At 41.9% G+C, this 72,089-nt stretch overlaps 1 protein-coding gene, 1 long non-coding RNA gene and 1 pseudogene across 6 annotated transcripts in view; 2 read left to right on the top strand and 1 right to left on the bottom strand.

Moving 5' to 3' along the window:
• Positions 1–38,383: 38,383 nt before the first annotated feature.
• LOC114901974 lies at positions 38,384–69,584 on the top strand. 3 transcript variants are annotated; one of them, XR_003795330.1, is made up of 9 exons: positions 38,384–39,257; positions 49,609–49,687; positions 53,806–53,838; positions 54,511–54,542; positions 56,528–56,632; positions 57,060–57,159; positions 58,711–58,827; positions 61,641–61,852; positions 69,540–69,584. It is a non-coding gene; the product is annotated as an uncharacterized LOC114901974 (long non-coding RNA). The 3 variants fall into 3 exon arrangements; XR_003795328.1 differs by having other exon boundaries at positions 56,528–57,159; XR_003795329.1 differs by lacking the exon at positions 54,511–54,542 and having other exon boundaries at positions 56,528–57,159.
• On the bottom strand, positions 60,204–60,680 carry LOC114901973 (annotated as a pseudogene).
• Positions 69,585–71,302: 1,718 nt separating the features above from the next.
• The window catches only part of OSBPL3 (oxysterol binding protein like 3), a 205,427-nt gene continuing 204,640 nt past the window's right edge, over positions 71,303–72,089 (top strand). For 2 of the 3 annotated variants that reach the window (XM_029234467.1, XM_029234466.1), the window contains exon 1: positions 71,303–71,577. The gene's annotated coding sequence lies outside the window, so the exon portion shown is untranslated. The remainder of the gene's footprint in view (positions 71,578–72,089) is intronic. The other variant, XM_029234468.1, reaches the window with a different exon arrangement.

The following is a 72,089-nucleotide window of genomic DNA, read 5'->3' as shown; positions in this document are numbered from 1 at the left end:
AAGCTTTCTTTTGATTAGTGCTTTTCATGGTATATCTTCATCCATCCTTTACTTTTAACCTGTGTATGCATTCATATTTAAAATGGGTTTCTCATAAATAGCACATAGTTGGCTCTTGTTTTTATTCAACTTGACAATATCTTTTAATTGTTATGTTCAGACCATTTCTATTTAATGTAGTTATTGGTATGGTTGGATTTGTCTGCCATTTTATTATTTTGTTATCTGTTTCTCCCCTCTGTTTTTTGTTTCTCCGTTCCCTTTTTCTGCCTTCTTTTGGATTATTGGAAAAATTTTTTGTATTACAGTTTCATTTATCTATTGGCTTTTTGAATATATCTCTTTGTAGTTTTTTTCCCGTTAGTGATTACTCTAGGATTACATTCACATTTCTAAACATTCGATTTATTTAGTGTTTTAAAGAACTCAAGAGAAAAAAATCCATATTTATATATATTTTATATTTATATTAACAGATAGTTACTATCTTTGTGGCTTTTTCTTCACTCTAAAGATACAGATTTCTTTCTGGTATTCTTTCCCTTCAGCCTGAAGGACTTCCTTTGACAATTCTTTTAGAATAGGTCTGTAGGAGACAAATTCCATTAGTTTTTTTCCTCTTAGAATGTCTTTTACTTCACCTTATTCTGGAAGGTTGTTTTTTGTTTTTTTTTTTCTTCAAGATATAAAATTCTAGGTTGACAATTCTTTTCTTTCATCACTTTAAATATATTGTTCCATTGTCTATGTTTTCTTTTTCTTTTTTTAATTTTTAAATTTTTATTTTTTTTTATATTGCAGGTTCTTATTAGTCATCCATTTTATACACATCAGTGTATATATGTCAATCCCAATAGCCCAATTTAGCACACCACCATCCCCACCCCACCGCAGTTTTCCCCCTTGGTGTCCATAAGTTTGTCCTCTACATATGCCTCTCAATTTTTGCCCTGCAAACCGGTTCATCTGTACCATTTTTCTAGGTTCCACATATATGCGTTAATATACAATATTTGTTTTCCTCTTTCTGACTTACTTCACTCTGTATGACAGTCTCTAGATCCATCCATGTCTCAACAAATGACCCAATTTCGTTCCTTTTTATGGCTGAGTAATATTCCATTGTATATGTGTACTACATCTTCTTTATCCATTTGTCCCTTGATGGGCATTCAGGTTGCTTCCATGACCTGGCTATTGTAAATAGTGCTGCAATAAACATTGGGGTGCATGTGTCTTTCTGAATTATGTTTTTCTCTGGGTATATGCCCAGTAGTGGGATTGCTGGCTCATATGGTAATTCTATTTTTAGTTCTTTAAGGAACCTCCATACTGTTCTCCATAGTGGCTGTATCAATTTACATTCCCACCAACAGTGCAAGATGGTTCCCTTTTCTCCACACCCTCTCCAGCATTTGTTGTTTGTAGATTTCTGATGATGGCCATTCTAACTTGTGTGAGGTGATACCTCATTGTAGTTTTGATTTGCATTTCTCTAATAATTAGTGATGTTGAGCAGCTTTTCATGTGCTTCTTGGCCATCTGTATGTCTTCTTTGGAGAAATGTCTATTTAGGTCTTCTGCGCATTTTTGGATTGGGTTGTTTGTTTTTTTAATATTGAGCTGCATGAGCTGTTTATATATTTTGGAGATTAATCCTTTGTCTGTTGATTCGTTTGCAAATATTTTCTCCCATCCTGAGGGTTGTCTTTTCATCTTGTTTATGGTTTCCTTTGTTGTGCAAAAGCTTTGAAGTTTATTGTTTATTTTTGTTTTTATTTCCATTACTCTAGGAGGTAGATCAAAAAACATCTTGCTGTGATTTATGTCAAAGAGTGTTCTTCCTATGTTTTCCTCCAAGAGTTTTATAGTGATCAGTCTGACATTTAGGTCTCTAATCCATTTTGAGTTTATTTTTGGGTATGGTGTTAGGGAGTGTTCTAATTTCATTCTTTTACATGTAGCTATCCAGTTTTCCCAGCACCACTTACTGAAGAGACTGTCTTTTCTCCATTGTATATCCTTGCCTCCTTTGTCATAGATTAGTTGACCATAGGTGCGTGGGTTTATCTCTGGGCTTTCTATCTTGTTCCATTGATCTATGTTTCTGTTTTTGTGCCAGTACCATATTGTCTTGATTACTGTAGCTTTGTAGTATAGTCTGAAGTCAGAGAGTCTGATTCCTCCTTCTCTGCTTTTTTCCCTCAAGACTGCTTTGGCTATTCGGGGTCTTTTGTGTCTCCATACAAATTTTAAGATTTTTTGTTCTAGTTCTGTAAAAAAATGCCATTGATAATTTGATAGGGATTGCATTGAATCTGTAGATTGCTTTGGGTAGTATAGTCATTTTCACAGTATCGATTCTTCCAATCCAAGAACATGGTATATCTCTCCATCTGTTGGTATCATCTTTAATTTCTTTCATCAGTGTCTTATAGTTTTCTGCATACAGGTCTTGTGTCTCCCTAGGTAGGTTTATTCCTAGGTATTTTATTCTTTTTGTTGCAGTGGTAAATGGGAGTGTTTCCTTAATTTCACTTTCAGATTTTTCATCATTAGTGTATAGGAATGCAAGAGATTTCTGTGCATTAATTTTGTATCCTGCAGCTTTACCAAATTCATTGATTAGCTCTAGTAGTTTTTTGGTGGCATCTTTAGGATTCTCTATGTATAGTATCATGTCATCTGCAAACAGTGACAGTTTTACTTCTTCTTTTCCAATATGTATTCCTTTTATTTCTTTTTCTTCTCTGATTGCCGTGGCTAGGATTTCCAAAACTATGTTGAACAACAGTGGTGAGAGTGGATATCCTTGTCTTGTTCCTAATCTTAGAGGAAATGCTTTCCGTTTTTCACCATTGAGAATGATGTTTGCTGTGGGTATGTCATATATGGCCTTTATTATGTTGAGGTAGTTTCCCTCTATGCCCACTTTCTGGAGAGTTTTTATCATAAACGGTGTTGAATTTTGTTAAAAGCTTTTTCTGCATCTATTGAGATGATCATATGGTTTTATTCTTCAATTTGTTAATATGGTGTATCATATTGATTGATTTGTGTATATTGAAGAATCCTTGCATCCCTGGGATAAATCCCACTTGATCATGGTGTATGATCCTTTTAATGTATTGTTGGATTCTGTTTGCTAGTATTTTGTTGAGGATTTTTACATCTATATTCATCAGTGATATTGGTCTGTAATTTTCTTTTTTTGTAGTATCCTTGTCTGGTTTGGGTATCAGGGTGATGGTGGCCTCATAGAATGAGTGTTTCTTCCTCTGAAATTTTTTGGAAGAGTTTGAGAAGCATGGGTGTTAGCTCTTCTCTAAATGTTTGATAGAATTCACCTGTGAAGCCATCTGGTCCTGGACTTCTGTTTGTTGGAAGATTTTTAATCACAGTTTCAATTTCATTACTTGTAATTGGTCTGTTCATATTTTCTATTTCTTCCTGGTTCAGTCTTGGAAGGTTATAACTTTCTAAGAGTTTGTCTATTTCTTCCAGTTTGTCCATTTTATTGGCATATAGTTGCTTGTAGTAGTCTCTTAGGATGCTTTGTATTTCTGCGGTGTCTGTTGTAACTTCTCCTTTTTCATTTCTAATTTTATTGATCTGAGTCCTCTCCCTCTTTTTCTTGATGAGTCTGGCTAATGGTTTGTCAATTTTGTTTATCTTCTCAAAGAACCAGCTTTTAGTTTTATTGATCTTTGCTATTTTTTTAAAAAAATTTATTTATTTATTTTTGGCTGCATTGGGTCTTCATTGCTGCACGTGGGCTTTCTCTAGTTGCAGCGAGCGGGGGCTACTCTTTGTTGCGGTGCACGGGCTTCTCACTGCAGTGGCTTCTCTTTATGTGGAGCACAGGCTGTAGGCACGCGGGCTTCATTAGTTGTGACATGTGGGCTCAGTAGTTGTGGCTCACGGGCTTTAGAGCACAGGCTCAGTAGTTGTGGCGCACGGGCTTAGCTGCTCCACGGCATGTGGGATATTCCCAGACCAGGGCTTGAACCTGTGTTCAAGCTGTGTTCAAGCTGTGTCCCCTGCATTGGCAGGCGGATTCGTAACTACTGCACCACCAGGGAAGCCCCTTTGCTATTGTTTTCTTTGTGTCTATTTAATTTATTTCTGCTCTGATCTTTATGATTTCTTTCCTTCTGCTAACTTTGGGTTTTGTTTGTTCTTCTTTCTCTAGTTCCTTTAGGTGTAAGGTTAGATTGTTTATTTGAGATTTTTTTTGTTTCTTGAGGTAGGCTTGTATAGCTATAAACTTCCCTCTTAGCACTGCTTTTGCTGCATGCCATAGGTTTTGGATCATCGTGTTTTTGTTGTAATTTGTCTCTAGGTTTTTTGTTTTTTTTTTAATTTCCTCTTTGATTTCTTCAGTGATCTCTTGGTTATTTAGTAATGTATTGTATAGCCTCCATGTGTTTGTGTTTTTTACGATTTTTTCCCTGTAATTCACTTCTAATCTCATAGCATTGTGGTCAGAAAAGATGTTTGATATGATTTCAATCTTCTTAAATTTACTGAGGCTTGATGTGTGACCCAAGATGTGATCTATCCTGGAGAATGTTCCATGCGCACTTGAGAAGAAAGTATAATCTGCTCTTTTTGGATGGAATGTCCTATTAATATCAATTAAGCCTATCTGGTCTATTGTGTCATTTCAAGTTCTGTTTCCTTATTTATTTTCATTTTGGATGATCTGTCCATTGGTGTAAGTGAGGTGTTAAAGTCCCCCACTATTATTGTGTTACTGTCAATTTCCTCTTTTAGAGCTGTTAGCAACTGCCTTATGTATTGAGGTGCCCCTTGTTGGGTGCATATATATTTATAATTGTTTTATCTTTTTCATGGATTGATCCCTTGATCATTATGTAGTGTCCTTCCTTGTGTCTTGTAACATTCTTTATTTTAAAGTCTATTTTATCTGATATGGGTATTGCTACTCTAGCTTTCTTTTGATTTCCATTTACATGGAATATCTTTTTCCATCCCCTCACTTTCAGTCTGTATGTGTCCCTAGGTCTGAAGTGGGTCTCTTGTAGACAGCATATATATGGGTCTTGTTTTTGTATCCATTCAGCAAGCCTTCGTCTTTTGGTTGGAGTATTTAATCCATTCACATTTAAGGTAATTATCGATATGTATGTTCCTATGACCATTTTCTTAAAAGTTTTGGGTTTGCTTTTGTAGGTCCTTTTCTTCTCTTGTGTTTTCCACTTAGAGAAGTTCCTTTAGCATTTGTTGTAGAGCTGGGGTTTTGGTGCTGAATTCTCTTAGCTTTTGCTTGTCTGTAAAACTTTTGATTTCTCCATCGAATCTGAATGAGATCCTTGCCGGGTAGAGTAATCTTGGTTGTAGATTCTTCCCTTTCATCACTTTAAGTATATCATGCCACTGCGTTCTGGCTTGTGGAGTTTCTGCTGAGAAATCAGCTGTTAACCTTATGGGAGTTCCCTTGTATGTTATTTGTTGTTTTTCCCTTGCTGCTTTCAATAATTTTTCTTTGTCTTTAATTTTTGCCAATTTGATTACTATGTGTCTCGACGTGTTTCTCCTTGGGTTTACCCTGTATGGGACTCTGTGCTTCCTGGTTTTGGGTGGCTGTTTCCTTTCCCATGTTAGGGAAGTTTTCGACTATAATCTCTTCAAATATTTTCTCTGGTCCTTTCTCTCTCTCTTCTCCTTCTGGGACCCCTATAATTTGAATGTTGTGTTTAATGTTGTCCCAGGGGTCTCTTAGGCTGTCTTCATTTCTTTTCGTTCTTTTTTCTTTAATCTGTTCTGCAGCAGTGAATTCCACCATTCTGTCTTCCAGGTCACTTATCCATTCTTCTGCCTCAGTTATTCTGATACTGATTCCTTCTAGTGTAGTTTTCATTTCAGTTATTGTATTGTTCTTGTCTGTTTGTTTGTTTTTTAATTCTTCTAGGTCTTTTTTAAACATTTTTTACATCTTGTCTTCTCAATCTTGGCCTCCATTCTTTTTCCGAGGTCCTGGATCATCTTCACTATCATTATTCTGAATTCTTTTTCTGGAAGCTTGCCTATCTCCACTTCGTTTAGTTGTTTTTCTGGGATTTTATCTTGTTCCTTCATCTGATACATAGCCCTCTGCCTTTTCTTCTTGTCTGTCTTTCTGTGAATGTGGTTTTTGTTCCACAGGCTGCAGGATTGTAGTTCTTCTTGCTTCTGCTGTCTGTCCTCTGCTGGATGAGGCTATCTAAGAGGCTTGTGCAAGTTTCCTGATGGGAGGGACTGGTGGTGGGTAGAGCTGACTGTTGCTCTGATGGGCAGAGCTCAGTAAAACTTTAATGCATTTGACTGCTAATGGGTGGGGCTGGGTACCCTCCCTGTTGGTTTTTTGGCCTGAGGCAACCCAACACAGGAGCCTACCTGGGCTCTTTGGTGGGGCTAATGGAAGACTCTGAGAGGGCTCACTCCAAGGAGTACTTCCCAGAACTTCTGCTGCCAGCATCCCAGCATCCTTGTTCCCACAGTGAGCCACAGCCACCCCCGCCTCTCAGGAGACCCTCTAACACTAGCAGGTAGGTCTGGTTCAGTCTCCCTTGGGGTCACTGCTCCTTCCCCTGCGTCCTGGTGAGCACACTGCTTTGTGTGTGCTCTCCAAGAGTGGAGTCTCTGTTTCCCCCATTTCTTTCGAAGTCCTGCAATAAAATCCCACTAGCCTTTAAAGTCTGATTCTCTAGGAATTCTTCCTCCTGTTGCCAGACCCTCAGGTTGGGAAGCCTGACATGGGGCTCAGAACCTTCACTCCAGTGGGTGGACTTCTGTGGTATAAGTGTTCTCCAGTCTGTGAGTCACCCACCAGCAGTTATGGGATTTGATTTTACTGACTGTGCCCCTCCTACCGTCTCATTGTGGCTTGTCCTTTGTCTTTGGATGTGGGGTATCTTTTTTGGTCAGTTCCAGTGTCTTCCTGTTGATGATTGTCCAGCAGCTAGCTGTGATTCTGGTGTTCTCACAAGAGGGAGTGAGAGCACGTCCTTCTACTCTGCCATCTTGGTTCCCGATCGCATTGTCTATGTTTTCTGATGAGAAAATCTTTTGGTTTCTAACAAGAATTCCATGCTGATTCCCCCATATGTAATGTGTCATTTTTCTCCAGCTGCTTTAAATTTTTTTTTCTCCCTTTCTCCTCCTCCTTCTTCTTCTTTTCCTTCTCCCTCTCCCCATCCCCCACCCCCTCCCTCTCCCTCTCTTTCTCCTTCCTCTTTTTGGCAATTTGATTATGAAGTGCTTAGGCATTTTTTAAAATTTATTCTGTTTTGGGTTGGCTAAGCTTATTGGATCTCTAAATTTATGTTTTTCACCAAATCCAAGAAGTTTTCAGCCATTTCTTTTTCAAAAATTTTTTCTGTGCCAAGTTTTTCACCTCTTCTTTTGGGATTCCAATGACACGTATTTCCAACCTTTTAATAGTGCCTCACAGGTTCCTGTCTCTGTTTGGGTGGGTTGTTTTTTTTCAATCTTTTTTTTTTTCTCTACTCTTTAGATAATTTCTGTTGATGTATCTTCAAGTTCACTGTTGCCTGTCCATGCCTCCAAACTATTGGTCACAGCCCATGAATTGATATATAATCACATGTCTGGCCATTTTTCCTTCCAAGCATAGTGAACAACCAAGTGCCCCTTCTCAAGTTCTGCACATTGGGAGGACTTCCCTTCACGAGTGTCCCTCAGGGATGCCCCAGAAAGGGCTGGAGTGCTGTGGCCATTCACTTTAGGGTGGTACTTGCATATCATGCAGAGAACTGTAAACCAGGCCTGAGTTTTCTCCTCCTCTGTCAAGTAAAATCATAGAGAACTCCCCATGCGGCTGTAGGTGCAGTCTGGGAGAGGGAAGGGAAGGCAGTATAGCAGGAGTGGGGACTGTGGGTGTTTGGGCCTTCAACAGATTGGGTGATGCCCACCTACACTGGGGATGGCCATCTGTTTTACTCAGTTCACCAATTCAACTGCTAATCTTTCCTGGAAATACTCTCAGAGACACATCCAGAAATAATGTTTTACCAGCTATCTGGACATCCCTTAGCCCAGTCAAGTTGAAACATAAAAATAACCATCAAAGATATAGAAACCTTTGTCTCATTTAAATTTCTATATTTCATAGTATCTTTGATATAGCAGCCGAGCTTATATCCTAACAAATATATCCATTGACCTGGAGAGATACATTCAGTATTATCAAGTGAAAAAAACAAATTGCTGAGCAATATGTACACGATGATCCTCTATTTGTAAACATCAAACCACAAAATAACCAATACATATTTGTGTATATTCATAAGGCTATACATCAGCTATTAGCTTCAGTTACCTCAGGTGTGAAAAATGGAAAGAAACTGGAAGTTAATATTTGTTTTTATATATCTGGGTTGTTTCACTTAAAATGAGCAAATGTTACCTTTTATAATCAAATTAAACTTTAAAATTTTGTATTTAATTATAATTATTAATTAGCAATTATTCTTTATTATAATTACTATTTAGTAATTTTTTTAATAATTAAAACATATTAAAAAAAATTTTTAAGTCTCAATGTGCTCTACAAGTAAGGCCCCCATGAAGAAGGTCATGGATAATAAAGAGATAGAGGGTAGATTCTCTAAGGGTCTGATAGCATCAGAAAGGCTATAACGGGTTTTGGAGTCACAAGTTCAGGCCCTCAATCCCCACACCAAAGAGGTCAGCAGAAAATGTCGGTCATCTTTTTCTGTCTGTGTTTGCCAAGCCAGAACCACCCTGGCGCTGAGTCCCCCACAGTGACCTACCTCAGGCTACTCATTAACTGAGGAGATCTACTGTTCAACAGTCTGAACATTTATAAATCCAACAAACAGAGGGGTGGGAGCTAGGACTAAGGAGTGACCAGAAGCAGTAGAAGGGTTTCCCTATGAGTGGTACTGTAATGGACCCACAGTCACTGTTACTCTTGGTTTCCATCATATGCTGCAAGAAGATGTGTTTTCTCCTCATGTGTATGAATTCTTTCAGTGGACGTGGGAGCTATATCATGTGCATTGTTCTGCTGAATTCTTAGAATAAGTCCAAACCCCAGGGCAGTGAGTCAGGTCTCCCCTACAGGGGGATGGACATTCATGGGAAGAGGTAGAACTTTAGGCTTCTGTCTAAAATGACAAGTCAAGCTTTAATGGTGATAAAAGGGGATTTGTGTCTCTGTCTGGATTCATTTTCCTACTAATAGCTCAGAGTAGTTTCTGCTTGGTGAAGGATAGAGAGCTTCTGCCTGTGTATATGGTAAAGAACTAACCTTACCCACAGAGGCCTGGCCTTTGCCCTTAGCTCCTGATCTCTAGGCCCTTGGAATGTGCTACCTGATAAGAGTGTTTCTGTTTACCAGGGAGTCTTGGATCACACCAGACAGTCTGACACTGGGATTTCCAGTGAGGGCTCTAGGCCATGCAGTATCTGTTCTGCCTCCAGAGGGGTTGGAGACTAAAGGTCAGCCACCTGGGCAGTCAAGTATGTTCATACACCCAATAATAACTGTGGCTATCAGGGCTCAGTGAACTTCCCTGGTTGGCAATACTCTGTGCATGTTGTCACACATTGTTGCCAGGAAAGTTAGTGCTGCCCACAGCTCCACTGAAAGAGAACAACTTTCCTGGACTCTGCCTCCTGCGTCTCTTCCCTTTGCTGATTTAAATCTCTATCCTTTCTTTATTAAAAATAACTATCACAGTGACTATCACAGAGTTCATTGAGTCCTGTGAGTCCTGGTGAATTACTGAAACTGATGGTAGTCTTGGGAGCCCCCAAACTTGCAATTGGTGTAAGAAGTAAAAGTGGTCTTGTGGACTCTTCCCTAACTTTATATTTTTATGTCCTATCTAGTTGTATATTTATTTCTGTGTTTGTTCTAGCTAGATCTCACCAGGCTTATCAGAAATCAAGGAACCAGTTGTGTCCATGATTGGGCCAAAGCATTAGAGATAGGTCAGGGAGGTCCCCTTCCTCAAGCCAGTGTAGGGTGAAGCTGGGAATCTCTAGTAGGGGAAGGTGAATTAGGGAGTAGATGGGCAAAATGGGGGCTCTGAAGTTTTGACACCCTTTCTCCACATGGAAGTTGTTCCTCATCAATCAAACTTAGAGAACCCACCCTTTGAGCTAATAGATTTCCGTATTAAATTCATCTGGGCCAAGGACCCCATCTTATACTTCTGCATCCATCATAGCACCAAGTACAATGTAAAGCATAGAGTAAGTACATACTAATTCTTTTTTTATTAAATAACTTAAAAAATTTGAAGTTTAGTTGATTTACAATGTTGTGATAGTTTCAGGTGTACAGCAAAGTGATTCAGTTACATATGTATGTGTGTGTATATATATATACATACACATATATATTCTTTTTCAGATTCTTTTCTATTATATGTCATTACAAAATATTGAATATCATTCCCTGTGTTATATAGTAAATCCTCGTTGCTTATCTATTTTACATATAGTAGTATGTATCTGTTAACCCCAAACTCCTAATTTATCCCTTCCCCCGCCCTTTCCCCTTTGGTAACATAAGTTCATTTATTATGTCTGTCAGTCTATTTCTATTTTGTAAATTAGTTCATTTTTATCATTTTTTTAGATCCCACATGTAAGTGATATCATATGATATTTGTCTTTGAGTTACTTCACTTTGTATGATCATCTCTAGGTCCATCCATGTTGCTGCAGTATTTCATTCTTTTAAATGTCTGAGTAATATTCCAGTGTGTGTGTGTGTGTGTGTGTGTGTGTGTACATACATACCACATCTTCTTAATCCAGTCATCTGTTGATAGGCATTTAGGTTGCTTCCATGTCTTGGCATTATAAACAGTGCTGCTATGAACATAGGGGTGCATGTATCTTTTCAAATTAGAGTTTTCATCTTTTCCAAATATATGCCCAGGAGTGGGATTGCTGGATCGTATGGTAACTCTATTTTTAGTTTTTTAAGAAATCTCCATACTGTTTCCATAGTGGCTGCACCAACTTACATTCCCACCAACAATGTAGGAGGGTTCCCTTTTCTCCACACCCTCTCCAGCATTTATTATTTGTTGATATTTTGATGATGGCCATTCTGACTGGTGTGAGGTGATATCTCATTGTAGTTTTGATTTACATTTCTCTAATAATTAGCGATGTTGAGCATCTTTTCATGTGTCTGTTGGCCATCTGAGTACATACTAATTTTTGATTTTTAGATTGATTCTTTGGTATATAATATCTCACAGGGAAAAGAAGACTTTTTGAAGAACTTAGGCTGAAAAGATGTTATAAATGCTCACTTTCTTGTTGCAAATTTTAATTTTTCTCTTAGTTTGATTTTGATTGGAAAGGAACATTTTGAAGAGAAAAGCACCCATAGTCTTACTCCATTATCATACATTTTTCTATACAATTACATAGCCTTTATATCATTACCTGCAATCCCTACAAGAGTCGTGATCGAAGTATGCCTTAGGAAGGAAACTGGCGCTGTGCAGAAGAGAGTTTAGAGGGTTCAGTTGTTGATCAGACTCAATGGTGGAGCAGCGGAAAGAAGCCGAGTCCTAGAGTCACCACATGAAGGAGAACACCACCATCCCGGAATGCCTACCTTGCTGGACTGATACAGGAGTCAGAGGAAACATATATTGTATTTAAGCTATTACATCTTGGTTCTAGTTATTACAAAAGTTGAACCTACCCTAAATGATGTGAAAATTGATACCTTGAAAAAGGGTACTGCCATAAAAAGAGACCAAAAATATGTGGCATTGTCTTGGTGGTTGAGCAGGAGGAGAAAAGAATATAGCGTGCTGTAAATCTGGAGATTCTAAAGGCTGTACTCTCTCAACCATGCTGCATTGCCCAGATAGGGCTTCCTGACTCAGGTGCTGTGAACAGTTACACATGTGCTGAGAAACCGACGTCCTGTGCCCCTCCAAGACTAGTCAGGCCCAAGGTGCCCTCATGCTGTTTGCCTCCAGCCAAGAGCAGTCTTGTGTTTACCTCCAGGGAGCCATTTAAATGTGTGTTTTTGTTGGTGGGTTTTTTTTTTAGTATTGCTGACAAATTTTTTTTTGTTTTTTGGTTTTTGTTTGTAGGGTTGGGTTTTTTTGGAGCAGAATATCTTTTTTTTTTTTTAACATCTTTATTGGAGTATAATTACTTTACAATGGTGTGTTAGTTTCTGCTTTATAACAAAGTGAATCAGTTATACATATACATATATCCCCATATCTCTTCCCTCTTGCGTCTCCCTCCCTCCCACCCTCCCTATCCCACCCCTCTAGGTGGTCACAAAGCACCAAGCTGATCTCCCTGTGCCATGCAGCTGCTTCCCACTAGCTATCTATTTTACATTTGGTAGTTTAAGTATGTCAATGCTTCTCTCTCACTTCGTCCCAGCTTCCCCTTCCGCCACCGTGGCCTCAAGTCCGTTCTCTATGTCTGCGTCTTTATTCCTGCCCTGCCCCTAGGTTCATCAGTACTGTTTTTTTAGATTCCATATATGTACATTAGCATACGGTATTTGTTTTTCTCTTTCTGACTTACTTCACTCTGTATGACAGACTCTAGGTCCATCCACCTCATTATAAATAATTCAATTTTGTTCCTTTTTATGGCTGAGTAATATTCCATTGTATATATGTGCCACATCTTCTTTATCCATTCATCTGTCGATGGACATTTAAATTGCTTCCATGTCCTCCTGGCTATTGTAAATAGTGCTGCAGTGAACATTGTGGTACATGTATCTTTTTGAATTATTGTTTTCTCAGGGTATATACCCAGTAGTGGGATTGCTGAATGAATGAAAAAGAAGCTTTCTTTTCATTGCTCTTGAATGAAAAAGGGAACAACCTTTCTAAGCTCTTTTATAAAACCACTCAGACTTTTTTCTGTCTTGAGTTATACAGATGATTAAAACCCCTGGCCAATTTTAAACTAGTCCTTTCCCCCCCTTTTTTTTTCAACTTCCTAAAGCAAAAGCTATCAAAATCAGCATATATCACAAGTCCCCTGGATTAAGTTGACTCCTCTGATTGTTTTTCTTCCCTGCTTAACTATAGTTACAGGTCACACGGTAGTTACAAGGAATTTCATTTTTGAATTCCCTTTTCAAAAATTTACTTAAATCAAGGATTTGTGGTTTCCAACAGTGACAGTAGGAAGTGGGGTAATCCATGTGCAACATATTAATGCACTTTGTTCCAAATTGTGAAAATGGGCTAGCTGATGGAGAACCCCGATGGAAAATTGATTCCCAAGTGGGTTAAATTCTGAACTTGGGACATGACTGAGATACCACTGTTTCCTGAATCAGTTGTATCTTCTCAGGGAACTCTCATATTATACTTTTAAAAAAGCACCTGCCTTAAAAGATGATTAAAATGGTAAATTTTATGTTAGGTATATTTTACTACAATAAAAAAAGTTGTATGAGAGAAGAAGCTTTACTTCTGACCGTCCTATTCCCAGATGCATAGAATATCAGAGAAAGAAGTTTAGCGATCACCTGAACATTTTGATTATTAAATATTATTACTTACTATTTATTCATTTATATTCCAACTTATTTCAGAAAGAATGTAATGCAAGTTAAAAGCTATATAAAATATAGTAAGGCAAAAATAAAATAAAATAAAATATAGTAAGGCAATATAAAATAGAAATAGTAAGTAAAACTTTTGAAGAGACAGAAACAATAACTTTCAAAAAGATTATTTAAAAAATAATTTTTAGAAGATAATTTTCAAAATACGGTAGAATCATGACATAAATATAGACATAAAGGTGAAAATGTGTCAAAGATTTTATTAATGAGGAAACTGGTAAGCGTCTGACAACTAGATTAAGGGAGAAGCTGAAAAACATATTGGAGACCAGGAATGTTGAAATGAATGTACAAATGGAGACAAAACTGTCCCCTTTCACTGTGGGAGAAGGTAGTCAATTAAACCTCTACCAGACAGGACAGAATTTGCTTGCCTATAGACAATAATTATTTTGCATTAGAGTTACAAAATGGCTCCCATATAATTGGAATCCGATAACCCCCAGAGGGGCATCCTCTAGAGTATAGACAATGCCCAGTTTCCAACCAATCATAAATTTTATCCTACACATTAAACAAAACTGAAATTAAAGCTAACACAAAAATACATACCAGGTTGGAATAGGATGAGAAGAATTCTGTTTTCACAGAGAACTTGAAAAACAAACTACTGCAAATTTAAAGGGTTACCAGCACTGTGCTTCATGTTTTATTTACCTCAAGAATCCAACTGGGAAGTTGATTTACAAGGCCAACCCGTGAATTTTATTTGTCTTCCAATCCCTGTAGTATTCCCATATGTGTGATGATCTTTAATGATATTATTATGGTTAATACTTTAGGGTAGAAACATTTTTTCAGCTGTGTGAGTTTCTCCCTTTATCATTTTGGATGTTTTCATCTATTTACACAGTTTATTCCTTTCATTATTTAAATTAAAGGCTGAAATAGGATGTATTGTGACACTAATGGGATTGCGTGAGTTGTCACATCTGGAGAATTGTAGATTCTTGAGGACCTTCTATAGCACCAAGCTACTGGCAGAAAAAAATGAAATTTAAAGCTTTAAAATTGACTGTAGTGCTCATTTAGGGGCCTTGGGAGAACCTATAAATTAAAAGCCAACCAAAATTCACTGACGTGAACACGTACTACGGCCCTTATTCTATGGTTCAAATTCATAAAGTAAGACCCTCTGTCGGTCAGAGTCCCTTCTGACCCTCCTCTCAGTTTATGTAGCAAAAGAATTGTTAGTAACAGCCCAAGCCACTCCTCAGAAAATTCAAGTCAGAGGAGAACCCAGCTCCCTAAATTACCCGAAGAGCATTTATGCTCAGAGGATGAATAAATAGTTTATCTTTTTACTCATATTGTGACTCTGGGCCCCCATCCTACCCACCAGGAAAATGACTTTTTGCCTTCTCTGGGGACGTCCCTCCTCAGATCACTCTAAGGCACTTTAGGGATGTTTATTCAATAGAAAATGTCAGTCTAGATATTATCACCTGAGGAAGAAAAAAAATGAAAAATTGGCTCAGTCAGGAATTAGATTCTTTTCAGCTAGTGATATTTACTGCCACTAGGTGTTGCTATTGAAATCTGAGTTATTCACCGGACGCTGGTCCAATTCAGTCATTTTCCTGTTGTTTTAGCAGATTTTTCTTTTTTTAAGAAATGGGTTGAAGAACATACACAAAACTTAAATGTAAAATACTGTTGCAAAACATCATGATATAATAAGGTAATAATTTACAAGAGAAACTTGTAGGTGTGAGTACATGTATTGCCTGCTTCTGCCACCTACCTGCTCTAAATCTGGGACCCTTACCAATTTATATTACAGGTTTTAGTGAAGCAGGAGGGGAAGAATGGGGAGCACACATCTTGGAATACAAGAGCTTCGAGAAACTGTGTTATTTGTTTTGGGATTAGTTTGGACTCTTGCATCATTACTTTTTTTTTTCTGTTCTGCTGAATCATTCCTGTTAACAAATGAACCTGCTTCAGTAGCTCGTATTTTTTAAAAAAATCCTCCTTAGACCCCACATCACCTCTAGTTTCTGCCTGATTTCTCTATTTCCATTCACAGAAAAATTCAAGAGTTGACTATACTCACTGTCTCTACTTCTCCTCCTCCCATTTTATTTCCAATCGGTCTTTTATTCCCACCCTGCCCCCCAACAAACACTTTTTTCTCCATGTTGCCAAATCCAGTGTCCAATTGAGTCACAGTCTTCATCCACCTTGACTGTCATTGCCACAGTTGATTTGACCTACTTCTGATGAAACCGTCTCATCTCTTGTTGCACTTTTCTGATTTACCTTCGACCCCCCACCCCCACCCCGGCTTCTCCTTCTTAGTCTTGGCTGAATCCTCCTTGCCTCCATGGTCTCTCAGTGGACCATGCCCACTCCCTCGATGATCTCATTCAGCCCTGTGGCTTTGGATACCATCTCTACACTATGACTCCCAAATTAATGTCTCCTCCCTGACCTCTCCCCTCAACTCCAGCCTCTCTGTCCAGCTCCTGTTTGACACCACTACTTGGTCATCTGACAGGTGTCTCAAGCTTAACATACCAACAACCTAACTCTTAATTTCCCCTCAAAACCTGTTCCTCAAGTCTTACCCATTTCAGTCCATAGTGTCTCTGTTGGCCAGTTGCTCAAGCCAAATACTGTAGAATTATCATAGACTCTTTTCTCCCAGATTTCATCATCAAATCCCATCCAAAAGCAACTCCTTTTGGCTCCATCTTCAAAATGTATATTGAACAGATCCTTTCTCACCATCTTCACTATCACACCTCCACAATACATATCACCACCATCTCACTGCTTATACTGGCCCCCCTACTCTGACCTTGCCCACCACTTACAACCCATTCTTCACATGGCAAACAGAGGGAACTTTTAACAAAATTAATCAGATCAGTTGTTCTCCTGATCAAAACACTCCAATGACATCTATTTCACTGAAAATGACATCCAAATATCTTACCACTCCAGACCCTACCTGGCCTGGCTCCTGGTTATCTCTCCTACTTTATCTTCTATGACTCTTTAATCCACTCAGCCTACTCCAGTCACAGTGGTTTCCTAACAGTTCTGTGAACCACCATGGAGCCTTTCACAGGTCACTCCTTCTGCTTAGAATTCTCTGCCTCTTTCATGGCCTGGCTCATGTATGGCCTAATTAGGGAGGCCTCCTCTGATCATGCTATTTCCCTCCCCCCCCCACACACACCTTATTTCTCTTTATAGCATCCATCACTGCCTGAGATTGGGTTATATGTTGACAAATTTGTTTATTGTTTGTTTTCTTCTGCTACAAATATAAATTTCATGAGGACAGGCCTTTGGTGAGTGCTCTAGACCAATAGCTGAGATGTAAAGGACAGTCAATAGGTATTTATTTACTGCAGGTATGAACACTTAAGGTCCTGTCAGGATATACTGATTCTGCTTTTGGTTTTCTGGGCCATTAACCAGGGCGTTACTTGAGAGTGACCTATGCTGTGCCTGGGCCTCTAAAGCCAGCCCATCATTCCAAGTACTCCCCATGTACTCTCTCAGCACCGCACACAAATACTTCCAGTATTTACATCCTCTCACAGACTGACAGTTCCAACAGCCAACCAGCGGCCATGGTTATGACAGCATCTTACAAGAACATTCTCAAGAAATCAATGACATTCATTGCGTTTAACTACTTAGTCCTTGTTAATAGTCAATTGAAAGCAATTCAGAATGATTTCCTTATAAATTCACAACAGTTTTTATATGATTTCCAAACTCACTAGTAATATCCCTAAACTATCACCCCAAACGTTTTCAAAATTTTCTTCCAGGAGCAAAAGTGATCCCTACAAATGGGCTATCCACCCATCTGATGTCCTCCTTCTTTTTTTTTTTTGGCTGACCCGTACGGCATGCAGAATCTTAGTTCCCCAACCAGGGATACAACCCCTGCCCCCTGCAGTGGAAGCGTGCAGTCCTAACCACTGGACCACTAGGGAATTCACTGATGCCCTCTTCCATTCATTGTCAGATCATCTGTGGTGACTTGGTCACTCCTTCTGCTTAGAATTCTCTTCTCCCTTCATGGCCTGGCTCATATATAGCCTCATTAGGGAGGCCTTGCCCGTAATGCTATTTAAGATGACATTTTCCCCAACCCCTGCTTTATTTCTCTTTATAGCACCCATCACCCATCTGACACGATCTCTGGCCACCCAAGGAAGAGGCTTTGATGACCTGGAATCACTGATATATTCACCATCACTGGTTTGCCATTGTACCTCGGGGTCCTAGATCACACCAAAAAGGAAATCTCTGTCCCTTGGCTCACTATGGGTTTCCAGGCCAACACTATAGCCCTCTCATGACATAGCTCTTGGAGTGTAAACACACATAAAGAAAGTGATTTTCCCCAAGACAACCCCTCAGGGCCAAGGTGGCCAGGTCACAGAAGGTTACAGACTGCAGCCCCAGATGTCCTGAGGAGTCACCCCTCCACCCTGACCTATACATCTTGGGGTTGGCAGTAAGGGGAATCCCTTTCTTTCTTCTGAGCCTCAAGACTTAGCCCATTTCCTGTCAAATGATGTGACATTCCTTGGGGGAGGGAGATAGAACCATTAGTTGTCTTTAGGCATTATTAAATAAGCTAAACATCAAAGTGACAAAAAGTGCAATCAACTACCACCAACCTGCAAATTTGTAACTGTAAAGTAAGGTAAGATTAACTCATAGAAGGCAAGCAACAAAAATTAACTACTGTCCCTAACTTCTTTTTTTGGAAAACAAGTCAAAATGTAGGTGGTTTTTTACCTTTTAGATTATGTGCTAATTATCCCCATTGTTAACAGGATAGGGAAAAGTTCTCTTGGGTAAAATTTCCTGCCCGGGGTGAGATGGCATGAGGCTGCGGGGGTAGGGGAGGTCTCCCCAGGAGAAGCGTGACTCTACACATTGACTAAAAGGTTAAGGAAAAACCCAATGTCATAAAATGACTTTGTGAAGGGCTTGGTGCGATTAAATGTGAATATTGCACTCTTTGTTCCTGCCTAAGGAGCCTGTTGTTCTAAGCCCTTTCTAGCCATGTGTTTTGAAACCTTTGCTCTGCTCCTTTCAGTTAAGCACAGCAACATTTTTAGAAGACAGAACAACAATTTAAAAGGAGGACTGGTGTTAACAGATTTTATGGTGGCTTATTTATGGAGAAAGCCCTGAAAATTGCCTGAGGTTATTGTCCTTTAGAATGCTGCCAGGATGAATGATTGGTATTTAATTATTTACAGAGCTCTTTGCCACCACGTTCATTTGTTTTTCTCCACAGCACCCTAATATTGATAGCTTCAGATGGGATAATATATAGGAAAGAGTTTAAAGTACAGAAAGTCAGAGGATATTATTCTATCATTATGACTATTATTATACGTCTGTTCTTCTCTATAACACTGTTACAGCTATTCATTTTCCAGAGAGCAGTGGTTGGAAAGCAATGGAATAGCTGAGACTTGCTCCATTTCAGAGAAAAAGCTAAGAAATAGAGAACACAGGCATCTTCCTGAAACTGCTCTCTGACAATGTTGTATATGACATAAGACTGAAGAATCTCCTAGGATCCCCACTTCCATTGAGCATGTACATATGCCTATGTGTACACAAGTGCACCTTTATCAGCTCACAGTCCTGGGAAGAAAGGAGAAAGAGGGTCTGGAAGGTTTTTCCATCGCAGGAATCTCTTTGCTAATGTTTGCTGAGTTCCTGCTTGTGGCCATTTTCTCATTAGTTTCATCATTAATTTCACCATTAATTTCTTTGTTAGCCACTAATGAGCTCATTTGCCACACAGACTGGTCCTTCATAGAAATCATCTCTTTCTCTGGTGTCACCCCTTCCACTGACCCATGCAGCCACTAATTGATGTAATTGGTGGCTGACAACTTGTTCTCTGTTATGACACTCTGGCCGTTCCCTTGGTGCCCAAGCCTTAGGGCCTGTGACTTCCTTCCACACCACACAACAGCATATCCCCTGCTTTTAAACTATCAGAGGATTTAAACTATCAGAGTGCTCTGGGCTGCACTGTTAATATTTCACACCCTCTGCTCAGTGTGACTCATCCTATAAGAACAGGCAGCCTGAGCTTTCTCATGCCTTTCATTTTACTTTGAGCACATTCAAGGCCACCAGTGGATACTTGTATGTCACTCATCAAGGCCTGTATAGGCACCCCCTTGTTTGCAATGCCTTAGGGAGTTATGGAGCCAGAAGAGGAGAAACATATGCTTTCCAACCCTGGATCTTAATACATCTGGGGGGTAGTAGCTTCCACAGCTGCGGGCAGGGCAGAAAGGGAGAGTGGGAGTCTTCATCCCTCCTGCATTCCAGTGAGAGAGATCTTCTCCAACGAAGGTGCCAGGGACCTCGAAAGGAGGGCTGGTACTACCCCCCATCTCCCCACCCCTGCCAGGCAGCTCAGAAGGGGTACTTCTCTCCTTTAGCCTGGGTGGGGGACATGCTGATCATCTCTGTGCTGATCAGGGCTAGCACTTGCTCTCTGGTTCCTTTGTGCTGCGGATGGTATCAGAAGTTCAGAGCACAGGGTCCGCGGGGCTGAATTTGCCTCACATGTACCAGAAGAGGGATAATAAGCTCTCAAGGTCCCACCATGGCAGGGACGCTGCTGTTAGTCCTTATGGCAGCTTTTTGTGAATTAGAAAATGCACCGCTTCCTCAAGGCTCTAGACTGCCATCTGTTGGAATGTTGTTGTAATAGACATGCACGTATACAACGAGGACAGGAAAGGTGCTCTTGAGCCATGCGCAGTGTTGTGGGAGGAGGTGGACATAGGGAGGCATGGTTTTGGTGACTTCAGAGGAGAACAGGCCTGGATGGGCCACACAATCCTGCAGAACTGGTATGTGGGTGGTGGCAGTAAAGTGTAAACTCAGTCCTGAGACCCGGAGCAGATAACAGAAGTGGAGAAGTAGAGGAGGTTAGGTGTGCGTGGGCCTGACAGTGGCCTGGCTCAGAACTTGGCCCTAGTGTCAGGCTTCTCTGAGGCTGACAGCACATCAGCAGAGGGGGGAGGAAGGTGCCATGGGCCGGACAGCACAGGTGAGGCCCACTGCTGGGGAGCAGCAATGAGGAACTAGTGTGCAGCAGGGATACAGTTGCCCTAGGTCTCTGCTGGAACCAGGAGGCTCTTGAGGGGGTGGAGGTGAGGGTTAGGTGTCCTGCAATGCTGCAGGCTGGGACTTAAGCCGGAGAAATGCTGTTTGGTTGCCATTATTGTGGTCAATTATGCTCCCAGGACCCTGACCTGGGAAAACGCTTGTTAAACCACAAACGCCTGCCATATCCTTAACTGCTGCTTATCATCCCCAAAGTAAACTAGTTTGACCATTTTTCTCTCCCTCCTCTAGAGCACTGCTAATCGCCCATCTGGACCTCTTTCCTCCCGCCAAGGCTACCTTACTGCTGTAAAAAGAGTAGAGAATAGACTGGCAAAAGAATACAATTCAAGAGACCACTCTTCTCTAGATCCTCCAAGGGGGGAGGGGAAGGGAACAGAAATTGTTGAGCTTTAGGCCTCGTATGCTGGACTTTGCAAGTCTTTCTCCCCCGCTTTGCAATTTAAAAGTATAACTTTTTTCTTTTTTTTTACTTTTTTAAAAATTGAAGTATAATTTACAATGTTGTGTTAGCTTCAGGTGTTAGCTTCAGGTGTACAGCAAAGTGATTCAGATATATACGTATATATATTCAGATATATATTCAGATATATACGTATATATATTCTTTTAAAGATTCTTTTTCATTATAGATTATAGATTATTACAAGATGTTGAATATAGTTCCCTGTGCTATACAGTAGGTCTTTGTTGGTTATCTATTTTATATATAGCGGTGTGTATATGTTAATTCCAAACTCCTAATTTATCCCCCGCCCCACTATCCCCTTTGGTAACCGTAAGTTTGTTTTCTATGTCTCTGAGTCTATTTCTGTTTTATAAATAAGTTCATTTATATCATTTTTTTAGACTCCACATGTAAGTGATATCATACGATATTTGTCTTTCTCAGTCTGACGTAATTCACTTAGTATGATAATCTCTAGGTCCAGTCATGTTGCTGCAAATGGCATTATTTCATTCTTTTTTTATAGCTGAGTAATATTCCATTGTGTATATATACCACGTCGTCTTTATCCATTCATCTGTCAATGGACATTTAGGTTGCTTCCATGTCTTGCCTATGGTGAATAGTACTGCTATGAACATCGGGGTGCCTGTATTTTTTGAGTTAGAGTTTTCTCTGGATATATGCCCAGGAATGGGATTGCTGGATCATATGGTAGCTCTATGTTTAGTTTTTTAAGTAACCTCCATACTGTGGCTATACCAATTTACGTTCCCACCAACAGTGTAGGAGAGTTCCCTTTTCTCCACACCCTCTCCAGTATTTATTATTTGTAGACTTTTTTTTTTTTTAGTGGCACCCACAACTACACTTTATTATGGCAAAATGATACAGAGTAAGATCAGCAGAGGGAAAAGACACATGGGGCAAAGTTGGGGAAACCAGGCACAAGCTTCCAAAAATCCTTCCCAGTGGAGTCACAGAGGACACCATTCTCCAGCAAGGAGTTGTGACATGTATGAAATGTTGACAACTAGGGAAGTTCATTGGAGACTACGCACCCAGAGTGTTTATAGAGGGCTGGTTGGTAGGCAGCCTCTGCTGGCACGTACCAAGTTCTAGATTCCCAGAAGGAAATGAAGTGTTCAGTATAAACCAAAGTGAGAGTAGCATCGACACATATACACTACGCAATGTAAAATAGTTGGCTGGTGGGAAGCAGCAGCGTAGCACAAGGAGATTGGCTTTGCGATGACCGAGAGGGGTGGGATAGGGAGGATGGGAGGGAGGCTCAAGAGGGAGGGGATATGGGGACATGTGTATGCATATGGCTGATTTGCTTTGTTGTGCAACAGAAACTAACACAGTATTGTGAAGCAAGTATACTCCAATAAAGATCTATTAAATAAATAAATAAACCAAATGGTTTGTACAAACAATTTAGGAGAGGGAGCCAGAACTGTTACCAGTTCTGGGAACAGTGGGAACACTCTGCGTTCTGAGACACAGTCCAGGCCAGTCAAGGGCCAACCTTGTAAGCAGGTCTCTCACAGGAGAGCAGTCAGGTCTGCTATGTTAATCTTTTCTGCACACACCCCCCTCCCTTCAAGGCACTCTCTTGCTGCACTATTCACCAGTCCTCTCTCACTATAATGTTGAACCCCTACTCTCAGCACAATTCTAGCCTCTTCCTCCTGGGAAACTGCAGCCCAGGCAGGTTGCCTCTCAACCCATGGAGGCAGTCGACGTCTTTGTGAACTCTGAAGTTCCAGGCCTCTCCTGCTGCAGCTTCTAGCTCTGCTGGCAGCTCCAGCCAGCCCTCTGCCAGAGTAAGAACCAGACAACTTATTCTGTCCTGCCAAACTCTAAGACATACCTGTTACATCCTTTCAAGAATTTTCTCACTACCTTGGACCCCTGTTGATCCTGGAGGCCACTGGAGTTCGCCTTCTTGGCTTGGCAGGGAAGACTTTTCCCTATGTTCTCAACAATGTTCTGCAAAGAAATCTCTCTGGAACAAATCTCTAGGCTTCTCGTATGTGAAGAATGGAGGTGGGTGATGGGCTAAAGGATTCAGGAAGGGATTTGGCCACTTATTAGCTACTTCGTTGATGTGTCCAGCACCTCTTTGCAGAATTTGCAAGTATTTGCTCTTTATTGTTTAGAGCTTTGGGCTTCTGCCAAGATTTGCTGTGCATCATGCCTGGGAAAGGACCACCTCAAGTGTCGAAATGGGGCTGGGCGTTGTCGAATTCCTTTGTAACCACGTCGGTAGGAGGCTTTTTCTACTCTCCTGGAGAATAGCAGTGAACTACTGTGCACTTTTAAGGCTGAATAAACCCTCTTCTTCCTATTGTAGGTCTTCCTGGAACAGGTGCTGGGGTTGAAGATGTTATTTTAATTGCTCCTCTCCTATTTCTATGGGAGAAGTTTCCACTGGTGTAGCTCTCTCGGGCTCTCTCATCCCATCGCCGACCCAGGAAGAGAGTCTCTTCTGATCGGTGATCTGCTAGTGTTGGAGGGTCTCCTGCAGAGGTGGGGGGTGGCCGTGGCTCACCACGGGGACAAGGACACTGGCAGTAGAAGTTCTGGGAAGTACTCCTTGGTGTGAGCCCTCCTGGAGTCCGCCATTAGCTCCACCAAGGAGCCTGTAGACTTTTTAATGTTGGCCATTCTGACTGGTGTGAGGTGGTACCTCATTGTAGTCTTGATTTGCATTTCTCTAATAATTAGCAATATTGAACACCTTTTCATGTTTGCATGTCTTTTAACATCAGATTTCATCACTGAACAGTCTCCATTACCCAGATAGTTTATATATCTTTTCTTTTAATCCTCACAACAACCTTATAAATTAGGTGCAGTTCACAGAATAATAATGGCCCCCAAGAGTTGTCTTCATCCTAACCCCCAGAAACCATGAATATGTTATTTTACATGATGAAAGGGACTTTGCAGGTGTGATTGAGATAAGGACCTTGAGTGGGGAGATTTCCTGGGTTATCCAGGTGGGTCCAGTGTCAACACAGGACCCTTATTAATGAAAGTGGGAAGTGGGAGAGTCAGGGTCAGAGAAGGAGATGTGACAGTGAGAGCAGAGTCAGAGTGATGTGACATGAGAAAGGCTCAACCTGCCATTGCTGCTTTGAAGGTGGAAGGGGCCACCAGCCAAGGAATATGGGCAGCCTCTAGAAGCTGGAAAAGGCAAGGAAACCCTGGGGAATGCAGCCCTGCCACTATCTTGATTTTAGCCCAGTGAGACCCATTTTGGACTTCTAACCTCCAGAACTATAAAGTAAATTTGTTTGTTTTAAGCCACCACATTTGTGGCAATTTGTTAGCGCACCAATAAATAACTAACACAGTAGGTATCCTTGTCTCCATTTTATAGGCAAAAAAACTGAAACTTGTAACCTGAGCCACAATTGAAATCTAATTCTCTATGACTTCAAAGGCCACACTTTCCCTTAGACCCCATTGCTGCCCCTCTTAAATTTGTAGAAGTAATGTCCTTACTGAAATCATCAAATATTTAATTGCTGGAACAAATACTTTAGAAAGAATCACTAATGGCATGCTTCTGAATAAATCTGCTTGCCACAGGTAATTTATTGAGAGAAAAGAAAGCATCAGTGAAACCTTGCCTGGAGATTCATGAAAAGAAAACCAGAATATCTAAATTTCTAAAGCACTTAATTTTAAGGGGATTAACAAAATCATCACTGTTTAGCTTGTTCATTCACTTGGTTGGATTTGTAATGTATCCTAGGTACACTTAGTAGTGCACTGGTCATAAAAAGATGCACAACATCATTAATCATCAGGGAAATATAAATTAAAACCATAATGAGATAGCACTATACATCCACTAGAACTGTTAAAACTGGAAAGACTGAGCATACAAGTGTCGTTGAGGATGTGAAGAAACTGAGACCCTCCTAAATTGCTTGTAGGATATAAAATAGTACAGCTACTCTAAAGAACTGGCAGTTTCTTATAAAATGAAGTATACATTTACCCTATTAGCCATCACTGCCACTCCTAGATATGTCTTTTAAGGTGTATACATTTGTCAACACTCATCAAACTGTTCACTTACAACCTCTGTAGGTAATTTACATCTTAAGTCTTGAAAAAAGAAACAGGAGTTGAAACAAGAAAAAAAAAAAGACTCCTCACACACTGGGGTTCTTGGAATAATCAGTGTGCACAGAGTTAGGACTTCTAAAAGGGAAGTGAGTGGGAAGAGCACCAGGCAGGAACCAGAAGCTTCCTTCTGGTCTCAGTCCCTTCTTTGACTCATCCATGTGACCCTGTGGGATGCATTCCGCCTTCCTGGGTCCCAGATCATCACCTGCAAATAAATGATCTGCATTAGATGACCTCACAGTTTTCTTCTAACCTTAAAAGTCCATTTTCTTACAAGTTCAAGTGGTAAATCAAATTACTTTAGAAGCTTCTAGTTGACGGAGCACTGTTTTCCCACCACACTCTGATTCTAATCCGTGATTCAGTTCGTACTGGGTCATCAGTTAGCAACACGACTCTAAGAGGTTACATTTTCCTATGGGAAACTTGAATCCACTTTATCAATTAGTTTCCAGGAGCATATCTTTGAGAAAACCAAGTGTGGGCCACATACATTCAGATTATGGGCATTTTCCATATTCAGATACAGCATATATGTATATATTAATAGAGACATGGGGATTAGTAAGAACATGCTCGTTAAGAAGCTTTGAGCAAAAGGGTAATGTGACACAGTCAAAATACCACCAGCCTGATAGGCTCTGTGGCCTAAGACAAGCCACTGACATGTTCAGATGACACCTCAGTAACTGCACACATCAAAATCTGCTTCCCCCGTGTTGGTTAAAGGTGAGATGAGATCTTGTCAAATAGGTAAAGCGCGTTTTAACTTGTACAGTGTCGTGCAAATACAAAGTGGTTTGTTTTTATTGAAAATGAAGAGGGGGAGGAGCAAGCGTCCAGGAGGGGATCCTTCTGCAAACAACAGTTGAGGTCCGGCCAGTACTAATTACTGCTCTGATGTGATATAGGAGATAATGAGAGAGAGGATGGTCTTTTAAGGACTCAGAGATCAAGGCATTTTAGAAGGATACCCTTGGCTGCACTGGACTCACGGAGATTTTTGCTGCTTCCAGCAGTCTCTCAGCTCACCCCCTCGTTTGTGTCTGAATAAAGCCCAACCGGCCCTCATCTGCAGGGTGATTGACCTTTGATTTGCCAGGCCTGGTTTGGAAGACCCATGGGAGCCCGGTGTCCATAGCTGGAGGTGGGAGAGGAGTCACAGAGGGTGCTTGGGGAAACTGATTGTGTCATCCTGCCGAGGCTCTGCCCAGTGTGGAGCAGGGATGGAGGTGGGGCGTTGGGTGGGAGGGTGGACGGGTAGACAGATGATGCGAAGGTAACGTTACAGCAGAGGTGGGAGGTTGGAGAGCACAGGGTAGAGGAGAAGGGAGGCATGGAGAATGACTCTCTTCCCCAGAGCACAAACTCTCCCAACAGACTTACTCTTTGATGCTGTTATTTCCCCACTGCTATAGTCCCAGGACCTCAGACCGTGTTATCCATGCAGAACGTGCTTAGTAAATACTGGTTGAATGAACCGAACGGATGCATAGAAAAAGAGGGTCAAAAGGCAGCATTGGCAGTGCCTTTCCACCCGCACTGTGCCCGGAGGAGTAGGAGAGTCCTGGCCCATCTCTCTGGTCTGGGAGGCAGGAATAGAGAAGGGTTCAGCAGGCTGATGCAGCCAGCCATCTAAACTATCAAATCATGCATTGTTAATACCCTTTTTATGATTACCCACACCCACGAGGCATACTTGATTCTTTCCTTCACAGTCGAGGAGCCCCAAGAGCAGCACCCTCAGAATGTTTTTTGAATCTTTCAGTTTTCACCGCTGCTCTTACTCCAAGCTCCATCATCCTCCACCTGGACCACTGCAGTGTTCAAAGTGTCCTAACTACTAATGAGAGCGCTTAAAGCCCTGTGAGTGATGAATTGGTAGATTAGGATGGACGTAAATACACTAATATGTATAAAATAGATAACTAATAAGAACCTGCTCTATAAAAAATAAATAAATTAAACAACAACAAAAAAAGTCCTATGAGAATTGACCTCCGTTTTCCTTCTCTACTTTGTCACGCACCATGTTGCCCCTTCCTCACTTTCCTGTAGCCACACTGGCCTTTCCCCTGTTCCTCAAACTTGTCAGATTGCCTGCCTGCCTCCGGACCTCTGCACCTGCTATTACCACAGCTCCAGCTTATGTGGCTGGCATTTTCTTGTCATTCAGAGGGCCTTTCCTAACTAACATGCCTTCCCCATGTCACCCTGTACGCCCTATCTCCTCATCTTGTTTTATTTTCTTTACAGGACTTACCTCTATCTGGAGATAGTTTTAATTGCTGTTTACTTGTTTCTTGGCCCCTCTTCCTTAGGAATGTGCTCCCACCATGGGCAGCGATTTGTAAGTGTTGTTGAGTGCTGTGACCTCTATTTTCAAATGTTTGTGGCACCTAGTAGGCACTAAGTAAAATTTTGTGAATGAATGCCTGTTCACCAAGTGCCTTCTTGACTCTAATTTAGTTTTTCGAATAGACTGCTTATAGAGAACATGCCAGCCAGGGGACAGGGATGTCTATCTTATTCCCTAACAGCTCTATTTTTCATATAAATAAATACATGGATACTTGAGTTTGTGTACCTTAGCCTCTGTGGGTTTGGTTAATGTGAATCTGTCCCTAAAAGATGGATTGTCTCTCAGGACACTAACAAATCAGGTATTTGAGCCTGTAGATCTAAGAGCTGTGATCCACACTGAGAAGCATTCATTAAGAAAGAGACCCTGCCTCAGTGATCCTTGACCTTCCACTCATGACCTTCATGGCCTTATTATAAGTGTCCCCTGGGCTTCTTTTAGGATCTTCTCTAGGAAAAAACAGAGAAGAGCTCTTGATGGAGAAACCTCCAAAAAGGAAAGGAAAGCTGTTATAAGTATTCAACAGGTCTTTCATCCTGAGCTTTTATATTTGTAGCATCTTTCCATCCTACCCCAAATGCTATCAGCATAATAAGACAAGCTTACATTCTGGAGAATGAGAAGAAGGATAAGCTAATAGCTATTGAGTGCTTTATTACACATCAGGCACTAAGGACTTTATAAATATTATCTCACTTAAAGCAATATTTATAAAAACCAATAGGAATAGAGAAAATACAAACAGTGTATAAAACTTGGATATTTAAGATGAAATAGCACAAAGGGTCAGGTTGTCAAATCAGACTCATAGGAGTTAGAGATCTCGCCCAGTAAATATAGTTTCTAATAATTTCAAGAATACAGGTGATTTTGAGATACAGGTGAATCCTAGAGCCCCTGAGCTATGAAAGCTGCTCTCTGGCTCTTTTCTTGCCACATTAGGATTTTCTCTGGCACAGATTTAACATATGAGGCCTTTAAGCAATGTATGCTGTCATCACTAAAGCACAAACAGCAACTTGGGTCATGAAACATCTCAATTTTATACTCACATAGTTACATAGTTTACATGTCACCTTCCAAGGAGCCGTGCCTCATAAATCCATAGATTCCAGGTGTGTTTATCATAAGCCATCCTAGACTGACCAGGTATATCCTGCTAAAAAGTTTTTCATAGGTAAGAACTCTCTCAGTGGTAATACCCATTAGTTTCCTTTCCAGGAGGTCTATCAGCATTTTTACAAGGAGCTTTAATCAACTAACTTCTTTTTCCACCCCTCCCTCCCTCCCTCCCTTGCCCCCTTCCTCCCTTCCTTCCTTCCTTCCTTCCTTCTTCTTTTTTCTTTCTTTCTTTCTTTCTTTCTTTTCTTTCTTTCTTTCTTTCTTTCTCTCTTTCTTTTCAGTCAGTGGCTTCTCAGGAAAAGAGAAAAAATAGCCCTGCTAACCCCTTTTTTCCTCCAAGGAATAGGTTTCTGATCCTAAGAATTCCACTGAAAACAGTGCAGTGGTTACTTTCGTATGCCCCCAAAGCCTTTCACTGCAAATGAACTCTGCTCCTGTCCAGGGAGGACCAGCACAGATTGGCAGCTTCTCCTTAAGCAGTCTCTTACCTCTTTGGCTTCCAGACCTGTTTCTCTGCTGCAGGGGTCATATATCTCACCACTAACTATATTTCTATCACTGAGTTTACATTTGGTTATTTTTCCACATAGTTCTTAGGTTTTTGTTTTGTTTTAAGGATTTGTCTTTCAAACAGCTCTTAATAGCGATGTTTTGTTTCTTTTGTTCCACTGAACAACATCTACCACCAACAACAAGTGGGGTTAGGCTGATATAAACAGTGTTAGCACACTGAGTCCAAGTTCTATTCAAATGCTATTGAAAGCCCACTGCATGCCTACTCAGTACTGAGGATGGAAAAGACATGGTCCCTGCTCTCAGGGAACTCGCAGTCCATTGGGACATAAAATGTGTCTATCCCCCAATCCTCCAACATCATGGAGTCACCCTGCCTTTAACATCTAAGTAAAAATGGCTATGTCTTCAAAGAGGATGTAATGACAATTCTCTCCCTAATGGTATCCTGGAGTCAATTTAAACCAAATGTTTTTGTTCTTCTTAAACACCAGTAAATAAATAGAAACAATGGAATGTGCTTGATGCTGTTACATAAGCGGAAGGAGGAAGTGATTAGTAAATTCTAACTGGGGATGTGAAAGATAGCTCAGACAGGAGGTGGTAAGCTGGGTCCGATGAGTGACTAGGCATTTATTAAGTGGGAGAAGGACATACCAAGCAGCAGGCACAAGGCAGAAACATGAAAAAGCAAAGAATATTTAGCGACCTCCCAGTGGTTAAGTATGACTAAAGTATTCACTAAAAGAGGAGTGTGAAAAGTGGCAAAGATGGTGTAATAAACAAAAGGCAGCTTACTGTCCTCAGCATTTTCTAAACATAAAAGCAAATCTGGGGGCTTCCCTGGTGGCGCAGTGGTTGAGAGTCTGCCTGCCGATGCAGGGGACACGGGTTCGTGCCCCGGTCCGGGAAGATCCCACATGCCGCGGAGCGGCTGGGCCCGTGAGCCATGGCCGCTGGGTCTGCGCGTCCGGAGCCTGTGCTCCGCAACGGGAGAGGCCACAACAGTGAGAGGCCCGCGCAAAAAAAAAAGCAAATCTGGGATAATTATCATAAACAATCGAGAAGTATCCCAGCCAGGGCCAGGACTAGGGTGAGGCAAGTGAGGGACTCATCTTGGGTGCAAAGACAGATAATATTTCAACACAAAATTTCAAATAAAGATAGGATCAGCGTTACCGAGTTTTCCTTTTGCCTCAAGCTCCAATATGCCTCTGCAAGGCACTTCTTTATTTAAAATTTTGACATTTGTTCATAATGGAGTTTTTGGCACTGATTTTGATTTTTTAAATATTGCATTGTTTTGTCTTGATGACTGAGTTTTTTGACTACTCTCTTAAAATTTTTGCATCTGAGTGCTTTACTCACCCTAGTCCCAACCCTGATTCCAGCCAAACTTTATCCATTAGCATGTGTGAAAGACGGAGCATGTCATCCTGGCATAAAAGAACAAATTTTCTAGTAATAATAAGTAATAAAATTCACAGCAGTGGGTGGCTGATGGGATACAGAGATAAGGGAAAGAGAGGAATCAGGAATTTCATCTTGGAAAACCGTATGGAGGTTCCTCAAAAGATAAAAATAGAACTACCACACGATCCAGCAATTCCACTCCTGGGTATTTATCCAAAAGAATCAAGAGCGGGGTCTTGAGGAGAAATTGTACACCCATGTTCACAGCAGCAGTATTCACAAGAGCCAAGAAATGGAGGCAACCCAAATGTCCATCGACAGATAAAAGAAAATGTGCTGTATATATACAGCAAAATATTGTTCCTTAAAATGGGATGTTATGCCTTGAAAAGGAAATCCTGTCACATGATACAACACAGATGAACCTTGAGGACATTATGCTCTGTGAAATAAGCTGGTCACAAAAAGACAAATACTGTATGATTCTATTTATATAAGGGATCTAAAGTACTCAAATTCATAGAAACAGAAAGTAGAATGATGGCTACCAGGGGCTGGAGGGAGGGGGAATGGACAGTTATTGTTTAATGTGTGCAGAGTTTCAATTTGGCAAGATGAAAAATTTCTGGAGATCTGTTTCACAACAATGTGACTATATTTAACACTACCAAACTGAACACTATGTATGTACTTATATACATACATTTCCTATCTCTGTCTGCTGAGAAGACCTAGGAGCAATGACATCATAGTAGCCAAAAAGGCCCAGGAGTCACTTACTGTCAAGGCCAACAGCCTTATATATTTCAATAATTTTTCTTTTTTATTGAAGTATAGTTGATTGACAATACTGTGTTAGTTTCAGGTATACATCAAAGTGATTCAGTTATATATGTTATATATATATTTCAGATTATTTTCCATTATATGTTATTACAAGATATTGAATATTGTTCTCTATGTTATACAGTAAATCTTTGTAGCTTATCTATTTTATATATAGTGGTGTGTATCTGTTAATCCCATACTCCTGACTTATCCCTCCCCCTGTCCCTTCCCCCTTTAGTAACCATAACTTTGTCTTTGATGTTCATGGGTCTGTTTCTGTTTTATAAATTGATTCATTTGTATTATTTTTTAGATACCACGTATGAGTGTGGAATCATATAATATTTATTTTTCTATGACTTCACTTAGTATGATAATCTCTAGGTCCATCCATGTTGTTGCAAACGACAATATTTCATTCTTTTTTTATGGCTGAGTGATATTCCATTGTATATATATATACACCATATCTTCTTTATCCATTCATCTGTTGATGGACACTTAGGTTGCTTCCATGTCTTGCCTATTATAAATAGTGTTGCTATGAACATTGAGGTGCATGTATCTTTTCCAATCAGAGTGTTTGTCTTTTCCAGATATATGCCCAGGAGTGGGATTACTGGATCATATAGTACCTCTATTTTTAGTTCTTTAAGGAACTGCCTTACTGTTTTCCATAGTAGTTGCACCAATTTACATTCCTGCCAACATCAATAATTCTTGAGGTCATTATTTTATCACTTCAACAATTGATATAGGCAATAATGACACTGGATCATAACGAAAAGGTTAAAATTTAATGTACAGTCACAATTTTCTGGTTAAGGAGGCATGTAAAAGACTTCCATCAAAACTTAACACCCAGGTCTTAGTTTATCAATAACCATTTTCCAGTGTAAGGAGCCAAGCTTTCTTGGAGAAGTGGTTGATTCCAGGGCTTGTGCAGGAAAAATACAAAATGAGCTTGGAATATTTTATACTGCGAAAAATTAAGGAACTGCTTGAAAAAGGATGGGGGGCCTCTCAAAAAGATACAAAAGCCAGCTAGAAGAGGTTCCCAGACAGCAAAGATGGAAAAATTTGAGCAATAAACTAAATCATGTAGAATTAATTATAATCTATAAAATAAAATGAATTTTTGCTGATAGTAATTAAGTAATTAACTTTTTTTTTTTTTTTTTTTTTTTTTGGTACACGGGCCTCTCACTGCTGTGGCCTCTTCCGTTGTGGAGCACAGGCTCCGGACACGCAGACCCAGCGGCCATGGCTCACGGGCCCAGCCGCTCCGCGGCATGTGGGATCTTCCCGGACCGGGGCACGAACCCGTGTCCCCTACATCGGCAGGCGGACTCTCAACCACTGCGCCACCAGGGAAGCCCTTAACTTTTTTTAAAAATGTATTTATTTTTGGCTGAGTTGGGTCTTCATTGCTGCGCGCGGGCTTTCTCTAGTTGTGGTGAGCAGGGGCTACTCTTCCTTGTGGTGCACGGACTTCTCATTACGGTGGCTTCTCTTGTTGCGGAGCTCGGGCTCTAGACACGCAGCCTTCAGTAGTTGTGGCACACAGGCTCAGTAGTTGTGGCACACGGGCTTAGTTGCTCTGTGGCATGTGGGATGTGGGTCTTCCCGGACCAGGACTCAAACCCTGTCCCCTGCATTGGCAGGTGGATTCTTAACTACTGAGCCACCAGGGAAGTCCCATAATTGACTTTTAAAAGGAGAAGGGACAAGTCTTTCTTACAGAGAATACCAGTTTAAAAGGTAAAAGAAATTAAGGAAATAGAAAAAATCAACATTGGAGGAAAGATCCACCAAGGGATGCTAAAATCGGTGAGTGAAAACTTGAGGAAAAACAGTATATAAGCATAGTCTCAAAGTATCTCATCCAAGATATTGGGTAACTTTACAGTAGAAAAATCCAGCAGACATCCCCTTAACTAAGCAATCAAAGGTTAACATCACTTGTCATAAGACATCTGGACATGATGTGTTCCTGATTCTATGAACCAAGAAAGGTACTTCACTTCTGTGGTAGTCTTCCCCAAAGTGTGTAACCTCGATCTAATCACATTACACATCAAAACCAAAATGAGAGGCATTCTACAAAATCACTGGCCAGTACTCTTCAAAAGTGTTAAGGTCAAGAAAGATAAGGAAAGACTATGGAATGATCACAGATTGGAGGAGACTAAGAAGACATGACGACTAAATGCAGTGTGGGGTCTTGGATTGGATCTTGGGTCAGAAAAAGGAATGGGTGGAATTCAAATACAATGTTTAATTTAGTTAATAGTATTATACCAATGCTAATTTCCTGATTTTTATAATAGTACCATGGTTACGTAGGATATTAACATTTGGAAAAACAGTTTGAATGCTATATGTGAACTCTCTGTACTGTTTTTGCAACTATATTTTCTGTATGTTAAAATTATTTCAAAATAAAAAGTTGAAAAGTTCCTAATGGACATAACTTTATGGTGACGAAAATATATAATACATTTCATTTTTTATGATTTAACTGCAAATGCACTTCTGATATTTTGCTGATATACATGTTTCTCAGTGTATAGTTATAGCCTGTGTTTACATACTGGTGTTCTCCTCCACTCCCTCTCACCCCAAGTAATTGCACTCACGGAATAATTTTTTTTTTTTTTGCGGTACGCGGGCCTCTCACTGCTGTGGCCTCTCCCGTTGCAGAGCACAGGCTCCGGACGCGCAGGCTCAGTGGCCATGGCTCACGGGCCCAGCCACTCCACGGCATGTGGGATCTTCCCGGACCGGAGCACGAACCCGTGTCCCCTACATCGGCAGGCGGACTCTCAACCACTGTGCCACCAGGGAAGCCCAGAATAATTTTTTTAAATAATTCTTTTATTGAAGTATAGTTGATTTACAGTGTTGTGTTAATTTTTGCTATAGAGAAAAGTGATTCAGTTATACATATATATGCATTCTTTTTTAATATTCTTTTCCATTATGGTTTATCACAGGATATTGAATATAGTTCTTTGTGCTATACAGTAGGACCTTGTTGTTTATCCATTCTGTATGTAATAGCTTACATCTGCTAATCCCAAACTCCCACTCCATCCCTCCCCCAATCCTCTCCCGCTTGGCAACCACAAGTCTGTTCTCTATGTACTCGTGGAATAATTTGACTTTGTCAGTATGGGTGGTCCCATGCTGGGCACTGAGAACAAGAAGGTGAATAGCACTTGGTTTTTGCTTTTGAAAAATTTACTGAAGAGTAGGGATAATTAATGTGAAAAGAAAAGAAATCAATATGATATGACAAGCTTCATAAAGGTAGATAAGCAAATAACTGTGAGATACAAAGATGCTACTGTCTTTTTCTTTTTAAAAAGAATTCAGAGTCTAACATATTAACATAATCTGCATAATTATGTTTAAAGAACATACAATCATCCATAATGTAATATACTGCAGTTGGCCAGGCTGTTCTCTAATGGGAACAGAAGTGTTGGGTATATGGGAGCTCTTTCCACTTTTCAGGGAAGAAGACATTTCCACAAGTTTCCTTGCGGTCAGCAGGCAAGAGCAGGTCAAGGAGGTTGGACGACTTCCTCTGCAGGCGGAAGAGGGCTCCAGCCTCCCAGCTCTGCAATTGCAGACCATGCATTTGCTGTTCCGAGCCCATCAGTTGCAAATCAGTTCTCCTAAAAGGAGACGTATGGGATGGCCAGAGCTCAGTTTCATGAAGGAAGAGGTCAATCAGATTCTCACCTAAGAGCTCAACTAATTTGTCTCATTTCTGACTTACAGCCTCCTCTCGGAAGTACCACCTATCACACCAATTTTCATAATTGCAGGTTACTGAATAATTGGCACATTCATTTCTCTGGCAAGACTTTCCTGTCGATTCTGTCCCCAGAAGCCTATAAGGACCCAAGGCCCTGCTGAGGATGGCAGGGGATGGATCTCAGTCTCCCGGCTCACACTGCCCCCAACGATCACCCTCACTCCTCCATCTTCAGCCTCCTCTTTTCTGGCTTCTTCCTTCCTGCTGGAAACACGTGGGGGGTCTCTCTCCGCTGCTTCCATAGTGTGACAATGCTCTCCTTGAACAAAAGGTGGATGGCTGAGGGCAGTAAGGAAATATTTTACTCTGCCCAAATACACAAATAAAGGCAGCAAATAAATGAATAAGTATCTTCCTTTGACACTTTACCCACCTTTAGCCACTCCCCTGTCTATCTCTTTCCCATCTCAGAGTCTTTGGTGCCTTAAAGTCATTGGGCCAAATACTGAACCCATTGTTTATCTCCATGCTGGCAAACTAACAACCCCCCAAACCACAGTTCCCTTCTCTTTCATGACCTTGGTTGGTGGCTTCTCCATCACCCAAGTCACCCACGCCAGATCCTATATATGATCCTAGACATTTACCAATCTCTTTCTTCTGACATCTAAGTGGTCAGCAATTTCCATCAATTTTACCCCCTTAATATCTTTCAAATCCATTCCTTTCCCCCGTGCCCCCATCCCCACTGTCGCTGTGTGGACTCAGACCTTCTCAGTCTTGCCTGAACCATTGAAATAGCCTCCACTCTGCTCTCACTCCACCTTCTATCTGTCCACACAGCTGCCCAGGTGCAGATCTACCTCCCCACACTCTGGATTGAAACATTTCAGTGTTTCCCTTAGTGTGGTTTGCACAGATTTTCTTTTCTTTTCTTTTCTTTTTTTAAATAGAAGTATAACTTATGTACAATATTATATGTTACAGGTGTGCACACAGTGATTCACAACCTTTAAAGGTTATACTCCATTCATAGCCATCACAAAACACTGGCTATACTGTCTGTGCTGCACAATACATCCCCACAGTTTATTTTATACATAATAGCTTGTACCCCTTAATCCCCCACTGCCATATGACCCTTCCCCCCTTCCCTCTCCCCACCGGCAACCACCAGTCTGTTCTCTATATCCACAGCTTTTCTTGATCTGGCCCTTGCCAACCTCAAATTCTCATTTCCTACCTCCATAAGAAGTGATATTTACGAAAAGCTTCCTTCATTCTAGAAGACGTAGTACTTCGTGTTTTGTTAGTTATTTCATTTAATGTTCATAAAAATCCTTTGGTGGAGGTATTATTTTTTTATCCACCTCTTCACAGATAATAAAAGTGAAGCAAAGAGAGGTTAAGAGTTTTGCTCCACTTTACATGATTGTAAGTGGCAGAGCTGGGACTTGAATCCAGGTGTCCTGGGGTCAGAGTCTGCTCTTGGCCACAAGCTCTGATGTCACCTCTCTCCTCCAGCCCCCAACCTCAACATATACACACCAGCAAACCTGAATGGCCAGTGTTTGCACACACTCAAAATACTGTTTCATGATTTGCATGTGTTATTTTCCCTCTTGGAATACATTTCTGCCTCTTATTTGCCTGAACTTTATTTAGCCTTCAAAACCCTACTTTAATATCAGTTCTCTTATGAAGATTCGCTGTCCGCTTTCTCCATAGACCGTTGTCCATTTTATTATTACTTGGTTCCTTACATATATATATATATATATATATATATATATATATGACGTGACGTGGAAATTATTTACTTTTCTGTCTCACCATTTTGTTAGGACATGTTAACAGTCTTATTTATTGTTATTCCTCAGCAACGGGCATACTTTATGTAGAAAATATGGACACATTTCAAATGGTGTTGGTGCTAAAAGTTTTACCTTTTTTTTTTTTTTTTTTGCAGTACGCGGGCCTCTCACTGCTGTGGCCTCTCCCATTGTGGAGCACAGGCTCCGGACACGCTCAGCGGCCATGGCTCACAGGCCCAGCCACTCCGCGGCATGTGGGATCTTCCCGGACCAGGGCACGAACCCATGTCCCCTGCATTGGCAGGCAGACTCTCAACCACTGCGCCACCAGGGAAGCCCAGTTTTACCTTTTTTTGATTAAAACAATGAAAGTCAAAGGGCTGAAATATGAAATACTGGAGGGCTTCTTCATCACATAAATAAATCAGCTTTTGGTTTTCTTTTATTTTGAAGGACAGTTTAATAATTAGAAAAAAGGAGCCACCAGTTATTCAAAACATGACTTGCAATAATCTACTTCCTAACTCAGCCGGGCAACTCTGTTCTAAGAAAATAATGGGATTTGCTTAAAAGTCAGCATAAGTTGGGGGGTGGGGAATTAGCAAAAGAGAGTGTCATTTCCTTCTACCATCTCAAGTAAGTGATCACAGATGCTCTCCTTATGGAACTGTATCCCCCCACCCAGAGGACCTGGAGCATCAGATAGCAGGTCCACTCTTGCAGTCACTTCCAGACCCAGTCAGGAACCAGGAGCCAGAGATGCCCCAAGCATGGCCACGTAAGACCTTACAGGGAGAGTCTTACAGGAAACGGTCAGCTGGTCATTGCAAGGTTTAATCCAGAATGCGAGACTGGGTCAGATTGAGCAGGCTTCTAGTGGAACAGGAGTGCAAGAAGCAAACTCCCCAGAGTTATGTGCCTGCGTCTTCTCTATGCTATAAATATGACAGTGCAGCAAAAATGGTGCTTCTGATCAGACAGCGGAGTCCTGCCACAGACAAGTAGAATTTAAACACATCAGTTAACTTGAATCACTACTTTTGTTTCCATTCAGCCTGGTTGTGGGAATAAATTTCTACCTGTTTTCTTATAGTTATCACCCAGTGCTTATTTTCATTTCACAGCAGCCTCTGGAGAGAAAGAGAGAGAGGGAGGGAGGGAGGGAGGGGAAAACCACGCTGAATCGCTAAGCAGAGCACCCATCCATTTGACAGATATTTTTTGATGGGCCGCCCAAAGATGATGAGGACAGAGCTCCTATCTTTAAGGAGCTTCCAGTCTAGTGGGGGATTAAGACACACAAGTACTTGTACAAATTATAACAAGATCTTAGAGATGGTAGAGAAAGAAATAATCAGTCTACCAGGTGGAGCTAGGAAATGTTTCCCAGAAGAGGTCAGGCTAGGTCATGAATCGGTATTGGAACTATACCAGAAGGGAGAAAGGAGGCTTTCAAGGAACGGTGACAGCACGGTGCACGGCTGTTCTTAAATCTCTGCATTTGAGTTCTAGAACAGGTGAAACTAATCCAGACTAAAAGAGAAAGCAGAGCAGTGGTTGCCAGAGGAGGGGGGCTAACTGCAAAGGAGCACGGGGCAACTTTCTGAGTGAAAGAAACATGTTGTGTCTTGATGGTGGTGCTGGCTGCTCATTGAATGTACACTTTTAACATGGGGGCATTTTACTGTTTTTAAATTATACCTCAATAAAGTTGATTTCTAAAAATAAAAGACAACCTTTATTTGCCCTGGGAGGAAGACCAGTATCCTGCCCCGTGGCACACGAGACCCCAATGCCTGCTGCTTTCCCTGGCCCGGCCTCACCTGCTTCTCCTGATTGCAGGACTCGCCGTGCCCTTCTCCTCACTGAGAAACGTGCTCGTCCTTTCTGACCAGGATGCTCAGCCTGTCTCTGCTGCCCACTCAGCCATGCGGCCCAGCTGATTCCCGCTCGTCCTTCACATTGCGGCTGAAATTTCAGATCCTGCAGGGTGCAGTTTCTGCACCCGCAGGCTCTGGTGCCCCTGCCCGCACTTTTGTGAAGCACTGAACACTTCTGTGAGTATTTGTTCCACATCTGTCATCCCTTCTAGACAGCAAGCTTCATGAGGATGGGGCTTATTTACTGCTACCTCCCCGCCACCTAGCCCAGTGGCTGACATGGGAAGGCGTAACAAATGTTTGTTGAATTCACAAACTTATTTTAGGGTTTTAAGCAGGTTTGAGAGAGATGATCATATGTATGTTTGTTGTTGTTGGTTTTTGGCCACGCCTTATGGCACGCAGGATCTTAGTTCCTCTACCAGGGATCAATCCCGGGCCCCCTGCAGTGGAAGCATGGAGTCTTAACCACTGGACCACCAGGGAAGTCCCTGCATGTTTTTTCTAACAGAGGTTCTCAACTGTGATGTTTGAACATGTCTAGGGTCTTGAGAAACATCATTTAGAAAGATCCCTCTGCCTGTGCCGGGGAAACATTCATGAGGTACGGAGGAAAAGGAAGTGGAGGTTGAAATCAGAGTGATTCGCGGGGAGAATGACAATCATCCAAAATCGGGGCTGGCTGGGTGGCTGGGGAGGAAGCTGGAACTAAATTAAAAGGAGACAGATTGAGAGATAATTAGGAAATAGAACCAACAAACTTGGTCATCAATAGGATGGGAAGTTAGCCTTCAAGGAAGGAGAAGGGGTGTGAACACGAAGGTAGGCAGACAGATATAAGTTATGTTAACTTGGGCAAGTTACTTAACCTCTCTAATTTCCTCATCTGTAAAATGGGGAGAAAATACCCACATCACAGGGCTGTTGTCAGGATTACAAGAACTGAATTAATTTCTGTAACGCACTAGGAGAACTGCCTGACATAGTGTAAGCCCTGGATGAGTATTTGACCTTATAGCTATAGATACATGAATAAACAGATATGTAGAAATACTGACAGATAAGTGGTGGGTGGGGTGGATGGATGGACAGATGGATAGATGGTAAAGAGGGAGATAGATGGATATTGGACGTGGAGGATTAAGGAGAGAGCATGATCCCTGGAATATTTTTCCAAGAGCAGTCACAGATTGGAGCAAATCTACCTACACTCTTCTTCTTTCTTTATGTCCAGTGATCAGGGTACCAAGTGGTCTTTGGTTTATGGGATAGAGCCATGACTACTGACCCACATGGGACCACTGGAAGCATGCAGTAGGCAAAGGGCTGTGGTGACAGGAATGTGCCACACAGGCGTCCCCTGAGATGGGCTGTGGGGCACGTGGGGCAGTGAAGTCAGACACAGCTCTTGCCACTGTGGCTCGGGGTGCTCACAGAGGTACTCACCCTTCTCAACTCCCTTATCTTTCCTGATCTGTAGACATTTTGTCACTCACCTGCTTTCTAAATTCTGTTGTTTGTTAAGATTCACCATCACAGGATAATTTAGGAATCCATGTATACTACCTGGAAAGACACTGGCCTGGGAGTTAGAAGGTCTGTGCTCTAGCATGGATAATAAAGTGAGTGTTTGGTCTTGAGCTGGTCATTTCATTTCTCTGGCTTCAGTTTTTGGATGTATAAAGTAAATGGACTATACTAGATCATTTTTGAAGCTTCTCACAGCTCTAACACACCTGCACCTGCAGCCTGACCAGCCTCTGTTCTCGTTGTTCTTGTCCCTAAACTCAACTCTCTACCCCTACTCTCTCATCTTCTATACCTTTGCCATTTCCTTGGTGTAGAATGCCCTCCTCTCCTTGTCCTTCTGCTAACCTCCCATACATAGTTTTCAAGTTACAGTGCTACCTTCCCTGTGAATCTTTCCTTGGCACCCTCAAGTTTAGGCACTCACTCCTTATGCACTTGGTATACTCTCTATGTACATGAATCATAGCATATCCTCAGTGATTTGTTTATATGCCTATATCCCCAAAAGGTTATAATGCTTTTAATGCAGGACTTACATTTGTATCAGTCAGGGGCCAGTTTCAGAGAACAGAATCCCCTCTAACCAGTTAAAGCAGGAAAGGATTTGTTACAGATATTAAATGGGGTATTAAGTCATTAGGAGGGGAAAAGAAAGACTCAAGATTAGGCTTTCAGGAACCACTCACAAAGCCACACTGCAGAACTGGGCCACTGAGAGAGCTGCTGCCTCTTTTGGTAGCGGGAAGTCTCCAGCCTCACGACAGTACACCATCAGAACAATCAGGAACTAAATTCTCTCCATGTAGATATCATAGTCAGATTCTCAAAAAGAGCAAGAGTCTGTTGAGCCATCACCACCCCTGTTTGGACAATGTTTCTCACACCAGGACACCCCCTAACCTTCTGACTAGTCTGGACATTGATTACACTGGGATCAGGTGCTAAGTGGTCTAAAGAGCTGTTGCCAAAGGAAGTTAAATTCATGTGGCACAAACGTGGTGAAGGGGGCTGCTACAGATGAGGGTGTGGCCAATATGTTTACTCTTTCTTTTTGCTGAGGAGACCAATTTTCCCCCTACTAATAGGATTCTTTAGTGGTGATCAATGGCAAGTCAATCTCCTGTCTGGATATTAATTAAATTTAAATCTGCTCTTAACCCTAACAATTTCTTCAGCTTATGCCTCCCACAAAACACAAACTGCTTTAACAAAATACAGCAGGATCAGAGAATCTTGGGAATAGGAAGACGTTCAGTGGTCATAAAGTCCAGTGGTTACCAAATACCACTTTGTAGTAAAAGGAGAAAAATAGTATAATAGTGTACATTATAAACTAAGTGTATTTAGTTTAAAGTCTTGGCTTAAGACATTTTGTCCTCCTATTTCTTTAGTGATAGACGGTATTTGTAGTTCATAGCTATTTTTTGTTTAGGTTTTCCTTGGCAAAATAACAATTAGGTTGTCCTTTTTTGTCCTCCTTTTGAGTTGCCTATTGATTTTTATTTATTTATTTATTTTTGGCTGCATTAGGTGTTCATTGTTGCATGCGGGCTTTCTCTAGTTGCTACGAGTGAGGGCTACTCTTTGTCGTGGTGCGCGAGCTTCTCATTGCAGTGGCTTCTCTTGTTGTGGAGCGCAGGCTCTAGGCGCGCGGGCTTCAGTAGTTGTGGCACGCGGGCTTAGTATTTGTGGCTCGTGGGCTGTAGAGCGCAGGCTCAGTAGTTGTGGCACATGGGCTTAGTTGCTCCGCGGCAAATGGGATTTTCCCAGACCAGGGCTCGAACCCATGTCCCCTGCATTGGCAGGCAGATTCTAACCACTGCGCCACCAGGGAAGTCCCTACCTGTTGATTTTTAATCTATCCTGTCATGCCCCTAAAGGTCTATACCACAGTTTCACTATGACACTTGTGTTACTGTCATCCTTCATACCCTATCATCTATCAGGATCTTAAGACACTGAACAAGTACCTGGACATGTGTTAGGACCTCAAGATACATAGGATAATTTCATGTGTGTGTGGTGCTCATTTTATTTTATTTTAATTTTTTATTGAGGAATATTTGATTTACAATATTATATTAGTTTCAGGTGTACAACAGTGATTCAAAATTTTTATAGATCATACTCCATTTATAGCTATAAAATGTTGGCTACATTCCCTGTACCGTACATTTCACCCTTGTATCATATTTATTTTCTACCTAGTATTATAATTTGTACCTCTTAATTCCCTAAGATAAATATTATACTTTCTATGATTCTTTGTCACTGCCTCCATCCCATCTCATGTCACAAGGAATTATTTTGACACTCTACTCATAAATAAGGCCCAGCTTGTTTGTGAGAAAGTAAGCTGTAATGTTTAGTGTGTCTTGGCATGCTTTCCCTACTTCAGCTAGGGTTATTTCCCTCTTTCTTTTATCATTTACATACGTGTAGTCTATTTTTATTTATCCTAACATTAGCTTTTATTCTATCTATGTTTCGGTTACATTTTCCAGGAATTCTTTTCCTGGAATGCTTCTGATGATGTCATTTCTCTTAAATCCAAACTTACTCTTTATGATTGGGTGGAAGCATCTATGACTTCATCTATCCATTTGCCAGCATTTGGTACCCATTATCTCACTCTAGGTTGCTTTTCTGGGCCTGCGTGTGAGCCCTCAGATGCACTTCCTGCCCTCCCTGGGTTCTGCTCTGCATCATGGGAGTGGGCTGACCCCTGCAGGCTGAGCTTCTCAGGCTCCTGTGTTAGCGCGTTTCCTGATGGATTTGTCCAGTGGCAGGTGGAACTGGGAGACTAGAGTTGGAAGGAGAGGGAAGCTCATGGCCCACTGTGGCTATGTCTCTCCTCAGTGGTCCCACTGCTGCAACAGGTCCATCGAGGTCCTGCTTCTGTTAGGTGACCCTAGCCTGTGGCTTGATAATGCTACCTCTCACCTAGATCCCATCAACCTTAAGGAGTTGGAGGGGCTCCTTGATGGTGCTGAGCTCTGGGGAGCCCCTGCTGTAAATACTCAGAGGGGTTTCTCTTTTCCAGGTTAGACCCCAACTAATGTAAGGATAAATTCTCAGAAGTAGAATTGTTGGGTCAAAATCTGTACGATCTTTAAACTGAAGTTTAAAGACATTTCTTCCGGCTGTCCTTCTCTCCCGTAAGCCCTTTCCTCCACCTGTAGTTCTCTGTACACAGTCAGGGCCTTTCTCCTTCTGCCACCCCATCTTTTTACATGTCTCAGCCTTTGGGCACTGGGCTAGCCCTTTGGTTACATTACACTCTTAAAAAATGATAAACAAAAAAAAGAGGTCAGGGGGAAAGCCACTACTTCCTGGTGATAATTGATATGTGTGCTTTCAGAACATGCCCAGGCAAGTGGAAAGAATTAAGCAATTATCTGGGTAGTTCAAGCAAACATTGACTCTCCTTTGTCCATTATGAGTGAGTGGTGGAAGGGAGGGAAAATTGGAATTAATTATTAACATCTTCAAAATTGCTGGAATTAGGCAGAGAGTTACTGATCTCAACACTTCATTTTCTATCAGGTGTCTGGTGCTCGGCCATTTCAACTGCCAGGTTTTAAATTTTGGTAGGAGTCAGTCAAGGAGCAAAGTGGTCTTTGTCATTTGTGGGACTGAACCACTTGGTGACCTTGACTGCACACCGCTGGTAGGAAGACTCGGGGCCCTGCCTCCCTGGCTTGCTGTGAATCAGTCTCTGCATCTTCTCATTGCCTCAGGCTTGGCTCTCATTAGAAAACAGGTGATCATCCAAACGTGGGTAAATGTCTGGCTTCCTGTTGTCATTTACCAAATTAAAACTACCTGTTTTTTTAAAGGCTGCTGATTTATCTCTAGCTTTCTCTGAATGTGTGGCCCTTAAAGACTCTGCTTATTTAGCTATATAACATAGTCATGAAAAATAATTTTTACAGCAAGCCATTCTTTGAATGCAAAGATAGAGAGGCAGTTGCAGCAGGAAGAACCCTTATCTTGGAGTCAAGGGTTCTGAATTTGAGTCCTGGCCTTGCCACTAATTAGCCAAATCAGCCATTTAACCCTGGTGAGTTTCTTGTTAAAATTAAGTGCTCTGAAGGTGAAGAAGTTTAGATGAAAGAGTTACATATAGGTACATGCTAATATTAGTATTCATTTTTTCAATTTTCTTTTTCCAGTACTGGTTGTGGATTGGTATGACCTCTCCGGCTACTTGCATCTTTTCATTAGACCATTGGTAAAAGCAGCAGATTAAACACACGTGTTGTGGTCACTGGTTAGAAGCCTCATCAACATTGGTATATGTGTTGGGGGCAGAATCTGAAAGCCATGAGCAAAGTGACCCTGTGTTTGATAATGTGGTTTCAAAATGATACACTGAAAGTGTCTAGCGAGGCTTGGATTAGAATATGTCTCCATTTCTCCTGCCTCCTTCCTCAGCTGGTCCTTCCTGGTGGTGTTTAGACATCCCAAGTCAGTCTCCAGCAGCTTTCCTCTTGTATAGTTATAGGGACAGGGGACCCTCAGCAAGCCAGACCCTGTCTCAGGCCAACTGGGGACAGGGAACAACCTTACAGAGCAGACCCAGAAAGTAGCATTAACCCAAGAACAAAGTAGATGTCATTTGTGATTTAACATGTGGTACCACAGGAACAAAAGCATTTTTACTGTCGCTGAAGCTTTGTTTCCCCAGGCCAGAAGCACTAACTAAGGGAAAACCAGTAGAAATGAATTTACCAGCTTTCAGTTCTGTTCTCATAGAGGGTGGGCTGGAGCGTGCTGCTCCAGGTTCCTACCTCCCCTCAGTGTACAGAGCAGCTAGCGGACATCCCTCTTCCCTGCATGCTAATCAGCCGAGCTCCACAGATGTCCTGCAGACATTATTTCCATCCTTAATCCAATCGGGTTTTTCTGAGTGTTTCTAGAATTGCATCAGGTACTTAGAGACCATGAAAACAGCATGGAAGTCAGAAACAGGTCAGGGTTTAATGGATTGATTGATTAAATGAGTATTTGTTGAGTGCCTTCTATATGTCAAATACAGTTCTGGTCAGTGTGCTGAAAATACAGCAGTGAACAAGGGTTGAACCCAGCCCTCCGGGAGCTTATATTCTGGTGGGGAGTTGGGGGGCGGGGTGGTAGAGAAACAAGTACACAAATAAATATGTAACATAAATCCAGGTAGTGATAAGTTACTAAAACTAATAATAATAATAGCTTCTTTCTACCATGTGAGGATAGAGGCTGAGGACGGGGGCCAGGTTTCATCAATCTAAGAAAAAAGATGTGAATGAAGCAGGGAGCATTGGGGAGAGGAAGGGAGAAAAAGTAAATTTGTCTAATCCACTTTAAATAAAAGAATGTATTGTCAGTGTATAGAACCTACATCGAACTAAAAAACTCGTGCACAATGAAAGAAATGAGGGACAAAATGAAAAGACAACATACGGAATGGAAAAAATATTTGCAAATCATATACCTGATAAAAAAAGGTTGACATCCAAAATATATAAAGAATTCATATACCTCAATAGCAAAAATATATAGTAATAATAATGATAATCCAGTTAAACATGGACAAAGAAACTGAATAGGCAGTTTTCCAAAGAAGATACACAAATGGCCAACATGTACATGAAAAGGTGCTCAATATCACTTATCATCAGGGAAATGCAAATTAAAACCACAATGAAATATCACCCTATGCCTGTTAGAATCGCTATTATCAAAAAGACAGATAACAAATGCTGGTGAGGGTGTGGAGAAAAGGCAACCCTTTTACACTGTTGGTGAGAATGTACATTGGTGCAGCCGTTATGGATAACAGTATGGAGGGTCCTCAAAAAGTTAAAAATAGAACTACCATATGTTCCAGCAATTCCACTTCTGGGTATTTATCTGCAAGAAATGAAATCACTAACTTGAAGAGATATCTGCCTCCCACGTTCACTGCAGCATCATTTACAATAGTGAAGACACGGAAACAACCTTAAGTGTCTATTGACAGATGAATGGATAAAGAAAATGTGACATGTATATATATATTATATATATTATATAAATATTATTCAGCCATAAAAAAAAGAAGGAAATTCTGACATTTGCAAAAACATGGATAGACATGGAAGGCATTATGCTGAGTGAAATAAGTCAGATTAAGCCAAATACTGTACGATCTCACTTATATGTGGGATCTAAAAAAACCAAACTCATAGAGACAGAGAATACGTTGATGGTTGCCAGAGGCGAGGGTGGAGAAATTGGGTGAAGATAGTCAAAAGGTGCAAAGCCCCAGTTATAAGATAAATAAGTACTAGGGATGTAATGTACAACATGGTGACTATAGTTAACACTGCCGTATGGTGTACTTAAAAGTTGCTAAGAGAGTAGATCCTAAAAGTTCTCATCGCAAGGAAAAAAACTCTTTCCTTTTTCTTGGTAACTATATGAGATGATGGCTGTTAAGTAAACTTGTTGTGGTAATCATTTCACAATATATTTACATATATGTAAGTCAAGTCATTATGCTGTACACTTTAACCTTATGCAGTGCTATGTCAGTTATATTTCAGTAAAACTGAAAAAAAAAAAGCAGAGAAAGAGGTTAGAGAGTGCCTATTTTAAATGAGGTTGTCAGGGTAGGTATCTCTGAGTGACATTTGAATTGAGACCTGGATGAGATGAGGGAGTGGCCTTTGGGCCTGTTCTGAGCAGGGCAAACAGAGCCCACTAAGATGGGGGTGAGATTTGTGTGTTTGTGGAATAGCAATGTGGCCATCGTGACTGAGCAGAGAGTGTGAGGAAAAGAGCACGAGGAGACAGGCTTGTACCCCAACTCCTACCACTAAGAAGCCACAGAAATTTTCTCAATTTACTTAATCTCTAGGAACCACAGATTCCTTGCACTTAGTAAGGTTTTTTGGTCACAAGTAATAGTACCCAACCTTGAGCTGGGCTAACTAAAAAAGAGAATTTATAATAAGTATACAAGAATGTCTCCCAGAAAGCAAGGCCAGGAAAGAATCTGGGCTTCTGCAAAGAAGTAGAACCAAGACCTGGGAATAACAAAACACCACCACCACCTACAAAACAAAACTCTTAGTTACTCTGTTGCTCACCTTTATTTCTCTCTTCATGCCGGCTATCTTCTCTCTGCACGGCCCAGCTTACCTGCTGGTCCTCCACAGGGACCTCCCACAGCCCCTGCATTCACTCCTTTAGCCCAAAAGCCAGCCGTCCCATGTGCAGTGTTGCTCCTGTCCCACACCAGCACTGACACAGGGCTCAGCACTGCTCCAGAAACAGCCTGCTCTCTGAAAACGTGAGACGCTCACCCCATGTCACTGAGGAGGTCATAGGAAGGCCAGAGAAGGGGTTACCCTGCACACTGCCCAGCATGTTTTTCAGATCCCTGCTCTGCTCCCAAAACTTCCCCGCAGCCCACTAATCAAGGGTTCTTCTCTTCCACCTCACCCCAAACCCATTATCTAGTTTGCTCTGGAGTCTCCCCTTCCCCAACCCATCTCAGCCCTAACAGAATCCTCCGTCTCTCAGCCTTTTTCTAAGCAGGGGCATTAACTTTCTCACAGTTTCCACAGCTGATTGTGAATTTTCTTTTATTTTTAATTAATTAATTAATTTATTTATTTTTGGTTGCGTTAGGTCTTTGTTGCTGCACGCGGGCTTTCTCTAGTTGTGGCGAGTGGGGGCTACTCTTCATTGTGGGGCACAGGCTTCTCACTGTGGTGGCTTCTCTTGTTGCAGAGCATGGGCTCTAGGCCCGCAGGCTTCAGTAGTTGTGGCTTGCAGGCTCAGTAGTTGTGGCACGTGGGCTCAGTAGTTGTGGCTCGCAGGCTCTAGAGCACAGGCTCAGTAGTCATGGCGCACAGGTTTAGTTGCTCTGCAGCATGTGAGATCTTCCTGGACCAGAACTGGAACCCATGTCCCCTGTACTGGCAGGCGATTCCTAACCACTGTGCCACGAGGGGAGCCCTGAATGTGAATTTTCATACCACTCATCCCAAAGATTCTCCAGACACTAGGATCCACTCTCAGAGTGCATGAATTGTTTGACCAGTTACAGCTCCAGCCACCACTCTCTCTGAGTCCTGATTCCAAACTTCTGCGAGAGAATATCTGATTGGCCTGCCTCATGCCATATACTCACACCTCTGGCCCAATCAGTGGCAGCCAGAGAAGAAGTTACCTTTGTGGATGGGGGAATTCGATGGGACAATTCCTAGAGAACGCAGTGCTCCTTAGGAGAGGGACGGATATGCCAAAAGTGCCTATTACATTCCTCACGTGTGAAATGGAGACAATAATACATCCCTTTCAGGGTATTGTGCTAGCTAAACAACATAACATGCCCCTAAACAAAAGGGGCATCCCACAGTAGCTTGTGCTCAGTAAATGTGACTTTCTTCCTCTTCTCAAGAAACAAACCAACAAACTGCAAAAAACTTCTCTCTTGATTTTCCAAAATAATCCCAGCTTCACTATGCTTCCCAGTTCTAGATCGTTAGATATAAATTGTCCACCTGAAAAATATAGTTACAGTAGGTATATTTAACAAATATAAAACTTTTTTAAGGGCTTCCCTGGTGGTGCAGTGGTTGAGAATCTGCCTGCTAATGCAGGGGACACGGGTTCGAACCCTGGTCGAACATGTGGATCCCACATGTTCGGCATGAGGATCCCACATGCCGCGGAGCAACTAGGCCCATGAGCCACAACTACTGAGCCTGCGCGTCTGGAGCCTGTGCTCCGCAACAAGAGAGGCCGCAATAGTGAGAGGCCCACGCCCCGCGATGAAGAGTGGTCCCCGCTTGCCACAACTAGAGAAAGCCCTCGCACAGAAAAGAAGACCCAATACAGCAAAAATGAATTAATTAATAAAGTCCTACCCCCAGCATCTTCTTTAAAAAAAACAAAAAAAACTTTATTAAGCAAAAATATTTAGATCTTGTTCCATCCCTCATGTCTTCCTCCCTCCTGCTAGGTCACTTTTGGTGTTGTCTGATGGGATCATTCCCTTCCACCTCTGCCTCTACTCCAGGGTCCTGAACTATGGATTACAGGTAATCTGTTGGGAAGAACAAAGAAGCAAGGATGGGAACTGGGCTTTTAAAAGGGAGAGACTAGAGTGAGCTATAGGGAGAGAGGTTTTCGGGCAGATTTTTGAGAAGGGTATGGGATGCAGAGGACTAGGGAAAGAGCATTGGAGAAATGTTAACATAGGCTATGTGTCGGATCCTCTCTAATGATATTTGAGAGATGCCAGCAAGATTCTAGTTACTCAGATTCTAATTACTCTCAACTGCTAGAATCATTCTGCAATTCCCTGATGAGACAGAGCCAGGTGGGTGCCTGGGTTTTATTTTGTCTACATATAGATAAAAGAAACCTTTTCTCCAGGAAGTTACCATATTTGAGGGATGCAAGGCTTAAATACTTAAACTAAGGAGGCATGAAATGATTGCATCATAAGACAGTATACGGAAATGTATGGAACTGAGTGTAATCGAAGATTTAAGCTATATCTAGGGTAATAGAGGCAATTATGAGTCACAAAATATCCAACCTACTGCCGTTTCCTGGGCATGAAGGATATTTACAAAAATTTAAGAAGAGTCCTTTGACATTTAGACAAATAATCCATTCTGTGTGTGAAAAGCACGTTTCCTCAAGGGAGTTTCTAAATAATAATATTGCTTTTCCACTGTGCAAACAGGAGTCTTTATTGATAAAGTGTTCAGTATAAGAATGCCTTCCAGTTCAGCAATGCACCCTTTCACGAACCATCTTTGATGAAAAATTAAACAGAGACTAAAGAATTCCTGCTTCATAGCTCACAAGCAGACAGAAACATATTCAGGAAACGTGAATCAATTTGAAATGTGCATCTAAACTCCTTTAAAATAATATGCACTTTTCAAAATTTTGATTATAAAAGTAATGCGTACTATGGAACACTACGTAGAAAAGAATTAGGTGGGTCTAGACATATTGTCATGCTAACGTATTTATTATTTGGTGTTTTGATATTTTAAAAAAGCACTTTACAGAGCAGTATGTTAAAGAGATCCAGGGTGACAAAGACAAAAACCTAGGAGGCCTAGGGAGGCCAAGCAGGTGACAAAAATTTTAAGGGCCAGGCAGGTGTATGGCAATAGGTACCAACCTCTTTATGTTGTAGAAGAGCACGACTTGTGTAACTATGCAACGTTTTAAATCATTGTGTGGGTCAAACAAGACACTGAACTGGGAGTATCCAGCTACCCTAAGTCTGTTTGTAAGCAATAATTTTAAAAAAACTCTGTATATGTGTATTTCCTTACAAATGTATGCATGTTTGTAAATGCAGAATAAAATACCTGGAAAGTTAAATATATTTATAAACTTTTATTGGTGCTTATCTTTGAGAAACCAAACTTGGGGAAGGCGGATTGGTGAGAGAATATGTTAAAGGATAGTTTTTATGTTTCTCTGATTTCTGTATTGTTTGACTTTTACAATGGGGATGTGGTCACATATTAATGAGTAATTATGCTTTATAAAAATTAAAAAGTAATTCATAAGATTGCAAAAAATTTGGAACAGAATAAATAGATAACAAAAATCACCCGTAATCTCAGATATAACTATTGATCATTGTCTTAGTCTGCTTGGACTGCTATAGCAAAATAGCATAGACTTGTTACTGAACCAGGTTCGTTTGCCCAATGCACAGCAAGCCAAATGCTGAGATGCCGAGTTTCCAGCCCAGAAAGAGTTTATTCACAAGGCAGCCAAGTGAGGAGACAGGAGAACAAGTCTCAGATCCGCCTCGCTGAAGGCAGGGGATTGGGATATTTTAGGGATAAGCAGGTGGTCTTAGGCTGGGGAAAGGTGATTGGAGGCAGGTTAAAAGGTGAGGTAATTGATGTTCTGTGCACGTGCATCTGGGTTACATGTTTCTGCATATTCAAAATGGAGGCGCTTAGCATGATCTGTGAGTGGAGTTTTCCGGCCCTCTGACATCAAAAGGCCATTCACTGGACATCTGCACAGGCCCAGGTTTAGGGTCGGTGGTCCCAACCAGCCCCCAGCCAGCCTGCAGTGGGCAGGAGCAGACTCCAAATTCCTGTAAAACCCCTGGGCTGTGTGAAGCTGGGAAGGTATGCAATTAAAGAGAGGAAAAGAAAGAAAGAAAGAAAAAAAAAACTAAAGCGAACTTCAACAATAATGAGGCAGTTTATAAGCAAAGGGGCTTTAACAAGCTGTTCTTTATCTGTTATTCTGTAAGACAAGTTCAAGAATTTCTATTAGTTATCAGCTTCTGTTAACTCTGTGGGGCATGGTTTCAGATTGGGTTGCTTCAACACCAAACATTTATTTTACATAGTCCTGGAGGCTAGAAAATCCTAGATCAGTGTGCCAGCATGGTCCAGTTCTGGTGAGGTGTCCTTCGTGGCTTGTCTATGGCCACCTTCTTACTGTATCCTCACACGGTAGAGAGAGAGCTCTCATATCTCTTCCTCTTCTTTTTTTTTAAAAATTAATTAATTAATTAATTAATTTTTTGGCTGTGCTGGGTCTTTGTTTCCGTGAGAGGGCTTTCTCTCGTTGCGGCGAGCGGGAGCCACTCTTCCTCGCGGTGCACGGGCCTCTCACTGTTGTGGCCTCTCTTGTTGCGGAGCACAGGCTCCAGACGCGCAGGCTTAGTAGTTGTGGCTCATGGGCCCAGTTGGTCTGTGGCATGTGGGATCTTCCCAGACCAGGGCTCGAACCAGTGTCCCCCGCATCGGCAGGCAGATTCTCAACAACTGCACCACCAGGGAAGCCCTCTTCCTCTTCTTCTAAGGGCACTAATCTCATGATGAGAGTCGTCCCCCCCATTCCCACTATGACCTATTCTAAACCTAATTACCTCCCAAAGACCATCTCCAAATACCATCAAACTGGGGTTTAGGACTTTGATATGAATTGTAGTGGGAAGGGAGGGTAAAAGGGGAGTGGGCACAAACATTCAGCCCATACAGTCATATTTCCTTTTTTCTAAACATATTTTAAATAGTTGGGATTTTATTATATGTACATAGTTTTACACATAGTTTTGTGTACTGTCATAATTTTCCTTGTCATTTTTTGGAGTGAATCATTATCTTAAGATAGATTCGTGGGCTTCCCTGGTGGTGCAGTGGTTGAGAGTCCGCCTGCCGATGCGGGGGACACGGGTTCGTGCCCCGGTCCAGGAAGATCCCACATGCCGCAGAGCGGCTGGGCCCGTGAGCCATGGCCGCTGAGCCTGCGCGTCTGGAGCCTGTGCTCCACAAAGGGAGAGGCCACAGCAGTGAGAGGCCCGCATACCGCAAAAAAAAAAAAGGTAGATTCGTGTAGGTGGAATTAATAGATCAAAGAGCATGGACTTTTAAATATTTTTATGCATATTGCTAATTTGCTTTCCAGGAAGGTTGGTTGGATCAATTTGCAGTTCTGCCAACAGTATATGAAAGCATCTGTTTTACTGTACTCTTGCCAACACTGAGAATTACCAATTTAGAAATCATTTAAAAATGTCATCTGATTATTATTTTTAAGCTTTTTGTTGAAGGATAAAGACATAGGAAAGTATCTGATTATCCCAAAGCAAACACACCTGAGTCGGCATTCATATCAAGAAAGAGAACAAATTCGCCATCCTCAGGATCCCCCTCATGCTCCTTCCAGTCATTATTACCACAAGAATAACTGCCATTCTGACTTCTAAGACCAATAAACTAGCCCTGTTCGATTTTCTCATTTCGGTGTAGTGTTCCATTTTATAAATACAGTATATCACATTGTACTTGTTCATTGTGCTGTTAATGGACATTTGGTTAGTTTTCAGTTGTAGATTATAAGCATTTCTGTACATTTCTTTTGGTGACAATGTTTATGCATTTTTGTTGGCATGCACCTTAGAAGTGGAATTGCTGGGCGGTAGGCTATGGCCGTATTCAGCTTCAATACTGCCAGACAGTAATTTCCAAAATGGTTATATCAATTTAGATACCTACCAGGAGTGTCTAAGAGTTTCAGTTTCTCCAAATTTGGGTTAACACTTGATAATGTCTGTCTTTTTCCCTTTAGCAAGTTGGCTGGGCTGTGTATTGATATATCATTGCTGATGCCATTTGCATTTCTTGGTGATTAATGAGCTTGAACAATTTTTCAGATGTTTACTGGCCATTTGGAGATATCCTCTTTTGTAAGTAAACTGTTCAAGTATTTCGCCCATTTTCAAATTAAGTTGTCTGTCTCTTATTGAATTGTATAAGAAATTTTTATATTCTAGATCTTAATCTTTTGTCAGTTATCAAATTTCTTCTTCTACTCTTTGGGTTGCCTTCTTACTCTTTAGCTGTGTTTTGATGAGCAAAAGATACATTTTTAACAGACTCCAGTTTATCCATTATTTCCCTTTATGGTTAATGCTTATTGTGTCCTTTTAAAGAAAATTTGTCTACACCAAGGTCCTGAACATAATCTTCTCTTGTGAAATTTGCATTCTGTAATGCTCAGTGAGATTGAATTTTCTTCTATTTAAGAAACATTTCTTTTGGTGCTTGCAACTTAATTGCCAGTCTTTATCTTTTACACATTGTTTTATAAACATATTGGTGTTTTTCTTATTGATTTCTATAAAGTATTTATATATTAAGAAAAAATTTGCATTTTTGGTTCTAGATATTTTCATAACTTTGTTAGCCTTGTAATTACTTTTAATAGATTTTAAGATGGTAGAATCATATTTTCTTTTGTAATTTTTCCCATTTATTTTAAGTGTGCAAAGTCTTTTTAATCTGTTAGGAAATATATACCTTCTAATTTTTGTGGTGCTCTGTTGTTATTTTGTTTTGTTTTGTTTTTCTACATTTAGCCCTTTGATTCACATGGGGATAATATTGTGAGGTGAGAATCTAAATAGATTTATTTCCCCCTGATACCTAAGTCAATTTTCCTTTTATTAACTGAACGATTCTTCTCTTTCTAGTTGACTTATAATGCTTCCTTTTAATAAGTTGAGTTAGTTTATATACTTTAATTTGCTTTTCTAGTTACTCTGAGCCATTTATTTGCATGTCAGTTCTAGCGCTGTGATATTCATTTTAAGTGTGTGTGTATGTGTGTCTGTGTGTGTGTATGCTTGGTTTGGTTTGGTTTGGTTTAGTTTGGTTTGGTTAGAAATGCTTCCCCTCATTTTTCATCTTTTTCAAACATTATTTTGACTATACTTGTCTGTTTACTCTGGATAAATTTACTTCTGGATAAATTTTAGAATCTTTTTCTTTCTTTCTTTCTTTTTGAATTCCAAAGAAGTCCTTTGAGATTCTAGATTAGAATACTTTAAAGCTGCAAGTTAGGAGCTTCCTTAACCTGTGTCCCCTGCATTGGCAGGCGGATTCTTAACCACTGTGGCTCAGTGGTTAAGAATCCGCCTGCCAATGCAGGGGACATAGGTTCGAGCCCTGATTGGGGAAGATCCCACGTGCCGCGGAGCAACTAAGCCCATGCGTTACAACTACTGAGCCTGCACTCTAGAGCCTGTGCGCCTAGAGCCCATGCCCTGCAACAAGAGAAACCACCGCAATGAGAAGCCTGCGCACAGCAACAAAGGGTAGCCCTTGCTCGCTGCAACTAGAGAAAGCCCGTGCAGCAATGAAGACCCAATGCAGCCAAAAATTAATAAATAAAAAAGAAAAAAAAACTTCATTAAAAAAAAAAAGAGTTCTTCACAAGTTAACTTGTAGGTTTTTTTTTTTTTTATAAATTTGTTTATTTTATTTATTTTTATTTTTGGCTGTGTTGGGTCTTTGTTGCTGCACACGGGGTTTCTCTAGTTGAGGCGCTCGGGGGCTACTCTTCGTTGTGGTGGGCGGGCTTCTCATTGTGGTGGCTTCTCTTGTTGTGGCACACAGGCTTAGTTGCTCCTCTGCATGTGGGTTCTTCCCCGACCAGGGCTCGAACCCATATCCCCTGCATTGGTAGGCAGATTCTTAACCACTGCGCCACCAGGGAAGTCCCAAGAACTCTTTCTTTTTCCTTCAATGTTTAGTCTTTGATACCAGAATGTATTTTTATACCTCTTTATGATTTATTCAAAGCTTACTCTACCTGAAGATACATACATATTATATATAATATATGTTATATACAGTTATATACTATAGTTATATATTATATAGTTATATATTATATATAGTTACGTATATAGTTATATATTATATTTATCTCTATATCTTATATCTTATCTATATACTATACCTATATAAAATAGACTCCACTATAATGAAAATTTGGATATTATTTGATTGATGAGTGGCTGCTGACCCATCCTATTGTCAGATGCCAGCAAACTGATAGTTTACATGAAGGAGAGGACTCAGGACGGGGAGCTGGCCACACCAGAAAGACCAACGCTATGATTAGAGGGCTGGGACTTTGTGCCCTGACAGCCCTGATTTCAAGCCCATCTTTGCTTCTTACTGGGCAAGCTTGGGCTTGTTTACTGATGATAAATTTCCTTATCTTCAAAATGGGAGTCATGACAGAAATGGCAGGGTCCTAGCAGGAAACCAATGACACACTTAAAATGGATACTTTGAAAAGAGTTTAGTAAAATTTAATAAAGGGACAATTTACAAAGCTGTGGACAAATTATAAGGAAGTCACAGCGATAGTGCATTGTCTCAAGGCCAGAAACAGTGTCATTTCCACCCCCAGACCTGAAGACAAGAGGGACAGGGTCGGTTGCCAGAACTTAGAAGTGAGTAACGTCAAAGGGCAAACCCAACAGGAGCAGCACCTTTTGTGGACCCTGATGTGACTGTGCAGGTGGGAAGCTGGGGGAACAAGTAACCTGGGCTTACGCACCTCCTCCCTCTCACCTTCTGCAGGGGCTTCCCCGTTGATGAACCCAACTTGAATCCCGAGGGCAAGAGAGTCCTTTTAAAGAGGTCCAGTGGTTCTGGGATTTGGGCCTGCATCAGAATCACCTGCAGGTCTTGTTGAAATACAGAGCTCTGATTCAGTGGTGGTGGAGGGGGCTTGAATTTTGCAGTTCAAACACTTTCCCAGGTGATGCTGATCCAGCTGGTCTGGGGACCACACGTGGAGAGCCACTGATGTAGTCCTGGGTACAAAGGAAGGTGGAGAATGGTGGGCAGTGGCTCTGAAAAGGCAAGCGGAAGATATCTGGCCCAGTTTTCTTAGTTGTTAGAGGATTCGATGGATGTATGTTTAAGTGCTTGTCATGCTGGAGGTTATCAGTAAATGTCCCCTTTCCTTGACTTCAGGCCTCAGCGTGCTCTTTGACTCCTCTTGACCATTATGGCTTCTACCAACTGCTCTGTTCAGATCTTCAAGACCGGCAAGAGGGCTCCCCAGAATCCTAACTCTGAACTTGGTCTCACCATCTGTTTTCTGCAGCTTCTCTCAAGCTCAGAGGACTCCTGTGCCAGCCTCAAGTCACCCAGGTTCCGACCCTGGGACATCTTCTTCCCTGCAAAGGTGTCGCTTTGAGCCTGAGGTGCTGACACTCTCTTCGTTCTTGAGCTTTTATTTATTTATTTATTTTTCAGGATTTATGACCCAAATACTTTAGTTTTTCTTTTAAAAAAAGTAACTCTCAATATGGATGTTTTCTTTTTCTTTTTCCTTTTTTTAATTCCAAATGGCTAAACAAATACCAACTATATGACTTCTTTGGGGAGGTACAAAAAATTTTTGCATTTCAATGGAAAACATGCATTGTCTACAGCATACCCTTTCAAGTTATCAGATTCTGGCCCTATTCATTGTCTTTGAGTTGTTTTGCCATGCTTTCTAAATTGTAGGTAACTGATATGTAAATTTCATCTTGTCAGGTGGTGATTTTAATTGACTTCCTTCCCTCTGTGGAAAAACTAGTTTTGTCTCTGCAATTATGTGAGATAATAAATGTTTCTTATTGTATAAATTGGGTTTTTCATTACTTGCAGGGAAGACCCTCCTGACTGACAGATCCCTTATAAATTGGAGTTAGTAATACTTCCTGCCTGCCCCACAGGATTGCCCTGTGAAAGCACTTTAAAAGGTGTTTGAGGATACATGTTCTAAAGGATGACGCAGAGTATATGGGAGGTATGATGCATAGGCCCTTAGCTGGCTGGAGGCTTTATAGCCTCTTCTTTGAGTCGAAGAATTAGAAAGGAAATTAGTTCACATACACTTCCTCTAGGCTTTAACACAGCTGCAGTTTTTGCTTTTGATACTGTTACCGAACCATGTCAGCCTGACACACAGCAAGCCAAACCCTGAGACACCAAAGTTTCCAGCCCAGAAAGAGTTTATTCACAAGGCAGCCAAGTGAGGAGACAGGAGAACAAGTCTCAGATCCGCCTCCCTGAAGGCAGGGGATTGGGATATTTTAGGGATAAGCAGGTGGTCTTAGGCTGGGGAAAGGTGATTGGAGGCAGGTTAAAAGGTGAGGTAATTGATGTTCTGTGCACGTGCATCTGGGTTACATGCTTCTGCATATTCAAAATGGAGGCGCTTAGCATGATCTGTGAGTGGAGTTTTCCGGCCCTCTGACATCAAAAGGCCATTCACTGGACATCTGCACAGCCCAGGTTCAGGGTCGGTGGTCCCAACCAGCCCCCAGCCAGCCTGCAGTGGGCAGGAGCAGACTCCAAATTCCTATAAAACCCCTGGGCTGCGTAAAGCTGGGAAGGGATGCAATTAAAGAGAGGAAAAAAAGAAAAAAAAAACCCAAACCTTAATCAATGAAGATATTTTTACAAGCAAAAGGGTTTTAATAATCTGTTCCCTTATCAGTTGTTCTGTAAGACAAATTCAAGCATTTCTATTAGTTATCAGCTTCTGTTAACTATGGGGCATGGTTTCAATGCTAAACTGCAAAACACAGTGCTACTCAGGTATTTGCAGTAAACTGGAAAGTGGCTATTGGAATTTAGGGAAAATGGTCAAGTAGAAAGGCCTTTAATGAATGCAATTTTTAAAACACAGTGATCAATACTACAAGGTTTAATTAACTGTTGTTGAATTTGTAAAGAAAAAACAATGTTACCTGCCATTCCAGTTCTACAAGGATCAAGCCATCAGCCACTGCAGTTGCCCACGGACAGTGCACTCTGAGGGAAATTCAGGATGGAGAAAAACAGCAAACTTTCTGTGCTTTGGATATACCGCCCCTTAGGTATTTAAGATGAATATCTATGGAAGAATTTCAAGTGACCCCAGATTGTTGCATCTTCCCATACATAGAAAAGCACTAAAATCATTAACTTGAGCTATCTCTCTTCTTTGTGATTAGCAATACTCTTTTGACACTTGACTACATGTTTTTCCCCAACAAAAAGGTTCATATATCTCCTGGCTCCTCCCTTTACCTCTTGGAGTTCCTCTGAGCTATCTGAGAGGCTGTCTCTCAGGCTATAGTCCTCAATAAAGTCCCCAAATAAAACTTAACTCATAACTTTTACATTGTGTGATTTTCCTCGTCAACACATTTCATTACAAGCATGTCATTTGTCATTACCAGTATATTATTTGTCCCAGTCCTGTAGGTGGTTGAGTTTCTAGCTCATTGTAGTACTGAGGTCTGATTTCCAGCACTTCTGTCATCTCTAAGGGGTGTTAGTCTGCGCAAACTCTTAGCACATAAACAAGTGCTCCTTATAAATCCTCTTTGATGATTACAGTTACTATAGAACTCCTCTTCACTGACCCCTCCCTCCAGAAAAATTACAAGCACTTGAAAATTAGAGTCTAAATTTTTTTGTTTGTCTAAGCATGTTCTGAATACTGGGTTTGTGTTAGGCTTTATTAACACTTGGTCTTCAGGCTATAAAACCTTTCACCTCAAGCGTCCTCACTCTTCTAGCAGCTTCGATTGAATGGACAGAGAGGAGGAGACATCTTCCTAAAAAACAGTCGTCTTCAAGGTTTGAAATCTTGTGACCAAAGTCAGGGTTATAAAAGTCAGAAGGGGCCAGGTTTCTGTGAGCTCATCTTTGCTCTGGGTTAGAATTTAATGGGGTTTTTTTGGTTTGTTTTTTTGCTTTTGTTTTTGTTTTGCCATGCCACGAGGTGTGTTTTTTGTTGTTGTTGTTTTTGGGGTTTTTTTTGCGGTACGCGGGCCTCTCACTGTCGTGGCCTCTCCCGTCGCGGAGCACAGGTTCCGGATGCGCAGGCTCAGCGGCCATGGCTCACGGGCCCAGCCACTCTGCGGCATGTGGGATCTTCCCGGACCGGGGCACGAACCCGTGTCCCCTGCATCGGCAGGCGGACTCTCAACCACTGCGCCACCGGGGAAGCCCTCACGAGCTGTGTTTTATTTTCATTAATCATACAAATAACTTTCTATAGTATTCCAGGGCAAACCAGAGAATTTGGCAGTCCCATTGGAGGGTCCCCTCAGAGACCTATGGGCTGGTGGCATCAGCAAGGAGTGCCTGGGTTCACAGTGCAGCTTGTCGCTCATGTCCATCTTGCAGGTGGCTCTTCCTCCACATCACAGCTCGGGTCTCCAAGATGATGGGAGCGGAGGATCCTCCAGGTTCTTAGAAAATTTCACTCCGCTTGCTTCTCCTGCTCAGCGATCTCTTTGGTCAGCAGGGTGTTCTTCTCCTGTGCCTCCGTCTTCTTCAGCTTGGCCTTATTGAAGCTGGTGATTTCCCCCATGTCCTGCTTACCTGCCATTTTCTTAAAACAATCCGAGAAGTTCTGCTCCAGGCCCACAGCCCCAGTGCTCCTACTCACGTTGCTGCAGCAAGAGACTAGAATTAATTGTGAAATCATTTTAAAAAGCTGTTGCAGACTTCTTATATCTTCATTCCTGAGCACAAACAAGCTCTAACCAACCAACCAACAGGTCTATGGATCTATTGTGTTTTAGTTTTTGGGTTTTTTTAGACCTATTTTTAAAAGGTAAATACGTATTCACTCTTACGCTGGTTTGGACAATATAGACATATTTGCTATTGATAAGAGGTTCTCATTTCCTCTTCTGTTGTGTATTTTAAAGCCATCTGTTGTTCTCAATGCTGATTCCACATGAGAATCAGTAACATAATCAAAATATAATGACTCTGGGGCTTCCCTGGTGGCGCAGTGGTTGAGAGTCTGCCTGCCGATGCACGGGACACGGGTTCGTGCCCCGGTCTGGGAAGATCCCACATGCCGTGGAGCGGCTGGGCCCGTGAGCCATGGCCACTGAGCCTGTGCGTCCGGAGCCTGTGCTCTGCAATGGGAGAGGCCGCAACAGTGAGAGGCCCGCGTACCCACCCCCCCAAAAAAATAATAATAAATATATATATGTATATAATGACTCTAAAATTATTAATAATATATTTCTTTTTCTTCATACTAAGTCTTTGAAATCCAGCATGTATTTTATACATAAAGCACATCTCAACTCAGACCAGCCACATTTTAAGTGTTCAATAGCTCCGTGTGTCTAATGTGACCATATCAGACAGCACAGATCTAGACCTAAGACTTCAAATGATTTTAAGAAAATGAAGACATAGGTGAGCAGTAAAAGCATGCAGAGTCTCATCTTGTCCTCAGGGTTGGGTAGGCAGCAAAATACAGATCCTGACTAAAATGTCAACTAGGCAAGGCAAATACCATGCATAAGTTCTAAACACTGGAGAAAAGAAAGTAGAACCAATCAAATAAAAGGCGGGAAGTGAAAAGAAAATTAAAGAAAATAAACAAGAAATCATTGCTGATAGTTTAAAAGATTACAGTTGGTCCAAACTTTGAAATACTGTGCTAAAATTAAAAAGAATAAGGTAGGCAGTGTCTGATGGCCTCCCCGCAGTGATCTCTGCTTACTAGTGTTAATGCCCCTGTGTAATGCCTTCTCCTTGAGTTTGGCTGGATTTACGGACTCTCTCCTAATGAACAGAATACAACAGAATTGATGACATGTCACTTCCGAGATTAGGTTATGAAAAGGACTCGGTTTCTGTCTTGTGCACACTCTCGCTCATTCTCTCTTAGATCACTCATCCTTGGGAAAGCCGACTGCCGTGTCCTGAGGCAACCTTGCTGAGAGGTCCATGTGGCAAAGGACTGAGGCCTGCCAAAAACCACATGAATGAACTTAAAAGAAGATTCCCACCTCACTCCAGGTCAGGCATTCAGATGAGATCACAGCCTCAGCCAATAGCTTGATGCAGCCTCATGAGAGACTTTGAGCCAGAGTTGCCTAGGTAAGTTGCATCTGAAACTCATCCACAGAAACTGTGAGATAATAAATGTTTGTTGCTTTAAGTTGGGGGATAATACGTTATGCAGCAATAGATCATGAACACAGTAGCTATATATTAACATTAAGTACAAAAAACCCCAGTTACTGTTTAGTACATGTAGAATGAACCTGTATGTAAAAAAATGCAAAAATTAAAATGTGTGAGAGGTAGACAGAATAAGATTTATTAATATATGATTATTCCTGTCTTTCTTTTCTCCTTTATTCTCCTTACATACACTAAAGTGAGTCTTTTCCTTCCTTACCCTTCTCTTAGATGCTAAATCAGAAGAGTATAAAGAGATCTGCCTGAAAGTAGGAAGGATTTAGTGAAAAATCAAGCTAGTGTACAAAATGAAGAACTGGAGGTTAAAGAGAAAAGAAAGGAGAAAAATATGCACAAATTGGGGTTTGACAAAGTATAGTATGGGTTTGAACTGGGGCACTTTTAGTGTTTTCAAGAGATGGGTACAAGGATTAGAAATGCTTCTTCATTAATATTTTGTGGATGAACTACTTTCTTTGAATCTAATATTATTCAGAGACTGGGCTATGTGGAAAATAGAATTTAGTAGGGTTATGTATGTATATAGGTAAATGTTGGTACATAAAACCTTATAATGAAGCAGTGAACGTCTTTCATTTTTCATTATTTGTTCTTCTGTATTTGAAACTTTAATAGCAAGCTATATTGATAAAAATCTGAAGAAGTTATTTCACTAAAACATCTGTGCGATGTTGCCAGTGCAAGACACATGTGACAAATTCTTAGCAACAGCTATGACACAGGTAGGAAATGGGTGCTGGTGGCCCCAGTGGTGACATGAGACAGAGAAAGAGAGAAGAAAAGGTCGCACCATGGATAACTGAGAAGCTTTGCAATGAATACATTCAGAACATCCCAGAATTCGTTAGGAGGAACTTTGAGAGGTGTCGAAGATGAAGCAATTGTGGATTGTGGGAGAGTCAGAGAAATCCTGTTTTTCGACTGACTTGTGACCCAGTTTTAACCCTGGGATTGTGAAACCTGGGGGAATGAGTATGAAACCTCCATAAAATTATTGACAACTGTAATCATCCCCTAAACAATATTATGCAAAAGACTCTCAGAAAGTCCGGTCAGCTACTGGGTGCGGAGAAATGGGAATGCTCAAATACTGCTTGTGAGCAGTTACACAGGCAAAAACAACAAGTTTGTAGAGGGTAGTGTAGCTTTCAAAATACCTGAAGGAAAATAATTCTCTTTCTAAACGCCCACTCTCCCATTCCCCAAACGTCTCAGTCACCCTTTGCCTGTGAAACATATGCAAACCCCCAGGAGCACTTAGTTTACTATGGTGCAGTAACTATTGCTGAGTACCTTCCTCGAGTTTAGCACTGTGCCAAGGGATTCAAGCATCTTACAGGATATATCCCCACCCATCAGTTCTTAAACTCTGGTCAAGGAGAGAAATCACACCCAGCAAACAGTGAGTGACAGCGTTGGGTGTACTGAGACTATCTCCTCACTGTCAAAATATAAGACTGCATGGTACAGGAAAACAGATAATGACTAGGCACCACATCATATAACATCAACTCAATGCGGATATTTGGGCATTTATAAACTTTTCCACTATAAAGATTACTATGGGGGTGGGGGGAGAAAGATTTAGGGACTTGCTTAAAATCAAACAGTGACCTCCCTCCTCCTTCCTTCCTTCCTTCCTTCTCTTCCTTTCTTCCTCCCTCTATCCATCTATTCATTTAATCAATATTTATTTAGTGCTTACTATGTGTCAAGCTCTGTACTAGGTCCTGGGGATAAAAAGGTTAGCAAAAACTCTGGCCCTCAAATATCTTGGAGTGTGTAGGGGAGATAGATCAAATAATTATACAAAAATATGTAATTATAATTTTGATAATGTTATAAAGGTTAACAATATAGTGCTGTGAGACTATGTAACTTGACCATGGGATTCAAGTCTAGATTGACCCCAAATTCCCTGCTGCTCTTACTAACCACTCTTTGCCTTTTGCAAAGTAGCCAAACTACCATCCTAAAGATTGTGTTGCTAATTCTGCTTCTGGAATTTCCTTTTCTTTGTTGAAGCTGCCATGGTAGTTCACTGTACTTGCATCACAGTTGTCACTGCTGGTGTGTAGCAGAACCATTTCAGGCTTGAGGTTCAGAGAGCCCCAGTTCCAAATGCTCATTTTGTCACTTTCTATCTCTGTGACATTGGGCAAGTCATTAGACCTCTCTGAGCCTCAGTTTTCCCAACCGTAAAATGGGAATAATGGTATATGTCAAGCACATGGGACTTAATATCCATGCAATAATTGACTATTATTATTATTAACAACTGAGAATGTTACTGCCTGTAAATCTGGACCCAGGGAAACTGGTCAGTTTGTCCAGAGTTAGAGCCGTACCTGATGCCTAAATTAGAATTTTATACCTTATGTTCATGAAATCTTTCTCAAGATTAGAAATAAGCGCTGTAGGGACTTCCCTGGTGGTCCAGTGGTTAAGACTCCGTGCTTCCATTGTAGCGGGCACGGGTTTGATCCCTGGTCTGGGAACTAAGATCTTGCATGCCGCACAGCATGGCCAAAAAAAAAGAAAGAAAGAAGCATTGTATGTTTGAAGACAGAAAAGCAATGGAACTATATGTCCACACAAAAAAAGTTGGGACCTTCAGTGTTTATATTAATGGAGCTGTCATTTTCTGTTAAAGAAACACATTTGAGTAAGAAGCTTCCAGCCAGAGCACTTTAGTTATATGTTTTGGCAACAGTAAGGGTATGGTGTTGGGACTCTATGATTCTGGAGAGCAGAATCAGGGTTTTGTTCCTGGAAAAGTAATGTTAGATTGTTTATCCATTTACATCCAGTAAGACTATTATCCGCTGATTGCAATTACAACCCCCTGGAGATATTTGGACATCACATCCGTTCTATTACATTCTTGGCTCCTTGCTACCCCCCCTTTTTTTTTTTTGGCACCTCATCTTTATCCAGATGAGCAAATTGTTGCCAATCAGTGTACATTATTCTGATCAGTTCTTAGGAAGGAGGCTATTGGAGTACAAGAGACCCATCCAATGAATGGCTGAGCGAGCCCTACACCCCACAAACTGGAGGTTTGGAAGCCCCTTGATGTAAAGGATCGTATTGGGACTAGATCCTAATCCTGCTCAGCCACTCATTAGGTGGAAAACTTGAGCTGGTCACCAACTTCTCTGAACTTCAATTTCTATATCTTGGGCACATAGTAAGCACTTCTTTCTCTCTTTATTTTTTTTGCGGTACGCGGGCCTCTCACTGTTGTGGCCTCTCCCATCGCGGAGCACAGGCTCCGGACGCGCAGGCTCAGCAGCCATGGCCCACGGGCCCAGCCGCTCCGCAGCACGTGGGATCCTCCCAGACCGGGGCACAAACCCGTGTCCCCTGCATCGGCACGTGGACTCTCAACCACTGCACCACCAGGGAAGCCCAGTAAGCACTTCTTAAGTGTTTTAGATATTAATTCTGTGCCATAGGTTTTATTCTCCCCATTTTTCATATGGGGAGACTGAGTGCTCTTCAGAGGGGTTAAGCTCAATGGTGTGTGTTTAGTTGATGATGCAACTAACGTTTAAACCAGGTTTTCTCAACCTCAGCACTACTGATGCTGTGGACCAAATAACTCTCTGTTGTGGTGGCTGTCTGTGCATTGAAGGATGTTTAGCAGCATCCCTGGGCTCTGCTCAGTAGATGCCAGTAGCACTCTCCCAATCCCAGCTGTGACAACCACAGTGTCTCTGGACATCATCCAGTGTCCTCAGGGAACAAAAAATGGTGTCTTGCACCAGGTGGAGAAGCACTGATTTAAACCCAGGGTCTTTCTGGCTCTAAAGCCTACAGTCATTCCACGACATGACATCACTCATAAATACCATTTGATTCCTCATTTTAAAAAGGAATTTAAACAAGGTTTTTGTTTAAAAAAACAATAATCACATATTATTTCCAGAGGTTGATTAAAGTGAAATCAGTATATCTTGTCATGTTTCCCTCTTTTGCTTTTTTTTTTTTTTTTGTCTTTTAATCTATTAGTAGTTACCACTTGACTTCTACGGACTCCCCCATCAGGTGCCCACTGATTTCATTGTTCCCCTTCCTCCATCATAATCCTCTTTGTACCTTCAGATGGCTTAAAGCTTTAGCTATTTAAAAGTTTGTTGGTTGATGTTGTTTAGGTTTGTCTTTTGGTTTTAAAACAGAGCTCAATATTTTGGGTTAAAAGCATGGGTGCCCTACCAGCAGTTCTCAATGCTGGCTGTCCATTCAAATCCTCGGCAGTTTTTATAAATGAAAACTTCTGTGGGTTCTGATTCAGTTGGGAAGGGGAAAATGGGAGTTTTAAAAACTACTCAGCTGATTCTAACAGGCTAAAGCACTGAGAAACTCTAAAAAGGCAGCAGAGTTTATTTGCTGCATTAGTAGTTCCTCTCAATCAGAATCACCAGAATTTGTTTAAACACACAAAAAAACAAAAAATATTTCTCAGAAGCAGAGATTAATTCATTCAGTAATTCTGGGGTTGGGCCCCAAACTCTTCCTTTTAACAAGTGACTAAGGTGATTCTGATGGTGTGGTCCACAGACCAACTTGGAGAAACACTGTCAAGAGTTAGTTTGTTTGAGTCATACTCGGTTCTGCTTCATGCAAGCCAAGTAACGAGGAAGAAGAAGTGAAACTTCTGAACCCCAGTATCCTAATCTGAAAAGTGGGGATGAAACAGAGCCCACCTTGCAGAGTTTCTTTGAGATCCAAGGAGACACTGCACAGGTGCAGAGCCTTGGGATGTATTGGTGGTCATCTATATTATTAATGGGTTTAGAACCTTAGGCAATTTGATTATTATTCTTACTAAGGTTTGTTTTGGTTTGGTTGGTTGGTTGTTTTTTAAAGTTAAAGCTAACAGTATAAACTATAGATCACTTTTGGGTGGAGGGAGGGGTCCTTTGGAAAGCACATATAGCGAAGTTGGTAGAGTTCTCGGGGGTGTCTGCCAGCCCACTTTGCACGCTGTGTCCACATCTGCCTCCCCTACTAGAGGGTAAGCTCCTGCACAGCACTTCTTCACCCACACTGCACCTAATCCTCTTCTCTGCCTTGTCAGTGCTCTGGGCACCTTGTTGAATTGAACAACTGGTTCTATTAGTTTGCTAGAGCTATTATAACAAATTCCCACGAACAGAATGACTTAAATAACAAAAATTTATGGTTTCACGATTCTGGAGGCTAGACATCCAAGATCACTCTGTTGGCAGGGTTGATTCCTGCTGAGAGCTGTGAGGAAGAGTCTGTTTCATGTCTGTCTCCTCGCTTCTGGTGGTTTGCTGGCAATCTCTACTGTTCCTTGCCTTGTAGAAGCATCACTCCGATTTGTGCCTTAATCTTTTTGTTCCTTTTTTATAAAATATATACCTTATGTATAAGGTATATGTATGCCTTATGCTCCCACAGTATAATGTGCTAAAAACTGGTTCTGTCAATGCTTGGAATAAAGTCAGTCTGTTGTCACTAAAGTTGCGCGATTTTCCTCTAGAACATTCCAGAAATTTTAAACATCTGATAAAAAATGACTGTTAGAATGAACTGTGACCTTTAGTTGCACTGATAGTTTCCACTTAAACTAAGCAGGAACTGTGTCTGATTGAGGAAGCCTAATGATGTTGCAACTTGATTGTAATAAACAATAATTTTTGATTGAAAAGTTAAAAATGTCAACAAAGACACGCAGAAGTGACTCTCTGCTCCTAATTCCCAAAATAATTTCTCTCTTCTCTGAACACACTTTTGGTACCTCTCTTAGGACATTTTCTGTTTTTTAGCTTGTATTGTAGTTATTTATATCCATGTCTGGTCTGCCCAATATATGAAACTGTAAAAAGGTTGAGGGCAGGGACACCCACTGATTCACCTTTGGATCTCTTAAAATGCCAGCTCTCAATGATCCCTTATATAAAGGAGGAGTCTCTCTCTATTTAATGAAGGAATTGGTGAATTCATGTGCATTCCTCAGTCATGAGGACTAACACTTTTGACAGAATGCTTACAAGGTGTTCCTATGCAACTAAATACTTTGATCCATTTTCCAGATAAAAGCAAAGGAGAACAAAAATGAATTAAGAGTATACAGGATGGCGGTTTACATCACCGCTTCAGACAAGTGTTTGCTCCACAAGTGGTAGCAGTGGCAAAAGGGAACACTTTAAGAGGGTAGGAGACCCAACCTCTAATCACTCATAGTCTGTATGATTATAGTCAAGATACTGGAACTCTCTCCCCTTCCTTCATAAAAGGCATTGAAGAGGTGATAATTCCTTCTCATCACATTTGTCTTGTAGTCACCATTCAAGAAGATTGATGCCCTAATCTTATGACGATTTAAGATCCTATTCTTAAAATGGCTTGAAGTTTATGTAGCTTCAGCATGGTGATTCAGCATCACCTGAATCACCTGCTGACCTTGCTCTATCAGTAGCTGCTTCCTAAAGCATTGTGCTGAGAAGGATTCTGAGGGCTTATTTACCTTATTTAGGCTAAGCGGAAGCAACAGCCTTGACTTCATTGTGATGTCTGGCATGAGGCAGGGAGGGGAGTATCAGTAAATAAGCCACGTCATCTCTGATCTAGTCCAATGCCTTCACTCCACAGGAAGAAAATGAGAATAGAAGCTCATGTCTTAAGTTTACCATATTCCAGGCATTATCCAAATTGCTTTTATATGCACACATTCATCTAATCCTTAGCCAGTCTTAAGAAGTTAGCATTATTATGATTCCTGTTTTGAAGATGAGGTTTATGGGAGCAAAATTTGCCTGAGGTTTACATTCTGGAAATCCATATCTTTAAGCACTTCCTTATACTGCCTCCTAATCTGTGGGCACTTACTATGTGCTAGGCTGATGGTACTCAGCCAGGAGTGGTTTTGCCCTCCAGGGGACATCGGGCAATGTCTAGAAAATTTTTGGTTGTGGGAGGAGAGGGGGTTCCTTGAATTTAGTGGGTAGAGGCCAGACATGCTGCTAACCACACAGTACAGCGCCCCGCAACAAAGAAGTATTTGGCCCCAAATGTCAGTAGTGCTGAGACTGAGAACTCTGAGTTAAGCCATGTGAAAGTCATTTTTCAGACTGAGGATGAAACTCTTCCTGGAGCCCAGTACATACAATTACTGCCTCTCTTTTGCAGAAAAAGAAAGGTGCTCTCAGAATCAAGAAGTGGTCATCATAAGACAGGAACCCAGGTAGTCAGATTCTAGAGGCCTCCATTAAACTCCTTTATCATCTTCCTCTACTATGAAAACACGTCAACTCTTTTAACACCTACTCACCTATTACGAATTTCAGAAGCTAGGAACATTCAGCCAAGTGTGAACAATCTCCACCGTGGTGTGTTTCTCTAAAGATAAGAAGTATTTGTTCCAACAGTTCCAAGAGGGTCTTTAGAAGCTCTTACTATAGAACCACTGATCTCGCTGGAGTAGACATTCAGATCCTTGCTTTAAAATAAAACTCTGAAGAGGAAGCTAATTTTAGGACATAACAATCTTTTTCAAGAATAATTAGCTCTGTGTTGTATTCAACTTTAATTTTTTCCCTTTTGTTTTTAGGAGCTGGTGAGCCTGGAAGATTATTTAGGAAGAGGAAATGAAACTGAAAAGACACAGTAAGATTCCTCTTTTTCTTGGAAGCAAGACACGATATGAATAATTCTCATGCTGTCCAATTAACTGCCTCAGTACAAATAGAAAAAAAATACACACTTGGTTATTTGGAAGAAATTGAAGAAAAAGCGAAGAACGGGATGGTAGTTTCAACAATAAAGCCCTATACAAATAACTTCCTTTCGGATTTAAGGCTTGTCTCCCGCAGAAAAAGCAATGCTCATGAAACAGGGTGAGGGTGGGTGATGGAGAAAGTTAAAGAAATAAAGAGAAATAAAAGAGCTTGAAGCGGGGGGGGAGGCGCGGGGGGGGAATTGAGCTTCTCCTTCTGAGAGGAATTACCGAAAAACGGAAGGAGGGCTGGAAAACAACGGGCGTGGGCAGGGTGACTCCATGAGCTCAGAATGAATGGTCCGGGCGCCTGCCAGAAGCTTTCATCCACCGGGCGCTGGTCGGTTGCAGGGGGATGATTTAAGAACCTCCAAATCACTGGATTTTAAATCTTCTCCAATAAGGTTTTCCGAGTGCCAGCGCGGGCAGCATAACGGTGGGTTTGTTCGGCAGCTTGTCGGGGTCCTCCCGCCCTCGCTCGTCGCCTGCCAGGTCCAAGACAGACAATCCCAGACATTCCGCGACCCCAGAAAGCGGAGAACCGAGCGCGAAGAATGAAATGCGAATAGCGTGGCTCCGGCAAGAACCTCAGAAACCTTATTTGGGGTCGTCTAGGAGGCTGGAAATGTGTCGAGTGCCGCAGGTGGTGGGCGGCACTGGAATTTAATATTCTGGAGCCCCTACACTGTGACAGGCAGCGCGCCTAGAGAGCCACACTCAAGGTCTAGCTCGGTGAGGTAGGTTAGAAGGATCTTCAGCGAGGTTACACACCTTGCATTTGCCGCTCCCTCTGCCTGGAACGCTCTTTCCGATACGTCTGTGGTAGCTCCCCGGTTTAGGAGCTTTAGGGTGGGCTTTCTCGTCTATCATGGAGCTCCTGCATTTTAATTGTAACTGTGATGCTTTCTCTCCCCTCCCCTTCGCACATGAACTGCGTACAATAAACAACCACGCTCCCCTCTTGTCTCCTCCTGGGACCCGGCACCAATCTGCATCACTGCCTCTGGATGTCGGGGTCACAGCCTCCCGCCGGATCCCATGGGGATTCTGTCCTTCGTCATCCCGTGCCTGCAATCCTCCCTTCTCCACGTGATTTTTTCCTTTCTCTATCCCTTTGCCTCGGTCTGAGTTCCTCAAGAGGTCGAATCCTCTTTGCCTGTTCGCCCAGTGTGTCCTCTGAAACCGTGTCCTTTAACCAGCCTCTCACGCGCCGCCCTCACTTCTTCCTCCCTCCCTGGCCCGGAAACGCCGCTCCACGAACATTTACTGAGTGTCAAGGGCACGCACACAGCGCGCTGGGCCGCCGGGAACTCCTACCCCCGCCCAGAGGCAACTCTCACCTCCCTCCACCCCTCGCACCCGTCGGGAACCCGGCTTCCCACCTCCCCTGACTGCGTCATGGAATCGGTGCTTTTTCCAGGTGCATGGCCCCACCTCCTTCCCCGGAGACGACTCCTGGTTGGTGGGAGTGTGAGTCACTCTGCCGTCCCTCCCGCCCTCCCCGCGTGGCCCCGCCCCAGAGCGGGCTCTGGCTCCTCCTCCTCGCTCACGCCCCTAGCTCCCCACTCCAGCTAATCGCCTGGCGGCGCGCGCGGAGAAGTTCTGGGCAAAGTACTGGGAACTGGGTGAGCGATAGCAGCGCACGCGAGCCGGGCGGAACAAGGGGAGCCGAGAGCCAGGCGGCCAGTGCGCGGCGCAGGTTCTGGCCCGGGCGGCCGTAGGCGAGTAGCCCTCCCCACCCCTGTCTCCTGCGGCTGGTGAGGGAACTATCAGCTGTGCGTTGCTGGGGGGCCGAAGAAGCCGGGTTTGCCTCCTCCTGCGTGTGTGGACGACCCCCGGAGCTAGGCGGCGTCCGCGGCGGCAGAGCGTGCAGGTAAGAGTCGGGATGCCCGCCAGGATGGCGCTGGGGTGTGGTGGGGCCCCGGGCCGTGGCGCGGGCTCGGAAGGGCTGCGGTATGGGGGGTGCCGCCGGTCTCAGCAAGTCTGGAGTCTGCCTCCTGTCGCCGAGGAACAACCGGTCAGTGGGGGCAGCCCCAAGTCGCCCTCGGTGCCGGCCTCCCGGGAGTTAGGGCCCGAGTGCTGCCCGCCCTGGAGTGCTCTCCTGAGAGGCACGGTTTGGCCGGGATTGACGGCGAGAAGGCGCCGAGCCTGGGTCGGGGCGCCGGAGGATGCGGCTCCGAGCGTTGTCCTGGGCAGCCGGGAGGCGCGGCGCCGCGGCGGGAGGCACAGGAAACCAGCTTGATTGGGCCGAGCGCGAGACTTCACCACATCCGCGGGCTGGGGCGCGCCGGGGGCACCTGGGAGGCGCTGGCCTTGCAGGCTCCGGGCTCGCCCGCCTCCTGCTCCACCCGGCCTGCTCCACTCTCCGGCACCCAGGCTGCGGTC

The sequence above is a fragment of the Monodon monoceros genome, unplaced genomic scaffold (genome assembly GCF_005190385.1).
Source record: "Monodon monoceros isolate NGI ecotype Baffin Bay Population unplaced genomic scaffold, NGI_Narwhal_1 Super_Scaffold_2, whole genome shotgun sequence".
In the NCBI taxonomy this organism is placed as follows: Eukaryota; Metazoa; Chordata; class Mammalia; order Artiodactyla; family Monodontidae; genus Monodon; species Monodon monoceros.
The sequence above is the reverse complement of the archived record's forward strand: the minus strand, read 5'-3'. Positions and strand labels throughout refer to the sequence as shown.